Genomic DNA, 72,089 nt, shown 5'->3' on the forward strand with positions numbered 1-72,089 from the left:
ATTATGATTGATATAAAAAAAAAATTACATTGTTTCAATTCAATCACATCATGATTCAAACATGAACTCTATGAACTCTAATAATCAAACATCCATGATTTATTTGTTTAAAACTCAGAGAAAACATGAAGTTTTCAAAACCTTGTGTAAACATAAATTTATGTCCTCTGCTTTAAGGTTCATATCTTACAAGAATACAATGGAGCCATCAATATTTTTTTGGTTTTATTTTTTATCTGCTTTCTTTCACTCTTAAATAGCATGAGGATTCTTTCAATCAAATGAAAATTTTCAATGAAGAGTATTCACCAAAATTTTCAATGAAGCTGTAGCCTATGATCGGTGATAGAGCGTGTAAGGCTCACAAGCAATAGAAAAAAAAGCACAATTAATGTTAGTACAATGATAGGTCAATATTCAATAATACAAGTTCATAATAAGAAAATTCAATAATAGTGGCCAAGACGTCGAATTATGTAATAAATTGGAAGCATCAAAAACTCATTTGTATTATCGTAAGCACGTCCATATATAGACGTTGGTTACAAGAGATGAAAATTACATAAGATAAGAATAACACCTAAGGTATACATTAAATGTTATGATTACATGAAAATTAATTGAGGCTTTTTACAACATTGCCCTCCATTACGTGTGTTAATTTATCCGGAAGCGGTCTTTTGTATTTAGGCGCTTTGATAGCATAATAAATTGCAAGCATCAAAAGCTTATTTGCATTATCATGATCATGTCCATATATAGACATCAGTGACGAAAGATGAGAATTACATGAGATAAGAATGACACATAAGGCATAATATTAAGGGAGTTATTAATCTCATGTTGCTTGAGATAGTTCTCTCATGTGTGAGAGATAAATATGTGGGCTCCACACTTTAAAATAAAGGAAAAAGAAATGGAAAAAGCTGGCACAAAATTCGATGGGTGTATAGCATGAGATAGCTATCTCCAACGAAATGAGAAAAATATTTCCCTAATATTAAATGCTAAAATTACATGAGATAAGAATGACAGCTAGAGTTACATATATACATATAAGAACAAAATTATTCAAATTCAAATCTACTCAAATCTAAACCTATCCTAATATTGTGCATTATAATTTTAAAATGCTAATGTATTCATCTTTGCATAATTTGGATACTTTTGCCCAACTTTGGTACTTAATAAGAATGCTTTTACGGTTATAATATATTCGCAGTTCTCAAAAATAATAGGCAGTGTATTATTTGTAAATTAGTTTATATAAAGATGTGATTTAGATTTGGATAGACGCTGTTACCAGTGGGAGTGGGGGAAGATAAGATCTCTAAACTATGTTTGGATAGAATACTTTGTAACAACCATGTAAACTCTTGTTTACAACAAGCTCTTTCCCAAAATCTATTAAAAAGGAATATTGCGAATTCTTATTTGCCTATCAAATGGCAGTATTATTTGTCGATCACGATGCATTTCAAATACATATGATATTGTTAATTAATTGAATCTTCTTTTGATTTACTTCTTCATCTATTAATGAAAGAGGTCAGAGTTAGCTATAATAATTAAAACTTACCTAAAAAAAATATTATCTATATCTTATACGGTGCATTCTCTAGTCAGGGACGGAGTATATGGGCATATGATTGTTGTGTAGGAGCTTGATGGAGCAACAAATTGGGCTAGTCCATTACTCAAATATATTTTTGTCCGATAAGTTAATTTTCGAATATTACTTATGTTTGCTTCATTTGAAAATAAATTACTTAAGTCTCACTCTTGATATGGCTCACTTCTGCTTATAATATCTTTCATATCTTTGATATTGCTTATGTTTGCATCGTATACACAGCAACACTCCAACATTTGTTTATCTCACTATCTACATAATTCACCTATTGTGCTTGTGAAGCTTCAATATAGGAATTATGCTCTTCACATTCCCCAACGTGAATACATCGAGAAAAATTGAATGAAGTAAATTATTACGCATCCTTGGGAGTTCATGCCTCTTATATTGTCCGCTTTCTAGCAGGAGAGAAAATGGCGGTTGAGTAAGAAAGATACTAAGAAATTCATATTGAACTTGATGCATTATCATGAAGATATCTCCGTGTTTATATAAAAAGGGCTTTGAAATTCTTCTGTCACCGGAGAATTCCGACCATTCCTGCACACACAAGGCCGTAGCTATCAACTCTTTTTTCTTTTTCTTTTTCTAAATTTTCATGGGATCCATGTTTTTTTTGTTAGTGCTGGAATGGGTTAAAACTTTTCTGCAACATATAAGAAAGTTTTAACCCATATAAAAATCAAGGGAATTGGTCATGCAGAAGACCCTCTTTCAAATGAGGTTGATTTATGGTAGCAAACATGGCCTGCAGGAAAAGAACATTGCCTTGAATTATTAATGTTCAAGAACTGGAGCAAGTCCAGTGTGATTTGCTTAATATTGTAAAAGCAAGATAGAGATTTTGCTTTGTGAAGCTGGCTTTTTCTCCTGGTGTCTTTACTCCTTATTAATTTTATGCTACAGCTACATGTCACCGGTTGAACTTACCCATGTATTATAGTGTATGGTACAACAACTTTCCATACTCTAGTATTTGTTGGAGTGGGGTGGCAACTTAACTCTTGGCACGAGGCGACGTGGACTGACGAAATCCTCTTTAAATTAGAAAATTTAAATATATATATTTTTTTGAAATATTTCAATTGGTTTGTCGTTTCAAGACTCGGGCGGAACGACTCAGAATTAAAATCTTAAATCTCTCTCAAAAATGACACTGAGGAGGATTGAATACATGCTCCTAACTCACCTGCTCAACTCTTTAACGCCAACTGAGGTGCTATCATTTAGTTAAAAAATTAAATATGAGATTTTAGATTTAACAAAGAACAAATGATTCAAAAATAAATAAATAAAACAAACTTGTCACTAATATTTTTTTATGGTTTAAATCAGATTAGTCGATTTTTGAAAAAATATTAGAAAAATTTAAAAATAAAAAAGTCATCTATAATTTTTTATTTATAAATTAAAATAAAATAGTGTGATTAAATATTATTCTAATCCAACCAAATGTCCCTGCTCAACCAATCCAAATAATTGTCCGATAGGAGATCAACACCACTTGGCACACTAACAATTGATTACTTAATGTGTGGAATGGAATCAATGGCGGAGCCAGGTTTATTAATCAGGGAGGCAAAAAAAAAAAAAATTGTTACTCATTCAACCATACACTCTCCAATCCATTCTCGCTCTCTTCTTCTAATTCTGTTTTAATTTTTTCACATGAATTTACCACTACATTCTCCCAGAAGGAATTGTGGTTTAATCATTATTTTATAATTTGATTTTAATATTAAAAATATTTATACTATTAATTGTTTATATATTAACAAATCATCCAATCAATTTAGATGTTAAAATTCATTTATTCAGATAATATGAAATTTATCCTACAAAAAGAAAGATAATATGAAATTTTTTGCAATGTATCCAACTTATTATTATTTTTAATTTTCATCAGCATTATCCTAATTTATTATTATCCTTTCATTTCCTTAATTGTTTGTTATGAGGTTAATTAGAGCGATCTCAATTCATCTAGAATCTTCATCAAATATTGGGAGCCCCTCACCGTTGGATCATTTCACAGGGACACGTGCATGACACAGCCCAATACCCACCCAACTTGAATAATGAAATGTAGCCACAAATTCATAAAAGTACAATGTCCCACGTCATCTCTCCACTGTATACATGAACATCACTCTCCTTTTACCTCTCACCACTTTATACAGCCTAAGAATTCTCTCCATTATCCCCTACTTTCTCGTGCTAGTTTAGTTCTCTTCTAGTTTAACTCACAAACATAGCTTCTCTTCAAGTCTAAGAATCCAAACACACTGACATTTTGTAGAGAGAAGTTGAGAATGGAGGGAGGCGATCATGAGTCCTTGCCTACACCCTTGGTCACCTTAAAAGGCCAGCTCACCTTTAACATTCTATTAAATTTTTTTTTTTTTTTTCAAAACTTAGAGGAGGGGCCCGGCTCCGCCTATGTGTGGAATGAAATTAACTTTCATTCATCTTAAGTTTAAGAAGCATCCTTCCTTGTACTTAATGCACTATAAAGAGTATCTAATTTTTTATTTTTATTTTTAAAAAAGTTGAACACAGCTTTAATTGTCTTTATAATATATATTACTCAAATAGATTTAGTGGTTGTTTTTTTAATAATTATAATGCCAAAACAATTTAATTTATCCTTTAACGATAATTCAAATATATATTTATTTTAAAAAAGATACGTCATGATCACCTCAATTTTTGAATATTTTGGTCATTTTTTATTAATGTCGAATTCGTCACTTGCACTTGAGTTTTAAAGTTATTGCCAAAAGCTACAAATAAAGTCAGACAACCTTAGAAAATGGTCGGTGGAGAGGTACATTGGTGTTATGAACCAAGCAATCAACCATGATCGTACCAGTTATAGCCAATGTTCATAATCTTTCTGCATTAACAAGAAACAAATTTTAAACAACGAAAGGAATATAAAGTTACCCACCAGTTTTCGCAAGTATACTTTGTGATCTTCTTACTTGAGAATTAATTTTTGCTGCAAGTTGAATCCAAAAGCTAGAAGCTAGGATTCAAACTTGTAAGAGAGTATGTTTTCAACAAGTTTCTGAAGCTGCCTACACTCTACAAAGGAAACGTCAATGTACTTAAAAAATACACCCAGAATGTAACAGAAGAGATATGAGGAGAAGAAATTGAGAGAGAGAGAGAAGTGTTGGAAATCGATGCACCGAAAACAATAAAAGAGAAAGGGGAGAGAGATTTGACACAATGATTTATTCTGATTCATCCTATATAAGCTATGAATTTTTTTGTATTATATTCACATCTTATCTTATTCGTTACAAGTCACTTAGTTTACAGAAAAATATAATTAGGCTTTAGAAAATCCTAACAGCAACTATTTATGGACCCGAGTCCAAACTAAAAATTATAATAAATAAGAAGTCCACAATAGTACGAGCCTACCAGGTCTCTACAGGCCCCGAAGCCTCTGCACCCATGTCGGAGCAGCTTCCCTAGACCGCTGCCCACTTACCTGGGAGCGAAATCCTAGTTGATTTTTTTACTGACCCTGTTAATAAGGACTCTTATCAATATATGAAGTATAAGTCATACCCAACAAGTAAAATAAAATATGGGAGGAAAATTAGACAAATTTGTTCGATGATTCATTTCATGGCGTTACGGTCTATTTAGTAACAACCAGAAATTAGAGTATTTTACTAAAGAATTCAAAGAGATGCTAAACTACAAAGCATGAATGAAAATAACTTGGGCTCTTCTACAACTAGCCCATTACATAATCATGTAAATAACTGGGTTTCTTTCTTCGTATTGGTCCAGGATCTTGTCCCAAGTGTATTCCCTTGTCATTGAAATAGCAATCCATCCAATTTACTAAAAAAAATAAAAAAAAATAGCAATCCATCTTTTACAAAAGAGCCAATTTTGCCATTTTTCATTATTTGTGTAAATTTGCAATCTTTTTATTTTCCCATGCAACAAAGAAATAAAGAGAAATGCAAACAAGAGGAGGGAAAACTCGTTATTGCATCATATGTTTATCACAAAATCCAGTTGACGCATGGCCGAGCCAACAATTAGCCTGCAAGGCCTTCAACCTCCCTATTAAAAATAGAAGACAAAATGAGTTGAATTTGGCTGGCCAACTCGTCAATATAGGTTGGGTTGTATATTTTAATCCGTTAACCCAACGTAGCTTGCTGCTCTGTTTGTAAGTGGGTTAAGGATAGGACGGATCAACATGTGGGTTATCTTTCTTTCTTTTTTTTGAAATGTAGATATGTCTTGGTTGCTTTGTGTTAATAGCTATTACGTGAGATAAAAAAAAAAATTCTTTTAGGACCATACTATTATTGTTTCATTGCGGAAGTTATTTTTTATTTACTTTTAATCTAGCAGAAAAAGTATTAACAAAAAAAAAAAAATTGACTTTATTTTTGGATTTTAATGTCGTTTACCTGATGTAATGATGTGTTCATTTACATATAATTACATGTTTGATGTAATTCTTTTGTTATATGATAATATATTGAAATTATTAATTATTCATAAATCATGGCTTATGTAGCATATGTTAAATGAAATTATTGACTTAAATTATTTTTTTACAATTGGCTCATTGCTTGATACTTGTTTCAAACTTAGAAATATTTAGATGTTGGAGATAAGAAATAAAATATGAGAAATATTATATTTACAACCTCTTTTCGCTTATAACTTTTTACAACCAAATTTTAACTTTTGATTTCTGTCAATCTGACGGTTATAATTTATTAAAAAATTAATAATTAATTAATAAATATAACCCAAGAAATTATAACAATTATATTGACAAAAATCAATTGTTAAAATTTGGTTGTAAAAGGTTGTAAGCGAAAAGATGGTGTAAATATCACCTTTCTCATAAAGTATTAGCATTTAATATAATTATTTATTTTTCAATATTTAAATTCTCATATTGGGGTGGGTTGGTATTTCCAACCTACTTACTACTAGTGGGTCAACCCCTATCATGTTAAGGGTCAACCCCTATCCTTTTTTGTAGGTTAAAGACGGGATGAGACAGGGCACGTTGACTTAGTTTGCCAAGTCTGTCAGCGTGTGTACTAAATGTTTTTGATTTTTTGAATATATTTCACTTAATAGATGAGACACTAACCTCTTCTTATTAAAAGATGAAGACATCTGAAATCTCAAGATCGAACCTCGCTAACTAAGATCACATGCTTAAAAACAACAAAATTCCTTCCATTGCCAATACAACACTTGTGTTGGAGGTTATGAGTTTGAGAGAGAAGGGTTTGGGGGCAGTGCTGGTGCTTGAAGTATTACACCAAAAGACATCAAGTTTGGAATGTTCAACAGTGTTACCTCTAGTTTAGGAAATCCTAGAGATAATGTAAGCTATTGGGCTCCAGCCCATATAGACCAAAATAATCATATTTTCACCTATTAGACTCATATGTAAACATACTATTAGATTATATAATTAATATATCCAACAAGGGTAGAAATGTTTGGCATAAAGAAATACTTGCCAAAGACAAAATAATAATAATTGATGAGAACAGAACACACAACCTAATACTAACTACTCAAACTTCGACTAGATCAATGCTTTGATATGTCATATATTTATGGGTAATACTTTTCTCATTTTACATGAGATAAAGATTACTTTCTACAAAGAGAATAATTGAGGAGAGAGAAGAAAGAATGAAGTGAGAGAAGAAATTTCCAATGGGATCCACGTCTGAATATGTGTGTAAGAATGTTTTGATCTCTAATGTAAAAGGAGAGACGTTAACCCCTATATTTATATAATATTCTTATCTGTTATATCTCTAATACACTCGCCCCCTCATACGAAGAATCTTATAGGGTTGAAGTAAGACAATATACACAAGTTCATCACATTAAAAATCTTTTTAGAGATTGAAATATGAATAAATCAGACGTCCATCATATCAAGAGTCTTTATAGTATTGAAGTATTGTACTGAAATTCTTATTTAAAAATAAAGAGAATGAAAATCGAACTCATAATTTTTTAATTGCCTGTTTTAATACTGCTTATGTAAAACAATAAATTTAATCCAAAAACCTAAATTATTAAATTAATAATTTTTTATATTATATTTAGGATAATAACTTCTCCTATATTCCTACATACACAATCAACATGGAGAGAGAGAAAAGAAAATTGAAGATGATAGGAAAAAAAAAACAATAAAACTCACTATTGCTTGTTTCTACTGAAAAAGTGTAACTTCTTCCGTTAAACCAATTATAATTTTAACGAGAAACATAGTTGATTCCATCAAACAGAAAAATTGAGCCCATGACCTTTTTGCGCTACTCTTTCAGAAGTTTTAGATCTCTATGGGTATAGCTGAAATTTATATTCGTACTTTGTCCTTTCTCTACTGTTTTGCTGCACCAAAGCCAAGTGGTAAGTCTTGATGTGCTGCTCCATTTGAATCCTAGAAAATACTTGGTCCCTTGTCACCCTGACAATGACCAATACGCTGAGCCCACTCCCCACCCAGTCCAGTTGCAACTTGCAAGTACATTATCACATGATTTTGAAACTACTTGTTAGAGCACACTCCAAAAAAAAATTCTACTTGTGATTCATACATACCTCATCCATGTGAGGAAAATTATTGGAATTATATAAGATTTGAGGATTTTATTTTTCTTATGTTGCATGAGATAAGTTGTCTCATGCAATACACAAAAAGTAGGTGGGGTCCACTTTTTTATTTTCTCTCTCTTCTTTTTTAGTGAGTCTCATTCATTTTTTTTTTGTGTTGCATGAGACAAGTTGTCTCATGCAACCTAAGAAAAATAAAACCCAAGATTAATAAAAAAAAGTGCAAATGTTCCTTTCTTATCTTCTAGTTTCCTCTTTGATGCTGACAACTTGCATATCTTATACAATCTTTTGTTCAAAGATTCTCAAACAAGATCGACATCATCCATATCCAGTCTGAAAAAAAAAAGTGTTATTTGTCGTCTAGTTCAGAGGACTTCTTTAATCAGTTTTCCATATCGTGTTCTTGCCTTTCCAATTTCGTTGATGCACGTACATCACGAGTACTATATCTGGCAGATTTTGTTTTTTATTTAGACTAAATATCATTTTCTCACTTTGCCCACTTTAACCGCTAGCAAATAATAAAAAGGTTGGTGCTTAATAAATTTAAAATAAATTTATTTTAATTCTTTTGAGGAATTAGTATGAGTCTTTTTTGAAATTTTGCTGAAGACCAAAAATATTATTTACTCTTTTATTTATTTATTCATTTTCGAAAGAAAAAAGTTCTGCGACAAGCACGTTTATTATCTGCAAAAAGAAAAGAAGGCATCATCATGGAAAAAAGTTGAAATCAAAACAAAAAGGGAGGCTAATGGCCGGGCATAGCAGAATTATATAAATCTAATATTGTTCATTTTTATATATTCCACTTAAAATGCAACCAAACAGCTTAAAAAACACCACCCACATTGAATCTAGACTGATAACAACTATAAACAATAACAGCAATATCATTTCAAAGGGGAATAAAATCAGAGTAAATATTTAGTTTGAGGATATTTTGAATACAAAGACAAGTGAAATGAAAGAATGAAAAATCAAAAAGGGTTTAGTAGCAAAACCCTTTTGTATTTTAGCCAAACATACTATTGTCAAGACTCAAAAGAGTTCGTAATGTATGATAATTATATAAGTTTTTTTTGAATAAATAACAAGTATCTTTCACGGAAAGTAATTCTATTCGGGACGAATCTAGAATTAAAATTTTAAATACTTCACAAAAATAATATTAGAAAAAATCGAACAGATACTTCCATCCCAACTGCTCAACTCTCATGCAGGTTATATAAGTTTTTAATAGTTCAATTTAGAGGTTTTATAACCAAACTTCATTGAAGGCAAGTGTGGCTCAGCTTATAAGACGGGATTGGCTATAATCTAAAATTTCGCTTATCATTCTAGATGCATCTGGGAAAAAATACGAAATCTTTTAAGGGTTTTGTATTCATCATTTAATATGATATAAAAAAGTTTTCTACACATATAATATTTTGTGAGGTTCATATTTTTTGAAGCAAAAAAAAAAAAAAATTACGGCACACAGAACGAATCTTTGTAACATTAGACAATCACTTTTCTTACCCTATAACACTTATAAAACTTATCTTTTAATACGAGTACATATAATGAATAATGTGCAACAATAAAGGCATGAAGCTGTAGCTTGTGTAGAACGTACATCCATCAATTTCATTTTAAAGGAAGATCTGAAAAGAGTTTAAGAGTGGGACCAATGTTTTGACAAAGAGTAGCATGTCACAATAATTGATGACTTAACATGTAACCAATCACAGTTTGAGCTAGAAAATCGTGGGGATTACGTTAAGACATATTCAATATATCCTCTACAGATATTATTACTGAAAAAAAAAATTAAATCTCAACTTAAATCCCCATTCTGAACTTTTAGGGTGTGTTTGGTACAGGAGAAATTTTTTGGTGACCGAGAATCATGATTAATGGGAATTCAGTAGAAATTGAGTTTACTTGGAATCTTACGAAAGATGTGTTTGGTTCGCCAAAATATTACCGGGAATACTGGGTAAAAATTACTGATTCCATATTTGGTTTAGAACGAAATATGACTTGGAATATGAGGTTATTTTACAAAAATAACCCCAAACTATTTTTACTTTTGTAATTGATAGATTGGGTCTAGATTTTTATGTGTATTGGGGTATTTTTGTCTCAAAATTTATTGTTGTGCTTTCCCTTTACTTGGTATTCTGATTGGTATTCCGAATTACCATATTATTTTTGGTAATCTGAATAGTGACTTTTCTTTATAAATCAAATTACCGGTAATCCTTGGATATCCGGGAATCGTAATTTATTCCTTCTACCAAACGTGGTAATTACATTTACCAAAGAAGGATTACCGGTAATCCTCTCCAAAAACTTGAACCAAACACAAGGGGTCTTCTTTGTGGGAGACTGACTATTTTGTCACGCTTCATCAAATTATTTACCAGACTGTCACGCGAGCAGTAAAAATTTCCGGAATGCCACGCGGCATAATTCGTTACACGGTGCAGCGAATTATGTTTGCAAATAATTCGCTACACAGTGTAGCGAAATATGCAGTGTCAGGCTGCACAGTCAACAAAAATGACACGTGTCAAGCTGACAGTAATTCGCTGGGGTGTGTAGCGAATTATGTCTGTTATGCTGCCAGCTTGACACGTGTCATTTTTACTGACTGTGCAGCCTGACACTGCATATTTTGCTACACTGTATAGCGAATTATTTGCAAACATAATTCGCTGCACAGTGTAACGAATTATGCCGCGTGGCATTTCGGAAATTTTTACTGTTCGCATGACAGTCTAGTAAATAATTTGGTGAAGTGTAGCAAAATGATCACGGTCCCTTTCTTTGTCTGCGCCTTCTTGCTTGGTAAAATCGTCTCTTAGTTTTGCATTTTGAGATGCCATGCCAGCATAAGTTTCTTCCTTCAATAACTAGTAAAGCAGAAATATCCAATATTCTATTCTTTCTTTTAATTCGTATTTAAATATTTTTCAAGAAAGAGAGAGTGTCCATGAACGATGGAAGCCATATTAATAGGCTGTGAGGGAAGGTTTGTATATATACTGAGTAGGGAAATAAGTGACATTACTTCAGCTCCTCTCTCTGGCTAACTAAGGGAGTCATTTAGTGTTTTACAATAGTGATTATTTTTAAAAGCAAGCCCAAGATCAAAACTGGAGCGTTTGAATCAACAAAGGAAACGGATAATGCAGGCCATACCTCAGAGTTCAGAAACACACAGAATGAGAGTGAAAAGGTTATGCTATAGAATAATAGACCAAATAGCCAACTTGCTCACTCCCTATTTAATCAAAGAAAGAGAAATGCATGTGGAGAGAGAAAAAAGAGATAGCTATAAGCTATGACATTTGTTCAGAGTTCTCTCAAAGTCAGAAAACACTAAATAACCCTGAGCCTAGCTGATATCTTTCGGGACCCTAAAGCCAAATTGCCCATAATTCTTTTGTCCACATCCCCCCTTCCCCATTGGCTTCAAAACCAATCTCTCCACACCATTCAAGAACCACATTAAAGAAGTGAAAAACACAAACAACCACAAAGTAACCGAGAAAGATGAAGATCCAGTGTGATGTGTGTGACAAAGTTGAAGCCTCTGTATTCTGTCCTTCAGATGAAGCAGCTCTTTGCCATAGCTGTGATCGTACTATCCATCATGCCAACAAGCTTGCAGGCAAACACGCACGCTTCTCTCTGCACTACCCTTCTTCCAAAGACACTCCTCTCTGCGATATCTGCCAAGTATCTTCCAAAGACACTCCTCTCTGCGATATCTGCCAAGTACTAATTCCTTTTCTTCCATAACCATAATTTAAAAAAGAGGAAGGTTATATTGACAAATTTTTTTCTTAGAAACTACGTTAAATTTGACTAGTCATACACTCTTGATTGAAGTCTAACCGGTCACACTTAGCGTAGTTCGTAAGTTTGTAAGAAAAAAAATTTGTTAATATAACCCCTCCTTTAAAAAATATGGTCTTTCTAATGATTGAAAAATGTTAACCATGATTTTGGTTTTCAGGAGAAGCGTGCTTATATATTTTGCCAAGAAGACAGAGCAATACTTTGCAGAGAATGTGACCTTCCTATCCACAGAGCCAATGAATATACCCAGAAACATAACAGGTTTCTTCTCACGGGTGTGAAGCTCTCGGGGGCTTATTTGGACCCAGTTTCATCATTCACCAATGGAAACGATAGAGTCTCTAGCTCTGAAACAAGAAACTCTCGATCTAAAATAAACAGACCAAGATCAGTTTCGAATGAAAATGTTAGTTCTTCTTGCAAGGTTGATAGTGACACCGGTTCTGTTTCAACAAGCAGCATTTCTGAATACTTGATTGAAACAATACCTGGTTACTGCTTTGAAGACCTTCTTGATGCTTCTTTTGCTCCTAATGGTTTCTGTAAGGTTTGCTATACACCCTCTATATATATATATATATATATCTAAAGAGAATGAGAGCCTGAGACTTCATTATTCTTCTTGGATTAAACAACTTTGAATCGTGTTTGTTGTTGCAGAATTATGATCATCATTCGGAATTTCAGGACCAAGATCTTGAACTTAGCACGTGATTATTTCAGTTGGTTATGTTATGTGGGTACTTCAAACTCCAAGTTCAATTCTTCCCTAGATTGGTTCTGTGGTTGGAGTTAAGGAAATTCCAAAAACAAACACTGCCAATGGGAACTGGAAATGGAGAGATTATGCCTGTACAGTTCTTGAAATTTGTCCTCCATTCATCAAAAAATCTAGACGCTTTCATAATCAACTATTTGTAAAAATCTGTTGGAAAATATCCTCTCTCTCTCTCTCTCTTTCCGCATTTCTTTATAATCCAGAAGTGTTTCTTTTCGGTTCTCAGCATTTCTTTACATTTTCGGCCTCTTATTTTAGTACTTTTATTTTCTTTCTTTATTTTGAATTACACACCTGCTGGAAAGTCAGCTAACACCTTTTAGCAATTTTGTAGCTATCCCTGTATTTTCCATAATATACCTAATAAATTTTCTTTTCAGAATGGATAGTCAATGCCAAAAAACCCCGACAGTTTTGCATAGTTGTAATATGGCATTGATTAATTATTATGGATGGAAGGATTTTTGAAGTTGTTAGTGTTGATTGCCTTGGGATATTGAGAAAAGAAGTGCGAGTTTCAAGCCGAACTAAACACTTAACACGTTCTTTTAATCTTTTCCATCTGGTGTCTGACTTACAAAGTTAAAATTTTAATTGACAGATGACCTGCAAACCCTTTTCAACATCTCTATTTTCAATACCATGTGTTTTTTTTTTTTTTCGGTAGATAATACTATGTTTTTCAACATCACTATTTAGAATGCTGTTTCATACCATCGTGGGTACTTATGTTGAATCTCTATAGTTGATACATCAAACTTCATTTTCACTCATTAGAAAGTAGGCCACCTCCTACTCCTAAAAGTTTTTCTTGGAAGGCCCGTCTAAGTTTGACAACCTGGTGAGAAAGACGCCAGCAACACCAATGCTCTTTTTGCTTCTTTTTTTAAAGAAGACCATAATCATGGCAATATGCTTGCGGTTTCAAATTGATATCCTTTACTTCAACGTAAAGCAAGGTTTAAACGAACATCAGCATTGTTTTTCCTCTCCATATAACGATATGAACATGATGAGCGTAATTTGTATTAGATTTAATCCACAAGCACCGCACTAATTTGTGTTAGATTTAATTTTTCACCAGAACTCTCATGTAGAAGATTGCAGTCATTAAACGTTTTACATAAGAACTAGGATTGAATTTGGATTAATATCAATACCAGCTGAACCCCTGAAGCCATCTTCAATTGTGTCGAAACGGGAACTCAAGAAATGCACCTGCTAAACGGTAGCAAAGCCTTCTTTCTAGATCGTTGGGTATTTTTGGATTAATAAAGCGCATCAGGGGAAGATTATTCTGTTAACGTAAGATGCTCATCAAGTTACTAGCATTAATTAAATTGCTAAACATAATCAAGTAATTAAAATTTAGATTAAATGCTCAAATTGGTCACCGAAATATCAATCTGGACGGCGTAAAATTAGCCATCAGATAACAACCTTTAGTCATTGAATAACTTTTATTCGGTCCCAAATCTGAATAAATTAGTAATTTTCTATCATTTAACGTCAAAACAGACCATTTCATGACTAAGTTAATGTTAAAAAATATAATTATATTTAATTAAATTATACTCATTCCGTTAATGTTTTCTCGTTATATTTAAGACATGATTAAAGTTATAAAAAATTCCATTCTTAATTTTTGTAACAATAGATAAAATTGATATAATTTAAAAAAAAAAAAGAAGCTAATAATTTAACATAAAGATTACCACAATGTAAAAACGGCTATTAAGAATATATATATATATATAAGCTATTTCCCCAAATCATTAATCAAAACCAAACAGAATCTTACTCAGCATATTTTTCAAAGAGGTGATAATATTTAAACAAAATTCTAGAACCCTGTAACCAATCATCAGTAACTTATACACATCAGCATTCACCTTATACAACTGACATTTGTGATAATGAGTGTTAGTACAAGTGATTATAGGCTCAAATTCAAACTTTACCTCCTCACAAAACCCCTGAAGCCACTTAAAAGTCCACTATAGGACAACCCTCTCCAAGGGGATTATCTAACTCCCAGGAGCTAGTTCAATAGTCATTGGGAGAAAAACGAAACTGCAACTATACTAAGGTCATCGAAAGTGGGCCTCTACCTACCCTTCAAGATCCCATACTTGTCTGTGGCATCTTGCCCAACAGTCGTAAGAGTACTCCTGTTGCTACTTTTTTCACACCAAAACAATATATAACTGACGTTTGTAAAAAAAACTAAGATAACTTTCGTGCAAGGTGTTCATGAAATTTTCGATAAAACACTAATTGGCCCTGCCGTCCTGTTAGATTAGACAAAAAGAAAGAAGATATATTTTGCATATGTACTTCAGCAGAGCTGTTTACACCATTTCCCTTTTTACATTCTTTCTCCGGACCCCATTGTCTCCTCTATTATACAGTTCACCAGGGGTAGTATAAAAGAAAGAAGATATTGATATACCTTTTAGACGGTTTTACATACAGCCAAACTAATAAAAGAATTGCACCCTAATTGCATGGAACATATTAATTGGATAAAGCCCTGCAAAAATTAGAAGAGCCAAAAATGAAAACACGTTAATATTTGTATAGCATTTGAGTAGAGTTTATAATGATATTGCAAGGTAATTAATTGCAAGACCTCTCTTAAAAGGGTCAAGATGTATAAGCAAAAAGCCTGTCTGTAATATTTGTGCGGCAAATTGGACACTCAGAACAGGCAAGTGAACAGGATTTACACACTGCAAGATCAAACAAGAGGCCGTAAGTATTCAGGTAAAAAAATTGCAAATTCAAAGTATAACCACCAAGAATTTTTTAGAGAAAGAGATTCAAACAAATTTGGGAAGTACTTACAACAAAAATGTCGGCATGGAAGAAGAATTGCTGCGGTTGGTGATTCAAAGCATACTTTACAAACATGGGAATTGGCATCACCATTCCCAAGGTAATTAAGTTCTTTTTCCTTCATCTCTTGCATGCGTGCCTGAAATCACAAACTACAGCTCAATAAAGGGTATCTCTGAAGACCGTTCAGCGCAAGTTAGCAAATTTTGTAGTAAATTTCAAAGAAAATTATTTCCTTTGTCAGAGCTGATCATCCGAGTCCAACAAATTCGAAAATTATAATGGAAATTGAAAGTGGCATTATGTTATACTAAGAGGACCTAACTGTTTAAGTTTGAGAAAACATCTCACCATATATTTATTGTATTTTAAAATATCTTAGATGATGTTATCAAAAAAATTATATATATATATATATATGTATATATCTTAGATGATTACCTAAGAGTGGTTTTCATATTTCATTTTATTATATTTCTTAATTCATTTCCTTATTTGACTAGGGTTACTAGTAGTTGAAATACTCAATATTGTTTCTCGATTATTCATGTACAGGGGGTTGCAAACCTACAATACACAAAGGGTTAAGTGGATGTCCTTTAAAAGGACACAAGTTGTGTCTTTTTAGTGACTTACACAAAGTCTGACCAGTCAGACTTTGTATAAATCTGAAAAATTGATTTTTTTTACTATACACGTCAGTGATGTGACTGGGGAAAGAGAAAAAAAAAAAGAAAATTTTCAGATTTACATAAAGTCTGACGGGTCAGACTTTGTGTAAATCACCTAAAAAGACACAAGTTTGTGTCCTTTTAAAGGATACTTCTTTTTCCCATAAATCTAATAATTACATAATTATTCCTTATATATTTATAGGAAAAAGTGTGTATCATTTTAAAGAATGTAAAGTTGTGTTATTTTAAGTGAGAGAAAGAGATAGATCATGGAGGAGAGTGAACAAAAAAAAAATAAAGGTGTAGGTCTCACTTCTTTGTGAGAGTGAAATGACAAGAGTTGAGTCATTTAAAAGAACAAACATTTTCCCCATATTTATAACACTAGTCTTATGTACTAGAGTGCTTGAACTTGTATTAGTAATATTACACTAGTACTAGACCTCATTATTAAATAGGACCACTGGTTAGTATTTTCACTATTTTGTATCACATTATATTCAATATCCTATAATTCAAAGTATTGATTCTCTTGTTTTTTTTACTAAAGCATATTAGTTCAAAATTTTCCAGGACAAAGAAATATACAAATAACTGATTGGTGTTACCTTAAGGCGAACAACCAAGGTTTCTTCCTTGGGAGTTTCATCATCTTGTTTTGATACATCCAAAAGCTGCTCCTTAGGGGCAATATTAGTTTCAATGTCATCAACTTTTGGATCATTCATGTGTTCAGCCCCATCAATTTTTTTATCAGTGATTGATACTGGGACAGTACCCCCTTCTCTTTTTAACTTAGCAACAAGGACCCACATATTTGCTAAATCGTTCTCCAAGGCTTCTTCTCTTTTCTTGGCCTCTTCAGCCTTTTTCCTGTACTCCTCTTCAACAAATTCCTTCTCAGCTAATGCAGCCTCAAGAGCTGCCTCTCGTTGTTTCCTAGCCTGCAGTTCCATCTTCAAATCATCAGCATCAAGACTCCATGACTCAAAGTTACCAAGACCAGCTCCAGAAATTTCATTAGCACGACTAGAAATCCTCCCCTTCCTCCCAAATCTTGCATCATTGTACTTGCGGTTGACACCATTAACCGTTTGCATGACAGCACTACGAGAATTGGCCAGGTCTCTCGCAGCCATCAATTCTTTTTCCAACTTTGCATTCTGCAATGATAGTTTTGTCACTTCCCCAGCCAAATTCTTCAGTTCCACAGCAGCAGCCGAGGCCAGTTCTTTGGCATAAGAAGCTTCTTCAGAGAGTTTCAGATTCTGCACTCGCAACCCACTATTCTCTTCCGACAAATGAACTTGCTCTAGCTTCAGGTTTTCATTTTCAATTTCCTAAAAACAGTGAATGAGACAAATGTAAGTTTACTGCAATCAATCAAATGTAAGACTGTAACTTCATACAGAAGCCATAAAAAAATATTTTAGATAATAATCCTAACAAGTGATTTCATCAATAATAATCCATCGAGTAAGGGCAGGGGAAGTATTTTGACAAGCAAGGAATTCATAGTAACGAAGAAAAGAGAAACCAACAAAAACCAAGTGAATGATATCAAGAAGCGCATAATCCCTTGAATACTTCAGAAGCAATAAGTTCTGAGTTACCTGAGATTGTACTTTCTTTTTCAACTCATCAATGTATTCTCCAGATCCACATTGTTCTGAAGACACGATCGATGTACCATTAGCAACAGCTGCCAGTTGCTGCTCTAGAAACTTCACCTTTTCTTGAAACTCTCTGTTTTCAGAACACTGTTAACAAAAGAGGGAGGCTGTCAACATAGAAAATTTTATAATTATATGAGGTTTGCATCATCTTCAACTTCAAGGAGGGAAAACAAAAAAGAAAAGGAAGACATAAGCTCCAAGTAAACTTGCTTAGCTTAAAAGAGAAAAGGAAAGGAGATAAAGGGCAAGGGAGGAGCAAATAGCAGAAAAGAAAAGAACATACCTTATCCTTTAGCTGTTCCTGAAGGACACGGTTGTCTGCAGATTTTATCTACAGATATTTTAAAAAGACATATTAGTTATTATAAAAGAATTATCAATGTTGACCCCAGAGTGGGCTTTATATGTATAATGCAATGACTAAATACTAAGGGGTAACCAAAATCTGGATTTTGGATACATTGATTACTCAAGTAACACTAAGCTAAAATACTACTTACCTCCAACTCAAAGGCCTTTTCATTACACTGAGTCATTAATCTTGTGACTGTCTGTCAAAACAAACCCACAAAGAAAAGTAAAAGCATAAATCAGCTTTATCAAAGCATTTACATAAATATGCATTCTTCAAATCTATAACTTCAATACCAACATCACTACCTGCTGCATTTCAACTAGTGATGAATTAGCCATCGAAGATTCACCAGTCTCAATTATTCTTTGTTCTAATGCCCTCATTTGCTTCCTTTTTTCTTGAATCTCACGTTCCAAGTTCTCAATCTGTAATTAAGAAAGCAACTTCTAAGAAGAATAGAAATCAACAATACGTACACTTCAATCAGAATTGAAGACCTCATTTTTTGTTACAAGTTTATCCACTTAAAAATTGCACTCTAACGATATAGGGCAAAAATTGAAAGCAATCACGTAAAGGACTTTTGGTTCCAGGCTAACATGGTGCATCCATGCCCCATAAACATTTGTAAACAATGTTTGGAATCAGCAAACACAACAAACAAACTTGATTGACGCTGAAGGAACGTAAATTTGTAGACATCAGAGTTGAGTCAGTTGACATATATAAAAAAATAAGAGAGAAAGTTACTGACAGATAATTTCTTGTTGCTTATATGGCAACAAATTTCAGTGCTACATTGTTTGGAAACAAGGCAGAATACCTGAATTTTGGAGCCTTCAGGATCATTTACAGACTGCTCTGTCAAGCGCTTCAGAGTGCTGGTACTGAAAGCAATATCCCCAGCTAGCATCTTGACTTGCTCAACAAGAAGATCCATCTGATCGGACATTGTCATCCCACCCTACAATTCAATGAGCAGTTCAAATAACAATTTTTATGTGTGCACTGACCAACCACTTAAAGAAAGAAACAATAATGAAATACAATTGCTCCTAGATAGAATCTAAGAACACCCTGTATTTAAAACATCAGAGCAACTTCAGTGCAATGGAACTGCAATTCTCAAATGAAGGCGATTAAAACCAAAGGTTCATTAATGAAAGATATAAGCTAAAAGCAAAATGACATGACATCAGGCATAAGGGATTCCATGATTAGCATTAAAATTAATTTTGCAACACTCTGAAGTTTTCAAAAACTGTCATACATTCCCATCTAATGGTGTGATTCCCGTCTAATTATTTTGGATCCACCATCAGTCCATCACCTCCACTCCACTCATGTCATTCTTTTACATGCTTAAACCATCTTAGGTAAAACTACTAATTGAAGCATTTTCCACCAAGGTTTTGCTCAGTTGTATTAAATATTTGACGTCAATCATACTTAGATAAATGCCCCAGGATGCTCTAATTTGAAAACCACATGCTCTACAGTCCAACTCCATCACTCAGGGCATTGACATCAGTAAAAGTAAAAGACCAACTTGACCCTCAATAAAATCTTTTAAGTTACTTAAGGGGAAAACTAATTTGTATAGAATTAATCATATTGAGCTATAGCATCATTAACCGAAAATGCAAAACCAGACTCTGGACCAACTGATCCGAATACAGGTGCAGTGGTCCACTGACCACATCAACTCTGAGAATTTCATCCGCCACTTTCCATTATATCCAACCTAGCCAGAGTAGGGTTAAGGGTAATCCTTATACACAACCTTATATTCACATATTTACAAAGAGGTTGTTTCCCAAATTTGTACTCATGACCTTTCATTATTTCATTTAAAAAATTGAAACAAATGATATGAAAATATTATAAATAACTTATTTTGTTAGGGTGGGGGATGAATTTACCGCTGCCAATTTTGTTCTGCAGATCAGTTCACCAGCTTGTGTTGATTCAGTAACAGCACTGCTAGTTGGGGAGAACTCTTCATTCCATCTACTTGATGATCTTTTATGCCTAACATCATGAAACAGATCTGACGACACAGCAGAAGCATCTTTTTGACTCTCATTTTCAATCAAGATACCATCATGCATGGCATCAAGTTTCTGAAAAAGTAAAAAAGAATACACACTGTTTAACACTTTCCAGAAAAAAGTTACACAATGAAAGGCTCATTTGGATGAAATATATCTCCCTTATAAATGATAATACATATAAACACAGATAGTTAATCAGTCATAAACCAGCTCAACCTAAAAGTTTAAACTATTAAAGGGACACCCTAGAATGGTTCACATGAACCATTTCCTCCCAGGACCGGTTTATATCTCTAACATAAGATACAAAAATTCACAGGTTTAAGTACTAAACCAGTGACGGAAGAAACAAAATCAATACCTAGCAGTAAACAGCATAAAATTTGTCACCTATGGAAATTCAGAATATGAAGAGAAACCTAATCTGCTAAAATAATTTTTACTGCAAATCATGATAACAAAGTACTAGCACTTTCAGAATGAAAATTGAAAAAGAAAGTAGTAGCAAACAATCTACACTAATTAAATGAAGCAGCAGCTCACATCATCCTCGCCAACAGAGTGACTTCGCTGATGGCTTGGAACATCAGTTAGATATCCAGGAGTTGCATTCTTTGAGGAAACCAGAATGAGTTTGGTTAGCCTCTGGATCCTACTCAAAAGAGCAGCCTTGGCATCCTCCTCTTCTTCCAGTCTTGATTGCATTTTCACTTGACCTTCTTCCAACTACTCATATAACAGTAAGATAGAGAAGCAAATATGGTTACACAAAGACAGAAAGCCTGTGTAACAATCACAAAATGAGATGAATATCAGAGGAAGCTAAATACCTTTTGCTTTAAGGTCATAATCTCCTCATGATTTACACCAACTAACATCCCCCTCTTTAGTTGATCAAGTTCTAGTTTGAGGACTGAAATTTCTCTCTGGTATTTCTTAATTAGAGATTTTTCATCAATAATCTGTGAACAAATAATTGTATAATGAATCAGGAACCCCAGGTACATGATTATAAGCATGCAATTCTATAGCTAATTCACAGTTTCCGCCAACCTTATTACGTGACGCATATATTTCTACTCGTTTTGCCCTGCTGGCAAACTTCAAGGTGTTATGAGTTTCTTCCATATTACTGGATGCTGGAGTTACTGTGCATATAAGCTGATATTTTCATGTTAAAAGAACTGTTAATATGGTACTCAAGTACAGACCGTCTAACACATTCTATTCCAATATGCTATGCATAGGGAAAAGGTGAAATAATAGAAACTAGAATAGGCTTACTTATGTATCACATTCAAATAGAATAACAACTCAGCAACTGTACAGAATAAAAGGGACGGCAAAGTACAGTTAAAGCAGCTAATCATTGAAAATGATGTAGAAATAGAAACTCACTGAAACATGGCCATGCCCGCTAAGAGAAGATTGGAGGAGGCGGGTTAGCTTTGAATCTCGATATGGAACATGAGATGCCTTCCCTTCGCTCAATTTTCCTATAACCTTCGCATTGAAATAACAAGATCAAGACATCAACTCATGTATCCCCCTCACAAAATAAATAAATAAATAAAACAAAAAAAAGGGTATGCATTCTGCATTTTCACCCATTCCTATCAAAAAGAAAAAAGGGAAGACTTTGCACTGCTACGCAGGATTGTTCTTTAACAGTTAGTCCAGGGTGACAGAAATTTGTTTTATCAACATATAGGAGAAATTAGCTCCGTATATACAATTATTTATGGTTGCTTGCTTAACCAAATAAAAAAGTTGCAAAATGCATTTGGCAATTACAAAACTATCTTATACAAAGATATGGGAGAATAGCTTCTCCTGTTGTAGGAGAAGTCTATTCTCCTGTTACACACATCGATTTTCGCACCAGCTTTTCTTTTTTAACTTTACAGTGGGGCCCATCTAAATTATGTCTCTGCAGGGAAATTCTCCTTCTCCTGTTGAATGAGAAACTCAAAGCCTCAAAGATATTGCATATTATACAAGTAATGATCTTTAGACGAAATGTCTTAACAAAAATTCTCCCTAGCCAAAAATATAGAAATTATAAAATAGTGATCTCAGGTGCAAACAGAATTAAATAACAAATCTTCTTCATAGCCCAATATATAGAAATTATATGACACCTACAGTTCCAAGTGTCAGAAGACTTTTGTTGATGTAAGATCCTTCTTTTCTTCTTAATCCAGTTGTTTCAGTTTTTGAGCTCTCAGAACCAGCCAAATCAATCAAGTTCTGAAAGAAAAAATAAATAAATAAAATTGAAAATAGTTGCCAAATATGTATAAACATCAAAATTTCTATAAATTGAAAAAAAAAAAAAAATCACATACAAGCTGCGAGAAGATAACTCCATCATAATCATCACCATGGGCACTGCTTTCTATCATCTGCGAATGTATTAGATAAAAATAGAGCTTACAATTAAAAAAACTTGTAATAATAATTGGCCCAATGTGGTCCATGACAGAAAGCCAAAATACATTAACTGAGCAATCATTAAACATTTTGGTCATGATCATGACTAAGCTTCCAACAAGCATGCAGAAAAGGCAAGTAAGCAATCCGCACAAGCACATACAAGTGTGCAAGTCACAACTTAGGCATTTAAAAACTTAAAACCTTGGGCTGTGATTTAGATATAATTTCTTTATACAACGGAAGCATTATAGCTCACAGAATAGTTGGTTAGAATAGTTACTGAAGTGAAGTGAAGTGATTGGGCGGTGAAAGTAGTTAGCATAGGGAATATCTTAAATAGTAGGAGAGGCAGAAAAGACGTAATGAGAGTTGTTAGTACTGAAACAGAGCAGTGGCACAGTTGAAAAAGGGAAAACCCTTGGAGGGAGAATTCCCTCCTGTGTTCCTTGTGATTTGGTAAATCAATACATAAATGTTCTTTCCCTTTCACTCTCCTTCTCAGGTCCTTCTCTCTGAAAATCAGAATCTGTTTTGAGGTTCCTACAAAATCAAGTGTACAGAGGAGTTGTTTGATAACAATTTTAACACTTATCAAGCCCACTTACCAGAGTAAATATCGTGTGACTTCGGCTGCTAAAGAGATTAAAATTGTTTGATCCAACATGACGATGCTCTGCCAAAAAAAAAAAACCAGCAGCTTATGAAGAATGTTTCTCAACCAACCACTGGTCATGAATAATATATTATTAAAAAAACATATGTGACTATTAGAGTCAACATAAGTACCTTCTCCAGCAGCAATAAAAGAAAGCGCATGTCCAGGAGATAAGACAACTTCTTCCTTTATACCCTCCACATAAGTTCCCTGAAATACAAGCCAGCATAAATAATCAATTATTTCCCCAATTAGACTTAAGATAACAAGATATTGTCTCACGTTCAAAATTGATAGTTTCCAAGATTTTCTTCAAATCAAAATACTATAATTTACCTTTCTTTAAGGGAAATTCTTAACATAGAAGTGAATATATGTACATACAAACACAAGAGGAGTGTAAAATATAAAAACTTAAAATCCTCTAACAACAAAAACCACCACAATTACACTACTATATTGTAAGGGTAAAAAGAGGAGGGTGAAAAAATAATGAAAATTAAACATAAGAATTAACCGGGGACCAATTTATCATCAGTAGTCACACCAAAGCAGTTTAAGATCATACATAATGCATACACTCCACATTCCAAGATGACTAGAAATACAGTGTTTAGGTATTGAAAGACAAATGAAAACAATGTAAGAGAATCATCACTTAGAGATAGAATAGAAAAAGATGAACTAAGAACTATAAATAAGATTTTAATTAAAATAAGAATATAGTAAGAAACCTGCGCATCTTCTCTAACTCGCAAGTTTTGGCCAGTTGGGTCAAGCAAATCATTTATCACCTGAACCAAACAAAAACAGCCAAAATATCTATATTAAAACCATTATTATTAAAAAAAACATGCGCGCACACACACAAACAGAGACATTATTGTAGAATCAAGATGATGTGGATGCTACGCACTCAAACTTGATATATTTGATAATGTCATGTCAACATAGTTTTGATGATAACAAACAAGCTTGAAAACAAAGATTCAAGAGCTATAAAGAAGCAACATACAAAAAGAATCCAAGTCTATGTGAAAGCAATGCAAAGGCAAGCGGTCAAGTGGCAAATCAAGGATCAAGCCTCAAAGCGTAAAGCTAAGTTCCAGATCACATTAGAGTATATATTTAGGACTTAGAACAAATATGTAAAGGTGTATAGCAGATAGCATTGCACGAGCTCAAGGCATTCATATCATTACATAATCAAGAATGCATAAAAACCTTGGTTCAATAAGTCAAAATTAATCAAAAGGTCCTTAACGTGATTTGAGCACACAAACACATCTACATAGTTCATGTATATATGCTCACACTATAGGAATCATCTTTGAATTAAAGGAAATGGAATTTTGACATTACATAGAAAAAGAAAGCACGTTCTCATGGTTTGATTCTTCAAAATTGGATAGAGAACTGCTTTCCTGAGTCCAATTACATGGGTCCAATATGATAAAGTTGGTTTGGAATTGAAAGGAAGTGAATTACACGTTTTTATGTCATTTGTGCTGGTTTACTTAGGTAAAACAGGGATTTCCTCGGTAAACCCTGATGAACCATTTGCTCAGGTAAGCTTCGAAATTTACTATCTAGAAAGTCTTCAACGACTATAAACGGCTAGCTTTTGTTTGAGGGGTATATAAATACATCTATAATTGTTGTAATGAGGGTTGAACGAAATTATATCATTGGTTGATCCTATATTACTCCTTCTAACTCATTCTTGCTCATTAATTACACACTTTGATCATCATCATATACTTGAGCTCATCTTCCATTTAAGCTATACACCTAGTAGTGCTTCAATTTGTACTATCCGTACTTTGAGAGTACATATACATTCTTAAACACACTTCCTATTTGAGAGATTGTTGAAAGGGTAGTGAAACCCACTGTAAAAGAAAGGTCACCAAATACCTACGTAAATTTGGAGTGAAAAGAAAGATCACCAAATACCTAAGTAAATTTGAAGTGATATTCTAAGGCATCCAAGAGCCCGACATCTTGGAAAATTGTAGTGGTTAGTCAAGCACCCATAAAGCTTGATAGATAGTAAAAAGTTGAACGAACGGTTTTAGTCTGGACTTAGGTCACAAGTGGTAGTGACCGAACCAGGATATATCAAGTTTGCAATTTCTCCAGCTCTCAACTCTTTATTATTATCTTTAAATTGCATTATTTGATTGCACTAGTTTGCTTCATAGCTTATATATTGATTACACACTAGCATCTTCACTTAGAATTACCTGTGTTATATCAATTGATTGAAGAAATATTCCTCAAAATATCAAAGGAGGCATTTTGCGAAAAGATTTTATAAAACTCAATTCATCCCCTCTTGAGTATTGAAGTCATTTGCCTAACAATTATAACAAGCAATAATGTGACAATCTATGTCTCAGTGGAATAGGCTGGACGAATAATCATGGCAAGACAAAAAGAACTGCTGTAAAAGGATGAATTAAAGTACTGGGCAATGTTCAGCACAAAGATGATGGAACAGAGAATGTTCTGTTATTTACCTCATTGTATATTTCTAGATATGACACTCGCAGTAAGAATTCTCGTCCTGGAGTCTGCAGCAAAAACACAATCAGACATTCCAAGCAAGTTGAAGCAATATAAATTTAAGATGGGATACTTCGATAATAATGCCAGGTTGAAGCAGCAACTACTAATTATAATTACCAATCAGAACACAGAGCTCAATTATCCTTATAAATAACTAAAAGGAACATAAAGATGGCCATGGGTACTGGAGAAAGCAAAAGAGGGTAACACACATAAACACAGAGCAACAATCAACAAAAGGTACAGAGACATTGCATATACTTCAAAGCATGATATTATAATGAACAACAATAGCGTAATGCCACATATGTAATTTAAATAATCAACAAATAATAAGTTTGCAAGAAAGCTTACATCTTGGATCATGCTAAAGACATCCTTTATAGCCAGTGGTATGACACCAGGAGAATTTTGGTCTCCCTGTACATACAAACAAAATTAAAAACGCCACTGAAGAGATCAAGTCCAGATAGAAAGTATACCAATTAGATATTGCAGTTCGTAGGCAGAAAGAATTTTGAAACAGAAGCAAGAAATATTAAAGAGCGAAAAGTGATAAGAAGAAGTACAAGTTAACCAAGCATTTGCATGCCAAAGCATCCTACTACAGCACCAAATTTAAAACACTTATAGCTGTCCTATGCATAGGATCATTATACAAAAGGCTGCAACCTATAATAAGTGAGAATAACCATATCAACATTCTTAACAAGCCTTGTATAAATCTCATACATACAAAGAGCAGTACCAGTCACCCAAAAAGATTTTTTATCATCATTAATTTTTCAAATGGAAACTTTGGAGCATGGTAACATACTTTCTTAATGAGTAAATTAGCTTTTAACATCAAACTCTGTATAATTCAACAAGTGGGAGTGAAATTTAGTACTACTGAGGAAAGGTTATTTCAAATGGGTAGCATGAATAAGTTATCAAAACTATGTGTACTGGGAGGAAATAGGATGTTTCAACCACTGCCTTTAAAATACATCTACTGGAAAGTGTGCATACTTACAAGTCAAAGTAAAAATTCGTTACTAGATTGATGTTTCAACTAAGGCTCTAATCTCAAATCAAATGTTCAGTTCAAGTATGTGGAATTTTTCATAGCTAATTGGCATTGAAAAACAAAACTACCCTTCTTTCTTGTATTGTATTCTTCTTCAATATTTAAAAAAGAAAAAAAAATATTTTAATGCTGGATTCCGAATTAAAATCCCAAGGATTAAGGTATTGGATTATTCCTGACATCATGGGATTATTAGCTGACATTTATTCCCTTTTCTATTTTTGGTATTCTGTCTATAGGGTAAAGTTTAGGTGTAGTTATCCTTTTTAATTCCCTTTTTCTCTCATGACAGTTCGCTATTCTAGTGCATATGTTCCTTTTACTCTGAACCAAAAATAACAGTAATTTTCAGTACCTCTATATTCATGGACATGGTATTCAAGCTTCGTTAATCCCTATAACTGTGAGTCAAAGCCAGAATTCCCCAATGGCCAAAACTGACACGTCTCTTCCTATCTTCCCATTTCATTTCTAAATGAGCACACCATTCAACACCCTAAATCTATACTTTTTACAACTCAAGGAGAAGAACCTGTGAAACAGTTTTACCCTAGAAGACCACAAGTTCTTCTACAAAACCAACCACCAAAACCAGTGCCAAATCATGAGGGAGACACACACGATGAAAGTAATTTCACAGTTAACAATATCGATGCTACAAATGATGATCTTGATATTCATATTACTATTAGAAAGGGAGTTAGATCATCTACTCAACAGCCCGTATCGAGTTATTTGACAAACAAACCAACACTACATTAAAAAGATGTGGAATCTAAATGACAAACTTTAAAGTTGCAATATGATGATTGATGAAAGGTAATACAGGACACTTTGGCTTTCAGCACAAAACATCAAACGAACACAAAAAGAAAAGCAGTTAATTAAAGAATGGCACTTACATGCATAGTATGTGTCTTACCACTACTTGTCACACCGTAGGCAAACACAGTTCCTGCAATGTTTAGAAAAAAGTTATTTTCCATCCACCAAAAATTTTATTTAAGAAGATATACATCTTCTCCAAATTTGAACCACTCAGTCTCCGTTAGCCACTCTAACACTAAGTGACTAAGCTAGAATATAACTAACCAGTTCGACATTGTTATCAAGTAGAGACATCAGATGAAATGAAACTAAAATAGCTTTTATGAATCCATTAACATGACTATGTTGCACCAAATTAGACTCTGTTCGCAGATTACATTGCCATTTAGTCTTGAATCCAGATATTAACATTTCATACCATTGACGCCCTCCATGGCAGCTTTCACCACAGGTTTGGCTGCTACTTCATACACCTCTTCGGAATTGGTATGTGGTCCAAAAACTCTATCTGCCACAAATTAAATCAGAATTCTAAAATTAACATCCATAATTTCTACACTAAAAGCAAAAGCATAGTAAATTTCCCAGGAGAAGCCTAATTACTGACCAGAAATTTAGTTCCAAAAAAATCAACCAAAACGAAAAAAAACATAACGTAAGATGAGAACAATACACTACCAAATGCATAAGCAGTAGCTGGATTGCATTCATTTCTAACAATCTTGTCACCATCCGCATACCACGCGATCTCGTCCCCTCTCTGATACTCCCTTTCACTGCAACCGAACTATTCAGTGACATTTAATCTCAGATAACACAAATGCCAAAATTGAACGATTCAATTCCACCGTGAATGGATCTGAAAGCATGACCTCAGATCTAAGCATTACCTCAATGGTCTAAACCGAATCGTGACCGAAATGCTATCCGCAGTCCTCGATGTATCCAGAGGATCCGCAATCAGCTCCTCCGCCCCAAACGCCACCGGAGAACGACCACCGTAACCGTGCGGACCGTGATAAGTTGACTCGTTACGACCGCGACTCGGAGTCGTGGATCGGCCAACGGAGTTGAAAATCGACGACGTAGAGGAAGAGCAAGAGCGAGGCATTAACCTTCCGTTCATGAAAGAAGATGAGGAAGAAGTGGATGAGTAAGGAGTCGAGGGTTTCCGGTGAGAAAACGGTGAGCTACTCCTTGCTCGCGAGGAAGATGCCATTGAGTTCACTCGCCGAGTTGGTGACTCAGTAGAAACCAACAAATAGCGAACTAGTTAGCGAGGGAGGGGAATAGAATGTGTCAGAATTCTCACATGGTTATACAAACAAAAGAGAGCAAGTTTTGGTTCTCTTCGCTTTTTTATTTTTCTTAGCTGTTTCCTTTGACGCTTTAAGATATTATTCTCTCAGACAAATAGAGGAAAACACGCACGCACACACGCACAGAGAGAGAGAGAGAGAGAGAGAGAGATATTGTTTTGTCTTCTTTTAAGACAGACGAACTTGCAGTCAGTAGAGGATAGAGGGGGGAAGGGGGCGAGAGAACGGAGAAGAAGGTCTGAGTTTAAATTTAATTCATTTTAAAAAAAAAATCAGTTTTTTAAATAATTATGAAGAAGTTTTATTTACTAGATTTAATTTTGCGGAGTGAAAACGTGGCAGATGAGAAGGTGTGTTTATAAATTAAACTTTTGTAAGCACCCGCGCAATAATAAAATCGAGTAGCGACGAAAAAGGCTTTCGAAAATAAAATGTGAAAATGAGCGGGAATAACTGCGGCCGCCTCTTAAGAATAAATTCAATTCATTCAAATAATAATAAGACAAAATTAAAGTTTGAAAATAATCAGAAATTGGTTTACAAAAAAAAAATAATCAGAAATTTAATATTCATTTGAGATAGTTGATAATAATTTTTTTCAAATCGATTTTCTAATAATGTGATGTGTTAATATAAATCCTTAACTAAAAATTTTGAATTTTAGCTTACCAAAAAAAAAATTTGAATTTTCGTTTTCTATTCGTTTGGGCATTATGGTAATTTTACGCATTATTTGAAATGAATTGACGGTGGAAGTGCAAAAAGATGTCATTGGCTTTTTAAATATTTTTTGGTTACTAAATACTGATGTTACGTTTGTTAGCAAAATGGCAAAATGTTCAAACCCGAGTGAATGAGAGAGCGTTCCAACCACATTGTGGAAAAAAAAGAAAGGACTAACAAATTTGTATAAAGGTGACAGTGACGATGGAGAACGACAAAAGGAACCTCATTAAAAAAAAGTTCCGTTGTCCATGAATTCGGGGGGTTTTTTATTTTAGTAAATTATATTCGGGTTTTAGTAGGTAGAGAATAAAAACGAAAAAAAATATTATTTTATCATTAAATAAAATAAAATATAGTTTTGAAATGATCGTTCATTTTTTCTTTGCATTTTATAAATAAACAAAGGGTTTGTTTTTTTACAGTTACTGCAGCTCAATACGACATCGTTTTGGGACGGAGATCATGGTGTCTTTGTAATTTTAATTTATTTTAGAGTTATAATAGTCTTTATATTTATAATTTTATAAGATTTCAATACCAAAACGATGTCGTTTTGAGAATAAATGCAGATAACTTATCTGAAGTAACTGCAGAAATATTTTTCTCATAAACAAAATAAAGATAAAAATCTTTCCTAGTATTCATCTTCAACAACACCATTTTTTTGGGGGGGGGGGGGGGGTACAAGTTCAACAACACCATTTACTTGTAATCTTTGGTTATAATACAAGTAATGATTACTGATCAGCAGCTTATTTGTTTCATTTTTATTTTTTTTGGTAGACAGCTTATTTGTTTTATGGGAAAACTTCAAAAATTTCCTTATAAGTTTCTTCATGATTATTTACTTCTTCTCCAAAAAAATTAATCATTTACATTCTTACTTAAAACTTTTTTATCACTTACCCCCTAACTTGATTTTTCATCCAAATTAAAGCTAACGGTGTTAATTTTTCTAAAAAAATACCAAAATTATCATTAAAAAAAAAAAGAAAAAAGAAATTAAACTTGACACCTTATTACTAGCAAGATATAACATACTACATATAGACTTTGCTTTTTTCACCATCATCGGCGGAGGTACTACCATTCAAGTATCATTGATTTTTATGTTATCTTGTAATTTTTTTTTTCAGCCCCACTATACGTTTCACCTTTCGTTTGTCAAAATGAATCAATTTTCAATGCTTCCATACATTAATTAAAGAACCAAAGGGGTAAATATTTTGAACAAGTAAGATGGAAAAGACCATTAAATAATTTAATAGTGAAGTTTCCAAATAATTCAACATTACGCTATTTCATCAATTATAAGGTAACAAAAAAAAAAAAATACTTGAATGGTAGTACCTCCGCCAACTATAGTGAAGAAAGCAAAGTCCATATGCAGTGTGTTATCTCTTACTAGCAATAAGATGTCGAGTTTAATTCCTTTTTTTGTTTTAAGGATAGTTTTGGTCTTTTTTTAAAAAAAATTAGCATCGTTAACTTTAATTTAGATGGAAAATCAAGTTAGAGGGTAAGTGATAAAAAAAATTTAAGTAAAGGTGTAAACGATTAAAATTTTTGGAGAAAGGAGTAAGTGATTCTGAAGAAACTTATAAGAAATTTTTGAAGTTTTTTCTTATTTCATTTATCGGTGCGCTACTGCACACTTATCCACAAACAATAAATTTTTTTTTAATGATTGATGAAGTTAGAATTATAAAATAAATATATATATATATATATATATATATATATATATATATATATATATATAGAGGCAGGATCCTTTGACACCGGTGTCAAATTTGAAGTTTGACACCTCAGCTGAGAGTCGTTAGATCAAAAAAGATCAATGGTGTCACATACTTGCAAATCAGAGTCGTTGATCTTTTTTTATCTAACGGCTCTCAGATGAGGTGTCAAACTTTAAATTTGACACCGGTGTCAAAGGATCCTGCCTCATATATATATATATATATATATATATATATATATATATATATATATAGGGTCAGGATCATTTTACACCAGTGTATGTTACACTCTCAATCTTGTCCACTGATCCCACTTATATCTAAGGGTTCAAATTTTTTAGTAACGTGAGTCATTGGATACAAATGGATCAATAGTCACGATTGAGTGTAAGACTTCTAACTCTTACACCGATGTAAGAATATCCTGCCCCATATATATATATATATATATATATATATATATATATATATATATATATAGCGCATCTGGTCCAACATTCCATCATCATGGTTCTTGTGCAGGGGCACAAAATTTAAACTTTTTTACTTAAAAATAAAATTACTTACACAAAAATATAATTTTATTGAGGGATTATCTTTTCTTGTGCCTCATGGTGCAAAATTCTTCTTCCACATAAACAGCAACGGTTCTCATTGATTTTTTTTTTATTACAAATGAATTTCACATTAAAAATTATATATATAGCAGAAGAAGCTTGTCTTATGTCACATAAGAAAAATAAATCATTTTATTGAACACCCAATTTAATAAGATAAATTAATAGCGCTCATAATTGTATATTTACTTCCTAAAAATAATATAACTCAAAAATATAAAATAAATTCACATGGAATAAAATTTTGTACACGTGAGCACTATTCCAATATGCTATGATTTATTTTTTTAATATTTATTTGACACTAATATTAAAATGAAATAAATCCCTTCTTTTTCATAATTGTTACTGTTATAGAGTAATATAAACTATTAAAGAAACTCTCACTCAATAGTTTTAATTTTCGGGTCGAATTGGTTATTTAATAATATAAGTTCTATCCTCATTATCTACCATTTTATAGTATAATTAAGTCAGTACAAGATAAAATCAAAAATTGGAATATCAACATGTTTCAATTTCAAATAACTCTTTCACAAGAGGATATGTTAGAGAATAATATAAATCATTAAAAAAGAACTTATCCAACAACTTAAATTTTTTGGTAGGATTGATTATTTACAATTACATACGTTCAACCCAAATTACACCCCTGTTATCGTAATATTGCCGTAACATTAGAATTATTTGGTCATACTTTTCAACTTCCAAATACGTGCAGAGGATTGAAAAAACAAAATAAAATGATGCCTTGTCGTTGTAAACATATACGTGAAAGCATAAATTGTATATAAGGTACATGTCCATGGCAAAGTTTGTTGTAGTTGAAAAAATAAAAGTCAATGCTGGTGTTTAAACATCCTTTTTGTTTTAAACAAATGCGTGTGAGAATGTTGTGACTCGTGAGTTGTGATGTGAGGTTGCAAAAGAGAACGAGCACGCAGAGAAATACATAAGTAGAAATTGTAGTAATGACAGGATACCAAAAAAAAATTAATGAAAAATTAATAAATTGGAGTAATGACATTTACATGTTAAAATTTTAGCATCACTTTTTATTTAAAAATATTAAAAAAATCCTATTTAGGTCTTTTTATTATGAAAAAAAATAAAATGTAAAAATAATAAAAGATTTTCGATCAGTCAAAGAATATCTATAGATTCTCTCTCTCTCTCTCTCTCTCTCTCTCTCTATATATATATATATATATATATATATATATATATATATATATATTATAAATGTGTATCAACCGCAATATATATACCAAACATGATGTTTACATTTGGCAATCACATAGTTTAATCGCTGCTTCGTAAAAAATTGTGCAAAATTGTGAATTTTGCACAAACTTCTTTTAATGGGCAAAATTGTGCCGTAAAAAAATTAGACGCTTTATACCTTTTTCACAATTTTTCTGATAGTAGAAGTTTTTATTAAAAATATAAATGTGTTATGTTATAAAAAACATGAACATAACAACACTTTATTCTGGAAATTATTTATGAGCAAGTTTAAATTCAAGTTGATGATATAAAAATTATTGTTTATTTACTTTTTGAACTTACGTAATTAGTGCATTATAAACACGACCGATAAAATACTTTTAAAGTGTGTAATTATATTTTATTCAACTTTTTTTATATATCGATTCTAATTATATTTTTTAGTTGAAACAACTCGATATTCTTATAAATTTTAACTCTTTGAGATAATTATGAGACTAATTTCAAGTCAAAATTTAGTCACAATTAAAATTTATCACTCCTTCCAAAATACGTATTTGATGATAATCGAATCGATGTACACAATTACCTCTTCAAATCAACTTGAACATCAATTATGCTAATTTTTTTCCTTTACTTAATACATGATCCTTTAAAAAAAATTGAAATATGAATGTGTCCTTAAAAATTAGAAACATCAAATTAGTCTTTAAATAATAATTTTTTGCCATCTCATAACATTTGATTTGGTTATGGTAAATAGTAACTTTTTTACTATTTTGTTATAAAAAATTGATATTGAAAAAATATTTTAATCATCAAATAACAATATACTATTTAAAAAAGTAATTTCAAATGTTTAGACTTTAATGATTAAAACAGTGCCCCACCTTCTGCCAAAAAAACAAAAAAAAAAAAGTGCCCCACCTTAATTAATTAATAGGCCAATATTTTAGTTAGATGGCGAATAATACCTAAAGCCGTCTTTGTTTGGATGAATTCTCTCCGTGTCAACGTTAAGAAACATACATGTAAGTTATCCAAAAAAAAAAAAAAACATATATGTAAAAGTGGGGTATTCACATGCGGTGGCTTTATTGGTAACCAAATCTAAAAGTCTGTCAAAAAACATTTTTATAAAAATTGACCCAAATATTTAAGCAACACTCTGCATAGGACCGTAGGGGGAAAAAATGACCCTAAATAAAGATTAGTCCCTCACTAATGGTATTAAAATAAAATAAAATAAAATATTCGTGAGATTAGAAATAAAATAAAAAGATGAAGGGGACGGAGCGGCATCAATTAGGACCATGTTCCCGAGCAAGTCCCTACCCGTATTTCATGTTTGATATGCGGCATCACTCTCTCGCGGTTGCATACACAAGTGTGCACTGAATCATTGTGGTTGAACGCTTTTGGAGACAAGCAACTAAAAGCAGAGAACACGTCGTAATTGATAGAGATAGATGGATCAAGTTACACTACCATGGCCACTCGCTAGTTGATAAAAACTTGCCCACCATGTGATCTGATAAGGTAGCAGACCTTTTTCTATACGAACTCAGATGTGGCATTGGATGGCTCAAGTATCAATTGTGGATCTTTATTTATCCCTCTTTCCTCTTGTCATTATTTTCATTGCAACAACTTTTCATTTATTCTTGTAGAAAAGTTTACCACCTCCGTTCGTAATGTATGATCTCCCAATTTATAAATTTCAACTTTTGAAGTTATATAAGATTTCTTTTACAAGATTTCTTTTACGGGAAAGTTATATTTACAACCTATTTTCGTTTATAACTTTTTATAATTATATCTTAATCGTTGATTTCTGTCAATCAACGGTTAAGATTTTTACAAATCAAATTTATTAATTAATTATTAATTCATAATAAATAACAACCGTTGATTGGCGAAAATCAACAGTTAAAATATGTTTGTAAGAGTTTGTAAACTATTTGGGTTGTAAATATAACTTCTCCCTTCTTTTATACCATCACAGTGTTATCTTGACAACTTATTTAATTATTTTAACTATATTAAGAAATAAAATAGGTATCAATTTTTTTTAAAGATGTAATAATATATTATTAAATATTATTACAAAACTTTTTTTTACTAAAAAGTGTATCAAAACTCATTTTCATTCACTGTTGCTTATAAATATCATAATGAAAGCTATAACTGTTGAAACCGAGTTTGATTCCTCGGGAAAAAAAAGAGGAAAAAATTGCCCAAGGTCAAGTATTGTGTGAGATATTGTGGCGTTACATCAAGCGTTTATTCTGATATATCAAAAGATATAAATAATAAAAGCGAAAATCACTTCTCCTGTCACAAAGGAAGAAGTGATTTCTTGGGTTGCTGACTTACTAAAAAAATGTGCCATGTTTTTTATTTTACAAAATAAAATAAAATAATGGATCTCACATTTATTTTTCTCTCTGCAAAAAATTTAAAAAGATTCTGTGAAAGGAGAAACTGAAAAACCATAATATAAAGTTCATATATGAGATGGATTCTCTGCTGTCAAAATTTGACTTGAGAGGTTTATTTAAAAATTTTGTATCTCTTTCTCTTTAATAATTAATACATTGTAATTGAACTCTGTTTATTTAATATATGTGAAAAAAATAGATAAACATAAGAAATTCATATAACTTTATTCACATTATAAGGTCATCTAAATTTTCAACATGGCAGGACATGCTATCTTGGGAAAAGATTTTAATATTACGAGAGTATCGAACTCAATACTTCCTTTTACTAAATAATGAAAATTTATTTTTATTTTGACTAATGTTTTCCTTTATAATTCCTTTAAGAGATGAGTTATTATATTTACATCTTTTTTTAGTCTATTTTTGCCTATCACTCTCCAACATTATTAAATCAGAATCTCGTCTATCTTTATCATTTCTCTCTTCCTGTCTTTGGAGATTATTTTGAATTTCCATTTCTTCCATCTGTCGTAAACTTGCGTCGAGGGCAGTCTGTGCAAGACAGGTATCTACATCTGCAGCTGGAGGCAGGTGAAGTGCTAGCTGACCCAAGGGTTGGGTGCTAGAGCCGGGGTGGAAGTTGTATCTGAGACATCATCACTGATGTGTACCGCATCATGGTCTGACGCAACATCATGATCAGGAGGTTGATCCACCTCCATCAAAACTGGATTCGTTGGCGACTGCAAAGGCGGCGGCAAATGGCTACCACTTCTAGTTTTCACCATATCTTTTCGTGGGAATAAGAATTTACCAAATTTTCCATAGACGACGCCAATGTTCTGTCCTTGAGACAGATATATCTAGTGAAAATACTAGTATTTTGATCTTGGATCTAGGGGGCCATTTGGTTGAGGAGAAATTTTATGAATGATAGGGAAATGTTATAGATAGGAAAATGGTTGGAAAGTGAGATAGGTAGGAAAATGTAAAAAAAGTTGTTTGGTTGGAAAAAAAATTATTGAAAAAATTAGGTAACTTTTATGAAATCTATGTTTGGTTGTAGAGAAAATATAGATGGGAAAATAAGTTGGTTTTACGAAAATAACCCTGTATTTAATTTTTTTTTTTAAAGTTGTGTCAAGGTTAAGAATTGACAGGTTGAAAATCATTTTGATGGCTTCAAAAATATTTTGAACTTTGAAAGCCTATCAGCTCATTCGCTTGAACTCTCACCCTTTCACAAACAGTGAAAAAGCTGTGGTTTTACAAAAAACCACATACGAGATAGCTTTTCTAACAGTACCGAAAGATAGCTTTTTCCTATCCAATTGAAAAAGCTGTGTATTTTGGAACGCTGGTTTTTTGTCTGAATCTATTCCACCAAACACTGCCTTTCTGGAATCCTTGTGTCACTTGCGTAGGAAAATTTTGTAAAGAGGCCCACCAAACACCACCTAGGTGTTTTTTTAGATATCTATGGATTAGATATACTTGAGTTTAGGATATCAATGTGCGCTGAAAATAACAACATTTGTCAAGAGGGTGGTGTGTGTGCACAGTGACAACATAACAGTAAAGAAGGAATAAGTGTTCATACATGTAGACTTTACCTATTATTTATAAAATTTATCTTTGGGTAATAGAATTGTGGACCTCTGGTGCCTCCTTAATAAGCCCGTGTCTAAGTTCATTCATGTCATATTAGGATTAGTGTCTTAGATTGATATTTTCCTTTAGTCATATTAATTTACTATTTCTATTGCTCATTATTGGGCTTCTTATATCATGGGCCTCTTATGTGGGTCCATAACAAGTGTAAAATTAATTGTTGAAATTCTGCATTCGTTTTTCCTCTCTCCCTTCACCAAGTACGATAAATATTTTATCGTCAAAATGAGTTATTGGAAATATTGCGTATCGCTAATAAAATTTAAGGTACAAATTGGGTGGAAAGAAAGAAAATGAAAGAGAATGAAAATGAGTATGAGTTATTCATGTGTTTATTTAAACTCTAGAAAGGTCAATTTTGAAAAATTAATTTGAAGTGCAAACATCATATATACTTTATAGAAAAATGTTATATTTTCAAATTTTTTATTTACAAATTATATTATTATTCTCTGGAATAGACTTAGCTAGGAATGTATTTTCAGAAATATATAGTATAATTTATAAATAAATAATTTGTAAATATAACATACTCCTACTTTATATGTTAACACTTTTTTTTTTTTTTTTTTTTGTAAATGTTAACACTTTTTTTTTGTTGATTACACACACGATATAAGGACACTATATTTAACAAAGGACAACACTTTAGTTTTGAGAGGGTAATCATTCCTTTCAATCTCAATGTAATTCTGCCCGGTTATCATTTCATTTTCAAATGGATAGCATTTTAATAAGCGGCGAGTAAATGCCTTTATTTAGAGGAGTGACTAATTAATTTAAGAAAAGACGTAGGGTAGTTAAAATTCTGATTTAAATTTATATTTTTACGATTTTTTTTAATCAAAATGATTTCATCAAAATTTCAAATGTTTTTATATTTTTATGATTTTTTTATATTAGAATTTTACATTTTACGACTTTTTATCTTCCTTTCGATTTTAGATAAAATCATAATTTTAACTACATGATCTCCAGATTATTATTTAATTTTAGCAAAATAATAATAAAAATATTATATCGAAATATCCATGCATCTAAATATATCCTAAGGATATATATCAGGCATTTACTCAGTCATTCATTTTCGAACAGTAGTAATCTTAAATAATTTGAAAGATGAAGAGATGGAGTGAGAAAAAAAGAGAGAGGGAAGATGTCGTTTGCAAATACTGAACAGTTACTAATTTTTGCTCCCAATTTTAAAAGACTATCAATCATAATCCAAATCCATCATTTTCATCCACTAGTCCGACCAGTGCGCTGATTCGTAAACTTAAGAATGAGGGAATAAGCGTAAGATCAGATTAGGGGGAGTGGGGTCGTCTCAAAGCTAAACAAGCCTATAATACGATGGGTTTGTTTCAACTAACCAACAACTATACGAATTAGTAACCAAAAAAATTATGGCGCAGTTTGGTATAAGGTATTTTTTAGAATTTTCAAAAAATTGAAAGTGATAATCATATTTATTCATGTTTGGTACAAGATTTAAAAAAAAAAATTCGAGAATATGATTTTTCGGGAATTTTATTTTGTGTGTATTTTTTTTTTTGAAATACCATCTAGAAATACTATACAGAGGGTGGTGTTCTAGGATTTCTACGACAAGGAAAAATTTAATAAAACTAAATATAGAATTAAGAAAATTAACTCAGTATTCCTGAAAATATTGTAGTCTACCAAACAATTTTTTATTAATATTCTCAGAAAACTCATATTCCTATCATATTCTTGAAAATCGTGATTTCCGAATAAAAGAAAATTCCTCCACCAAACACCTCATGATAAAAGGAAAACAAAAGACCCCAAATTGAAGCATTTGGATTTTTATTTTATTTTTTTTGCCAATTTCGTGTTGGATGATTCTCTCTCTTATCCTTTCTACGAAGGAGTGCAAGTAAAGAATACACAGCAAAATAATTAACTGATTTTCACTTTGACTCCGTCTTGTGGGGATACTAGCTTAACGGCACATGCACGAGACAACCTTTTATTTTTGTTCTAATGGTCCTTTTTTATGGTGATGGTTGTGACATTGTCGAGAAGCTAGCTACTAGCTGTCACCTCCACTTTGAACCATAACTAGAGGCTCACGTGCTACTGGGGACATATTCTTAAGAGCTCGGGCAGTTATGTGGGTTCCAAATTCCAATCCTAAGTTTCACTTTCCATCTTTGCATTCGAGGCCAATGGTTCGCCATATTACAGAATACAGAGGCCATAGTTCCGGCATATTTTTTTTTTCCTTCTTTCTCTTCACTAGTTATCTTTGCTGGCACGAGGCATAGCTATCGAGGGCCTAACTTATAGCTTCCTGTTGGTTGGTTCATTTATTTATTTCCAATAAGAAATATACTATTTCATTTGAAAAAATCATCTTAAGCCCAAATCTACATGCTTGTTTTATTGGATTAGAGTCGTAATCAATGAACCAATGAATAATATTAAAAAAAGTTATTAATAACTCTCTAGATTTAAACTTAAATTATGCATAAAAAAGTTATTAATAAATCTCTAGATTTAAACTTAAATAAATTATGCATAAAAAAGTTAACTAAGTCAGCTAACCCCTTGTCATTTATGTAGTTCTTCTAATCATCTCATTTTTGTCATAATTATTCTGTTTCTAAAAAAAAAGGGAAAATTTCAAAAACCTTCGTATGGATTTTCTTAATTATCACTTACCCCCTCATAAAATTTTTGAATCACTTACACCCCTATTTAGATTTTTTTTTATCATTTACTTTTTGACTTAAATTTTCTTTACCAGTTATCCCCTTCACTTAGGGGAGTAAATGATAAAAAAACTTTAAGTCAGGAAGATAAATGATTCAAAATTTTATTAGGGATAAGTGATCACGAGGAAAGTAACATGGTGATTTTTGAAGTTTTACAAAAAAAAAAAAACACATTATAACTTGGTGCCATAAATATAAAAAAGGTCCATTGGGCTTGGTCTTTCATCATCCCACTTTAGGGCATTATCACACAATGCTCTTCTTTGATCCGAAGTGAACAACAATTCTTTTTCTAAATATTCACTTATCCTACCAACTAGAGAAAGAAAAATGAGCGCCTCTTTTGCCAAGCGTGTCGCGGTCCCTCATCTGTGGGAAGTGAAGTGGGCAGAAAAAGTTAAGATATCTGAAGCAATATGGTGTCATGGTAGGCACTATCTCAATTTTCAGTAGCCTACCTACCAAACGCCGTCTTAACTCTTCACCTTTCAGAATGGGCGACTGATCCTTGTTTTCTAGCACTAACGTGTACCTTTCTCAAGCATGATGATTCTTTGGATCTATTCTTTTTAAACAAGTTATGTAATACTGTCAACAAACCAAGGACACTATCAGGGTGTGTTTGTTACAGGAGAAATTTTTTGGTAACCGGAGATCACGATTAATGGAAATTCAGTAGAAATTGAGTTTACTTGGAATCTTACGAAAGATGTGTTTGGTTCGCCAAAATATTACCGGGAATATTGGGTAAAAATTACTGATTCCATATTTGGTTTAGAACGAAATATGACTTGGAATATGAGGTTATTATACAAAAATAACCCCAAACTATTTTTACTTTTGTAATTGATAGATTGGGTCTAGATTTTTATGTGTATTGGGGTATTTTTGTCTCAAAATTTATTGTTGTGCTTTCCCTTTACTTGGTATTCTGATTGGTATTCCGAATTACCATATTATTTTTGGTAATCTGAATAGTGACTTTTCTTTATAAATCAAATTACCGGTAATCTTTGGATATCCGGGAATCGTAATTTATTCCTTCTACCAAACGTGGTAATTACATTTACCAAAGAAGGATTACCTGTAATCCTCTCCAAAAACTTGAACCAAACACCCCCTCAATGTCTCTCGGAATCATGTGACATTTCATTCACATATTGATCAGTTCAAGAAAATTTGGGCCGGATCACACGTGCAGTTGAATATGATCCAATAGCAATTTAAGTGGAAAATGATCCAATAGCAATTTAAGTGGATTTTATTATGGTATGGATTTCGTCGTGGGATACAGTTGCGGGATAATTGAACTTGGAGGCTCAAATTAAGTCGTGTTTGGTGTGATGTATAAGGTTTAACAGTATAATATCATATTACACGTTATGATATTTTTAGTTGTTTGGTATAACCATTGTATAGTATAAGTTTATACAGCAGAATATCTTAATACGTCAAAATGATGTATAATTTAATAAGACCTAACGGGGTGGGATTAAGCCTGATAAGAGGTTGATGTATTAATATTGCTTACAAGTACAATTCTCAGGAACTAATATATCATTTCAATATTAATATATTAAAATAATTTTTTTAATATATTAATTTTTAAAATATTTGAGGATATTATCTTATACAATATCATACCAAACACTGGATAATTATGATGCACGGACACGAACACGGGACACGACACGACACGCCGACACGTTAATTCTAAAAAATGTCATATTTGGACACGTTGGAACACGTTTTGATATTAAATAAAATTTTTAATATATATAATATGATTTATATTTAATACATATAAAAATCCATAATAAGTTATATAACCAATCAAATATTTAAATTTCATAACATAAATATAAATATAAATAATTTTTCGTACTTTGTTAATTTTTCAAGTCAAATTTCATAACAGAAAAAAATCAATTTATAAATTATTTCTTTTATATTTAGTTAACAAAATAAAATTAAGATTTTTTTTTTTAAAAAAAAAAATGTGTCCGAGCGTGTCCTAGCGTTGACTACATGTCGAAAAAACGTGTCGGAGAGTTGACTACGTGTTCTCAAATGTTGACCACGTGTCAGACGCATGTCCGAGCGTGTCGGAACGTGTCCGTGTTGGACACGTGTCTGACACGCAAATTTTCAAAAAAAAGTTTGTGTCCGTGCTATAAGCTGGATAGTAAAATTTAATCAGGTCTTATACTATAATGCTTTATCCAATACTATACACCAAACATGCCGATAGATAAAATGATTCAAGCCTCCATTATATATTGAGTTGACTTTAGCAGTCTATCTCGTATGTGGGATGTTTATTTGTGGGTTATGCCTTTTACGCATAATGAAAATTAGGTATCTGTCCCTTAGCTAAAGAGACTGATAATTTTTGAGTTGCTGTTATCAAAGTTGTATATCTACGGATGATATATATATGCATGATGAACGCATTTCCTTACTCTTTAACTCTTGAATATTGAATTTCTTAGACCAAACATAAATTGGGCCCACTATTGGATATGTAATAGGTCGAGATATAATAATAATAATAATAATAATAATAAGAAGAAGAAGAAGAAGAAGAAAAAAAAATGTTAATTATTATTATTATTTTTGGTTATATGATTTTGACATACTTTGTCCTGTAAAAATAATTTTTGCTGAACATTGTCACGATTTTATTGTAATGAGGATTCAGATTCGCTACATTGGCAGTTACATAACAAAGGAACAAAGATAGTGGGAGGATGAGATACCTCAAATGAATAGAAGCGGATAGCCCTAGCTACATGATGTACAAGAATAGATGATCCCTTCCTTTGAACTGCTTAGCTTAGCTCACTTCCCACTCTCCCAATCCGTCTTTTACGTCCCCATATATTCATCGGACAACTCTTTATCATGTCCTCATCCCAGTTCCACTCATCGACTCCTTGCCCCTCAGTCCTAGGTCCTAAAATCTACGTCTTCCCCTCATAAAGTTTACGTAAATGGTGTTGCCTTGTGTTAAGAGCACAGCTCTACAAGAAAGAAGAAAACAGAGAAAAAGAAACTGATTTCCCTATTCACATTGCAATCTGATCGTTCACAAGGGTTATATACACTTCCAGATATACAACTAAAGATACTAAGCCTATCAACAAAGCTCATATTTATAACTACAATATTACACATTACTATATTTAAAATAACAGCCCGATAGAACTAACTGATAACTATTATATTACACATTACTGTATTTTACAATAACAGCCCGGTAACTACTAACCCCTTTTAAATCATTCCCTTCCACACTAAAAGGACCTTGTCTTCAAGGTCCAAGTGAGGAGAAATCTTGAAATCAACCATACTTATAAGGTGGAGGCAATTTAGTCGGTGAAAAAAAGAACATATAGTGCTGAAAACAAGGGACGCAAACCTGTTGGATCAACTTGTCGAACGACCTGCAATTTTAATTGGTGAGAAAACAAGGGACGCAAACCTATTGTATCAATTTGCTCATGGACACGAATTGATGAAACTAGTTCTTGAGCGGACAGACACAGACTCTTGTTCATTCATGATGAAAAATGATGTTCTAAAATGAAAGCACCAACGTTAGATCACAGCTCTACAAGAAAGAAGAAAACAGAGAGAAAAAGAAATTGATTTCACTATTCACATTGCAATTTGATCGTTCACAAGGGTTATATATGCTTCCAGATATACAACTAAAGATACTAAGAGAACTCCTATTTCTGCGCCCGGTAACTACTAACTGCTTTTGTATTACGGTGGTAGCTGATGGGTAATGGATGGCAGACACCAACTACCAAAAAAAAGAAGAAGGCAGACACTGCAATGATGCTTGAGACCAAACTAGAATATTTTACTATGCAAAATATCCAACACGTCTTCCATTTTTTAGCCACCGTCCGCTGTTAATTGCTGAATTGTGATGGCCTTCCACTGCGAATCGATACTAGACGTTAGCCAGCAACGACTTTACACTGCTAATTAATAGTAATCATAGAAAATTCCCAAACCTCTTCAGATTACGCAGTAGCTACTATCTGTTTTGGCAAGCGAACTTCCAAGAAATCAAATAACTTACCAAGACTCAACTTCTCTAAATGCATGAAATGTTCTCCCTCCCAAATTCAGGACCACTAACAGCAATTTCCCCATTTCTTGGAGATAGTCGCCTTGTCATTAGTACGAGGGAGATTTGCTTTTGATGAATTTCTATAAGACTTGACAGTAAATATATTTCAGAATCTATGGTTTGCAAGGCTTTCATGATACTTCTATTTGGAAAAGCTTCAGAATGCATATCGAAACATGGTTGAACTTTATCTTTAAACAAAGAATATCCTTCGTTATATATCTTATTCATGTTCCATTACGTGATAAATTGACGAGGATACAAATAATAATACATATGGTATAATGTGCTCGAACCCTTGCAAATTGTTAAAAGAATAACAAACAGAGAAAAAAACAGCGCTGCCTAGGTAAACTTTGTATATTAGGAATTGCTCGGATACCCTGGATGTTGCCTTGGGTACCGTTATCGTGATTAGTTGTCAATCATTTTATTAGTTGCTGGTTTTAACAATAAATGTTTGAAGTCCACAAAATACAATCAACAACCAACGGAATTTTGACAACTAACAAGGCTACAGGTTACTGCAAGAAAAAAACTTGGGTAGAGGAGTAATTCCCTGTTAGGTTTCCATCATCATCAGCTCCTTAGTAGTTTCCTCGCGCAACTTGTGGACAAACCTGAACCTAAGCAGCTTTCAACTTTTCCATTTTAAACTGACCTTCCTCTGAGTAAAGCGTGCCATTAGGAGAGAGAAGACGCCGGAGAGCAAGGAAGAATCGAGCCTGAAAAATGCCTACGTATTTAGATAGGGCCAAAAGTAAAAGTAATAAATAGGTTGAATTTGATTATGTCATCTTTACCCATTGAAATCCTACTAGAACACACCAGCAACCTGGCAAGCCATAACCTCTCCTACTCACAAGCTGACACAAGGAAAGAAGCATAAGTTCAAGCAACATGAAAATTAACTTTAGGACAAATGTCTATCACTAGATATATACCAATAATAAAAGGGCTCCGACAGAGAAGCATCCACTCATGGATAAGCTAATAAATTTAAGGTCCCTGCTGGCCTGCAAAAGGAAAAGGAAACATAATCACTAGAACAAATAACTTTGTGCATGTTCATAAGTACCTTAATGCTATTACATAACTATACTGAGAACTAGTAGGGAAAACAAGCAGTAAAAAGGGAGGATATCAGTAATGAAATAGTGATGTACTTATTTTGGAAACAAGGTGGTAAACTCAAAAGTTTATTATGTTTTAAAGTGCTAAAATCACTCTTAAATCTAGTCTAAAGAATGAGAACTTAGTTAAACCACCAAACAACTCCCCGTTAAACCCGACTAGCGAGTGTGGGGTGGAGGTAATCCTTGTAAGCATGAGAACTTAGTTATTTGGCTAAAAAGCAGTAACTTTGTTCCTCTGATATATGTGATTAATCTTTGCTAATTTTGTAGGACAATAAAGTTGAATTGGAGCAAGGTTAAGTTAGAAGGGCTTGAAGCAATAATTGAGGGGCAAAAATTTAGAGAAAATCTCCCTGAAGCTTTCTTCCGGCCAATTTTTCATATCAAATTAGATGGATTTGAATCTTTTGTTCTTCATAGAAGTTGTAGATCTTTCTTTTATCTTTCTAACGAAACTAAGATCACATCAATCGGACGAGTGTAGCTCAAGTTATGCCCAAAATACAAAACATTGTGCTTGCTGCCATAGAGTGCTGCAGCGCACTCCAATTTGTAAAATGACTACAGCGCCCAATTATGGCCCGTGGTTTTCACCCAAAACAAGGATTTCTCCGTCTATATAAGCCATTCTTAAGAGTATTTTCATATATCTTGACAGCGGGAGGCATCTTTGACATTGGGAAAGCGCGTTTGCTTGGATTTTCATGTTTTTGAGGACCGAGGACGTGTTCAAGGCAAGATCAAGCTGAGATTCATAGAGATTCACCACATCTTCATTGCCAGAGTTTGGGGAAGCTTCTATGATTTCTTTTGTCTTTGTTTTTTCCATGAGTAGCTAGTTAATTTCCTTTGTAGTTAAGGTTAGACAGAATCCAATTGAATCTTTATGTTTATGAATTAATCTTTAATACAATTTTCCTTTTTATATTGAATGAATGTGTCTGTTCTTCATACTTCTATGAGTTAATCCTCTTGTAAAATGAATTAGGATTCATGTATGACAATATGAATGTTGGTATATGAATTTGGGTTGCCTCATTCATCATTAATTTGTATGAATTTAGGGATAGACATACGAATTGTGCAATTTTTATGATTCTTGATTTTAATGCTTAAATCTTTTTGAGAAACACCAAGTAATTAAGATTCTATTAAGGGAGTAAAGGGTTAAAATACCAAGGGATTGGATTTTAGCTAAATTAGATGAATTGATTGGCAATAAAAAGGAGGATTAACTAAGGTTCTTAATTCAGAATACAAAGGGGAGATTGGGGGAAATCGAGTCCATAACTGCACTTTTCTTTATTGTTTAAACCTTGTTCTTGTGTTCTTGATGCTCTTTTCTATTTTAATTATTAATTAATTTTTATTCAACTCTCTTGATTGAATTGTCCAACTTAAACAGAATAGCGAATTAGTGTTTGAACTTTAATCCTCATGGGAACAATACTTTTACTCATTACTTCATTACTTGTGTGATCGATATACTTGCCAAAATAGCAACACAGGACAAAAACAGAAGATATAATATTTAAGGATTTAAAGATGGAGTAAATGCGATTATCAAAAAAAAAAAAAAAAAAAAAGATGGAGTAAATGTAATAAAGATGGATCCAAAATAGCAATATAGTGCCAATGATAGGATCTAACACGCATAAACTTCCATTCAGCTTTATTGGATATTTATGTGAACAATGAACACAAATAAGATGGAGCCGATCCGGAAAAAAAATTCCTTAAAATTCCTACTTAGAAAGTTAAAAAGGAAGGAAAGCCACGCTAGACTAATCCAAATGAATTAGGATTATTTTAATTTTAAAAATCATTCTCAGGATAAGATCACATCATTAATATTGGACATTTGAAACTATTAAAAATGTCAGAAAGATCTAACGTACCAATAATGTACCCTCGAGGCTGTGAGTACAGGGTGCCACAGATAATGCAATAAAGAACAGACTCAACACATTGTGCATCTGCATTAAAACAAAATTGAAGTTAAGCATCGATTAAAATTAAAAAGGCACTGATTCTTTAAACTAATGTAAAAGCTTAAACTCGCATCAAAGGTTTCAATCTATTGACTTTTTTAAATGAAAATCTTCATCAACAATGAAGTACAAATCATTCACAAGATAAAAAACCCTCCTTTAAACATTTCTAGAATTCATTTGTCAGTCACTTCTTGGAAGTGAAAAAACCAAAATTAACTTAATCCAGTGATTGCAACACTAATCAAGTACTCAAGTAGCGTAAGTTTGTTGAAAATAAAGCGAATCGATTAGGGATGGTAAAAGAGTGAGAATAAAGACTCAATAATCTAAGGTTATGATGTTGATATAAGGTACAAATAGCGGTGTAAATGTGCTAGGCCGGCCTACAAGGGTCTACGACCTAGCTTATATTAAGCCAGACTTGACCTATTACAAATAGTAAAATAGAATAGGCATAGACTATTAAAAAATCTATTTACAAAACAGGCCATAGGTTTTTTGTATATATCGGGCCGGCCTATAAGCTTACAGGCCGGCCTATATCATATTATTTATTTTAAATAAAATAAATAAAATTATTATTTTAATAATTTTGAATAATAAACTAATATTATTTTAGTTATTCTTTTAATTATTGAATGTTTAATAGTCTTAAACACGTAATAGGCCTAGGTCAAGGCTTTTGTTTTTTAAATATAGCTCAGGTCAGATTTATAATTTGGGGCCTACACAGGCTAACAAGCCAGACCAGATCCAATGTTTTGTAAATAGGTCTGGCCTATTTAAGTCAAAGTCTAGCCTAACCTAACCTATTTACACCCCTAGGTACAAACATTATTCCTCGTTTATATTATTATTAAACTCTAAATCTTAAATAAAGAAATAAGAATTTTTTTCTAATAAATCTAAAATTATTAATTTAATGTGTTACAAAATGTGATACAAACAACAAAGCATAAATCCTTATTTACACTAATATTAAACTCTAAATCTTAATCAATTAAGAAATATAAAAAATAAAGAAAATATTCCCAAAAGATCATCTAAATTATTTTAAACTATTTTAAGATACATTGTAGATATTAGGAGATATTTTTCATATATTCTAATAAATTCACGTAGCAGCAACAACTTAGCTATCGCAAAAACAAAGTTAATTCATAACCAAAAAACACTAGTCATTTATCCAGCTAAAGTTACAGCATGCCGCAAAAACTGGGAGACCAAATAGCCAGAAGGAGTAAAGCAAATAGAGTAACTTCTTTAAGTTTCGAATAACAAACCTCTTTTATGACCTTAGGATCAGGAGTAAAGATGTTTGCCAACAGCCAAGGAACGGACATTCCGACAACCCCAATTACTAGTCCTAGTAATGCTCCAATAATCACCAGCGACTTCAGCAGAGTTCGTGCCTGTTTGACATTCCTTAACCTTTAGTGGACAAAGAGAAACGATGCCCCATTTAAAAGACAGATGAGACGACTCAAGGTCTCTTTTTTTAGGTGCAAAAACTCGAGGTCCTTTCATTCCATATAATTAGCTCAAGATATTCGTTGTCAGTGAGTAGTGATACACGTGAGCGCAAACACACAAAAATTTAAGTCATGGAATAACACAACATTTTGGGCATTAGATATGTAATAGTGAGAAGTAATATTCACCAAGACATGCTGTATGACCTTATACGGCAACTGAACTTTACTAACCTTCTCCAAACTTCGGTTGAACCCGTATAATAACTCGGGCATAAATGATTGTGCAGTTAAAGAAAGAGGTTCCCCCCATACTACACACATGCTGTACATCTGAATCATAACCTAGTAAATGGTGACTTGATCATTAATATATGAAAAACAGATCCCCATACATAGAAAGGATATAGCAATGAAAATGCAATTGTAAGTAAAGCCAACCTGATGAGCTGCAACTGTATGAGTGCTGATAGCTGTGGCAAAATATGTAATAAGAGAGTAGAAAGCCACCTAAAAACACAAAAAGAATCTCAGATGCATATATATACAAGCAAGCCAATTCAGGTACAATCCAAGAAAAACCTAATCAACCTTTGAGAACATCATCACAAACACAGGTGCTGCAATCCCGAATATTTTCAGAAAGTCAGAGAATGATGGCACTGAGATGACAAAAGCATTATATCCTTTCTTGTTCAGTGCTTCAATCATCATAAAAGCTGCTACAATCTGTACAGAAATTAGACAGGTGGGGTATTGGAATTTGGAAGAATGAGTCAGCAAAAAAAAAGAAAGAAGATAAAATAAAAATCGACCCAAATCTTGTGACAAATGCTTCTTTAACATACTTGGGATGCCATTGTCGCCCATGCTGCACCCTCTATACCATACTGCAGAAAACTGCATAGGATTACATGACCAATTCCATTCACAGCACTGGCAATGACCAAAGCCTTCATAGGTCCCCATGAATCTTTCATGCCAAGACTAAATCAAGATCAAAACATTATCAGAATGCAATATGACAATATAAGTACTGATTTATTTATCATCAGCGTGGGTACTAAGTAGACTCGACGTAAGAATTCAAACTTATAGCAAAAAATGTAGTGAAATGCATTCTAGAGCAGGAAGTCCATGCTACTTGCAGATCAGGATACCTATTTTCACCGTTACTTTACATTCCATCCAAAATATGGGCCTAGTGATGATTAAAAAAAGAACAATCTTCAAGCCAAATTATGCTGAACAGTGTCTTAATGAAAAATTTCAATCACAGTTTCCAGGTGGCAAACATGCAACTAGAAGTCTCGACTTTAGATTAACAAAAACATGAAAATAGTTTTACCCCAGAGAATTTAAGTATTATGTTTATGAAATTGCTGTTTGAGAAGGAATTCCATATGAATGCACAGAATTCTCCAAGTCTTGCCAGGTTCAAAACATGAAGTGACAAACTAATGGAAAAGCTATGCAAAAGCATATAATTCACCGTATGAAGATAAAAACAGAGAAAGTTACTTCATGTAAAGATTGTATATTGTGTATCCTGTATGGTCATTGCTTACACTACTGGACCGATATAAAACCTCACAACATGATGAGCGAATGTAAAATTCATAACCATCAGAAAATAACAACCCTCACATGCTTTCAGACTCAGAGTTGCAGGTGAATAATAGATGACGCATGGGTAGAGGCACACCTTGCACTTTGAGCAACCAGTCCGTAAAGAACCGCAGGCCATGCCAAGCCACGAATCTATCAAGACAATATCTCTTTTTAAGTCAAAGGTCTAAGAATCAATCTGAGAATTAGGTGCAAAACTATTAAGTCAAGGCACTTGTTGAAAAACATGATTAAGAAGTATATGTTAATATGTTATGGCTACAACTTTTTTTTGAGAATATTGGATGATCAAGTGATCAAATTAAAGACAGGTTTGGGTTTTAATAGAAAGAAAATGAACCTTGTAACCAAATAAAAAATAAAAAATAAAAATAAAAAATAGAGAGAAAGAAAATGAACCTGAACATATTTGCTTGCTGCAGGTACAATATGCACATTCTTTGGCCCAGTAAAAGCTGTAAATGAAAAATAAACAGCCTATTGTTAATATATTTCCATTGCCCTATTGGAGGTTCGTCTTCGGTATATTGCAATTGCATTGTTCATTTCTTGCCGTTGCCTTATAAAATGACTAACTGCCGAAAGCAAGTAAAATGTGCACTATACGTGTATTTTGTAACGTTCAGATAAACAAAATATTTATGCGGATTACTTACCGGTTAATGCCCATGGACCAAGATATTGTGTAAACAAAAGCATCAGTGCCCCACATATAAAGCCAACAAAAAGCAAAATAGATATTTGATGCTGCGTCTCATTTTTGTCCTGCACCGTTTATTGCAGCAATCTATAGTCAAAAGTACAGTACAGGAATTAACTGTCAACATTTAAGAAATATTGCCTCCACTCCAACTCTAGAAACAGTAAAACAAAAATACCCATATGTACTAAATTTGACATCCTTGAAGATAAGGCACAAGGAACATGTGAATCGCAGGTCCTCTAATGGTGTTTCTCTCAAACACTTAAAACACACAAGGAGTTCTCTGAATATACCTCTTTGTATATCATTAACATTCAAGCCTTACATTCAAATGATTTACATGGTACTATTTAAAAGCAATAGCAAATAACTAGAAATACTAATGACTAACTTAGGAAATCTAAACACATTAATGACTACTTCTTAGAAACTTTAAACTCATTAATGTCCACTAACAAATTCCTAAGAGACACACCTCTTCACCAAAAAAACCTTTCATTTTCTATTTTCTTTTATTCAAATAAAGTTTAAAAACCCAACAAAACTCCTCCTTAAACTTTAATATCTCTACCATCCTTCATTCCCATCTTCTTCTTGCAATTTTCAAACAACAACGTCAGCAGGGGCTTTGTAAAAATATCTCCAACTTGATCTCGACTTGCAACATGAGTGAGCTCCACTTTTCCTTCTTTGACTTGATCTCGGATGAAATGAAACCTGACATCAATATGCTTACTCCTCTCATGATTTACCGTGTTCCTTGCTAACTCGATCGCAGACTTGTTGTCAACTCGGATTTCGGTTGCGCCGACTTGCCCTTGCTCCAGCTTGCTTAGTAAATTCCTTAGCCATATTGCATGGCAAACACACCAATATGCCGCAACATACTCGGCTTCACATGTAGACAGGGTCACAATGGGTTCCTTTTTTGATACCCACGTGAAAGCCGTGTTTTCCATGAAAAACACATAGTCAGCCGTGCTCTTTCTATCATCAACATCTCCGCACCAATCACTGTCTGAATAACCCGTCAACTTGTATTTGTCCGACTTCGAGTAATGAAGTCCTTGCGAGATTGTTCCCTTCACATATCTCAGAATTCTCTTAGCCGCCTTCCAGTGAGTGTACCCCGGGTCTTCCATAAATCGACTTATGATCCCAACACTCAGACACAGATCCGGCCTCGTACACGTCAAGTATCTCAGACTTCCAACTAGACTTCGGTAGTAACTCGGATCAACTCTCTCTCCTCCATCATACTTTGAAAGTTTCAACCTGGGTTCCATTGGCGTTGAAACCGGGTTGCAGTCTGTCATTTTAAACTTCTCTAAAATTCCTTTTGCATAGGCTTCCTGAGAGACGAAGATCCCGGATTTGTCTTGTCTGACCTCCAGACCAAGAAAATACCTCATCAGACCGAGATTCGTCATCTCGAATTCTTCCGTCATTTTCTTCTTGAAGTCTTTTATCATTCTTTCATCATTTCCCAGAAAAATTAAGTCATCAACATATAAGGCAACAAGTAAAATTTTACCTTCCTTCTTCTTTACATAGAGAGCATGTTCATATGGACACTGCTCAAATCCATCCTTTTTGAAGTAATTGTCAATTCTTGTGTTCCAGGCTCTTGGGGCCTGCTTCAACCCATACAAGGCTTTCTTCAGTCTCAACACTTTTCTTTCTTGTCCGGCTTTCATGAATCCCGGAGGTTGTTCCAGATATACCTCCTCTTCGAGTACTCCATTTAAGAATGCCGACTTCACATCCATCTGATAGATCGGCCATCCGAATTGGGCTGCTTGAGAGATCAACAGCCTGATTGTCTCCATTCTTGCTACGGGTGCGAACACCTCGTCATAATCAATGCCGGCCTTCTGCCTATACCCTTTCGCCACTAGCCGGGCTTTGTATCTTTCGATCTCCCCCTTAGCGTTCATTTTCTTCTTGTAGACCCATTTCACACCAATGGGCCGACTTCCTCTGGGCAGCTCGGCTAACTCCCACGTCTTGTTCTTTTCTATCGCCTTTATTTCCTCCTCCATGGCTGATTGCCATTTCTCATCTCGGATTGCTTCTTCAAAGCTTACTTCTTCAGAATCTGCCAACAGACATACCAAGTGTGCTTCACTGGTGGAATCATACAAATCTTGTAGACTCCTCAATCTCGGTTGTCTCATCTCTTCATCACTATCTGAGTCATTCGGGTTCTCGACCTCAATTGATTTGAAGGTTGTCCGACCTCAATTGATTTTAGTCCGGGTTCCACATTGACCCCAGATGGACTACTCCAGTCCCATCCATCTTCCTCATTCACTTTTACATCTCGGCTCACCAACACCTTTTTATTGACGGGGTCCAGCAACTTGTACCCCTTCGTCTTCTCATCATAGCCAATAAACACATACTTCTTACTTTTATCTTCTAGCTTTGTCCTCAATTGATACGGTATGTGTGCATACGCAACACTACCAAAAATCTTGAAATGAGCCACTGATGGCTTTAGACCACTCCATGCTTCTTGTGGAGTTTTATCATTCACACTTGAGTGCGGACATCGGTTTTGCACGTACACGGCACATTGCACGGCTTCTCCCCAGAACTCCTTTGGCATGTTCTTCGTTTTTAGCATAGATCGGACCATATCCAGGATAGTCCGGTTCTTTCTCTCAGCTACTCCATTCTGCTGGGGCGAGTACGGAGCGGTCAGGAACCGCCTTATCCCATGTTCTTCACAATACTTCTTGAAAGCTGTTGACACGTACTCCCCACCTCGGTCTGAGCGGACCGACTTGATGTATCTTCCAGTACCATTCTCTATCATTGTTTTAAAACTCCTGAATGCCTCTAGCACCTCGGATTTTTCCAAAAAATACACCCAAGTCTTTCGACTGAAATCATCAATAAAGGTTACAAAATACTTCTTACCACTGAAAGACCCCGGAGTAATGGGTCCACACAGGTCGGTATGTATCAACTCCAGAGGCTGCCTAGCTCGGTATCTTGCCATCCTTTGGAACGGGCTTCTCGCATGTTTTCCCAATACGCAGTCCTCGCAAAATCTTCCTTCAGAATTAATCTTCGGTAGTCCCACTACCATGTCCTTCTTCATCGTCTCGGTCAGACCACCATAATGAAGGTGTCCAAACCGTCTATGCCATAAGTCCATCTTATCTTCTACCCCGGCTTGAAGACAGCCGACCTCCATGCTCCTTAGACTCAGCTTGTACATTCTGTTCTTTTCCATCTGAACTCGGGCTATCAGACGCCCTTGTTTGTCTTTCAACAGTAGAACTCGGTCTGTCATTAGAACCGAGTAACCCTTCTCCATCAGCTGTCCAATGCTTAATATGTTACTTTTGAGCTCGGGCACGTAATACACGTCCCGGATTGTACCAACTCGTCCATCCTTTTGCAAGAAACAGATCGTACCTCGACCCTTTACTTCAATTTTGGACGCGTCTCCAAAAGAGACATGTCCGGCTTCCACCGTCTTCAACTCCTTAAACAAGTGTTTGTAACCACACATGTGGTTACTGGCACCGGTATCCAAATACCACTCCGTCTCATTCTTTGAACTGGTTTCACCATGGGCTAGCATAAGAACTCCTCCATCTCCTTCTACAGCGAGGTTTGAAGCCTCGTCAACTTTTCTTTCATCTCGGCAATCCTTAGCGAAATGCCCAACTCGGCCACAGTTGTAACACTTGTCCGAGTTGCAATCTCTCGAGTAATGGCCATACTTGCCACACTTGTAACATTCCACATTTGTTTGATTTGACCACCGGCCTCTTCCACCTCGGCCACGTCCTCTTCCTCTCTGACTCGACTCAGCTCTTTCTTCATTTCTCACCTCATGACCTCGGCCACGACCACCTCGGCCATTTCCACGTCCAGCTCGTCCACGACCTCTACCTCGGACATTTTGAGAATAGAGCGCCTTCTCATCTTTAATGTTTGCTTTTGTCTGGAGTGCTTGCTCCAGCGACTCCTCCTTTTTCTTCTTCTTGCGCTGCTCATGCGCCTCAAGGGAACCTGCTAGCTCTTCAACAGAAAGCGTAGCCAAGTCCTTCGACTCCTCAATTGCACATACCACATTTTCGAAGTCGTCGGTCAGCGACCTCAGAATCTTCTCAACAACTCTAGTATCAGATATCTGCTCACCATTCTGCTTTAACTGATTCACCACGGCTTGAACTCGGGTGATGAACTCGGATACACCCTCTGAATCTTTCATCTTCATGCCTTCCAACTCGCCACGTAGAGTTTGAAGTCGGACCTGCTTTACTCGGTCAGCACCTTTATAGACATTTTCCAAGATGTCCCATGCTTCCTTAGACGTCGTTGCTCCTGCTATCTTCTCAAATCCGGACTCGTCTATAGCTCGGAAAAGCGTGTATAAGGCTGACTTGTCCTTCGCACGCGTCTCTTTCAACGCCTTGGTTTGAGCTGCTGTAAATCCTGCAGTGGTTGCAGGTTCAGCAAAACCGTCATGAATAACATCCCAAGCATCCTGGGATCCGAGCAACGCCTTCATCTGGATACTCCAATTCACGTAATTCGCCTTTGTCAGGCGGGGCAACGACATACTGGAAGTGCTCACACTCTCCATAACTCAAGCTTTGATGCCAATTTGTGAATCGCAGGTCCTCTAATGGTGTTTCTCTCAAACACTTAAAACACACAAGGAGTTCTCTGAATATACCTCTTTGTATATCATTAACATTCAAGCCTTACATTCAAATGATTTACATGGTACTATTTAAAAGCAATAGCAAATAACTAGAAATACTAATGACTAACTTAGGAAATCTAAACACATTAATGACTACTTCTTAGAAACTTTAAACTCATTAATGTCCACTAACAAATTCCTAAGAGACACACCTCTTCACCAAAAAAACCTTTCATTTTCTATTTTCTTTTATTCAAATAAAGTTTAAAAACCCAACAGAACAGGGAGAAAAAAATAATAATTATCATAGCTTCTGGTGGTAGATTTATGGCATGATGGTTCAGAAACATAACAAATGAACCATTAAGAATGAGTTTCTGATATTCAGTGACAATGGTTCGACATAATTGCACCGATTGTAGCATGACATATATAGAATACACATGAAAAGCCAAAAAACTAACCCCTTTTGCAAGTGAAGTAGCAACCATATTGGAAGTTGCTATCGAGAGGAACATGAACAAGAGGTTCATGTTATCACAAAAAACCGTTCCAGGTCCTGGCCACACGAAACAACATGTTTTTTTTTAATATAATTAACTTGCTAAAATCGAAAACAAAGGGATAATCAAAGAAAATGGCATGATTTGAATTTAATTTGGAAGATTAATTACCTAAAGCAGCAAGCTCAGTAGAGCTTCGTCGACCAACGACGGCCGTTGAGATGAGACTCATCAACGGCGCACAGATCCAGAGCCCAATGGCAGGTCCACAAAACATCATAATCTCCTTCGTTTGTTCCCATATGCTGTGTCTATTAGAATTGGAACTGGAACCAGTTTGTTCTTCAACATTGAACTCTGAGACTGGCTCCGAATCGCAAGTGAGACTGTGTGTATTAGAATTAGAACCTGCTTCCTCTTCCTCTTCCTCTTCATCACTGAACAGAGAAACTCGCTCGGAATTGATCTTATTCTCGCTTCGAATTTCAAGATGATTGACGTTGCTGGCGCAGGCTGTTATTAATAACTTGAAGGAACGGTTCTCAGGTGAAAGAGTTTGAGAAGAGAGAGTTGGACGAGAAAAGTGAAGAGAAGGGCGAGATAATCTTTGGAAATGAAGGTTGTTGGGAAAGGGAGGTAGTCGTAGGGTTAATAATAGGGTATTGAGCTGCATTATTTCTCTTTTTGCAGAGGAACTGATGAAGGAGGAAGAGAAATTAGGTGTGAAACAGAGAATGAAGTGAAGAGAAGAGATCAAGAGAGGAAAAGGTTTTGAAAGATACGGCTTCGCGCGATTTGGGTTTTTGTTTTTGCTTTCTCACTTTGCCTCATGCTCATGCCCGTTACGTTGTTGTGTCCATCTTCCAAACCAACTACTTTCTTTTTTTCTCGCACGACATTTTATGTTTTCGGCAAGATCGCGTGCGGGGGATCCCGTGTGCACGTGACCAACTGATGTTCTTATTGTTAAATCAGTTACTAGAAAAAAATTATTCAAAATAATCATCGATTAGTTAAATTTCTCTAATTTAGGAAAAAGAAGACGTCTATCGTATTTAGGGGGATAAAGGATGGGTACACGAAAATTTTTCTCTGAAATATATTTATCGCTAGAGTAGGTAAGTCAAATCATATTCACCCTTAAATTTTAGTTCGCTAGAATTATAATGTATTTTAAATTAATTTAATGATAAATATGAGATAGATTATTTTATTTATCTTTTTTTTTTGTCTATATTTGTCTACCACTCCTTAATATTATTATATCAGAATTTCAACTACTTTTATCATTTTTGTATTCCGATATAATAATATTAGAGAGTGATAGAAAAAAATAAACAAAAAAAATATAAATAGAATAACTTATATGGATAAATATATCCTTATTCATTTACTTTATAGACAATCTTATTTTAATGGAGTTAGTTATGTTTAAATAGAATAGCATTGAACTTCTGAAAGTGTAGATTAGCATTAATAAGAATTTAGTCAATAAGAATTGACAATAAAATTGAATTTATATCGACATTTATTAATATTTGAGTATGTTATTATTGATCGGCCTTTGTATTAATTTTTGAGAAAATGAAGTAATAATTGATAATAATATGTCATAATATCAGTAGATATTAGTATGAAACTCTTAATTATATGCTAACAGAAACCTTATAAAATATATTAAAAAAATGTCAAACAAATTTAGTAATGGTATATATTTTGCAATTAATACTCTATTAAGTGAAAATTAATTAATAGTTTATATCTTGGAGGGACAGCAGTAGCTGCATCCGTCAATTTTTGTTCCATTAGAAGTAATTCATTTGCGTACTTCTTTATGATCGGATTGGATCCTTTTAAAAAAGGGACAAATCGACAATTGCATATTAGCTTGTGAGATTTAGTTTCTCTGTAAATGACGGTTCATTTTAGAAATCAAAGTGCGGTCATTGTTACTGTTTATACTGTTTAAGAAATTAAGAAGGTATATTTTAGTATGTTTGTATTTATTATATATATATATATATATCGTTATATTATTAACAAACAATCATAATTTCATATCTTCCCTTCTTTAAAAATAATAAAAAATCACTTGCGTTTAAAGTGGACAGGTACCATTACGGCACTCTCAACGGAACGGAAGTAGGGAACTTCTCTTTGAGAAGACATTTGATAGAGGAGAAATTTTTTTTGTCCGGGAATCACGATTTTTAAAAATATAATTTTTACATTTAATTTATAATAATATTCAAAAATTTAAAATTTAAAAAATTTAGTTTTCCCAAAATCTTGAAGAACATCTCGTTCCAAACAACCTCTAATAGCCACCTTACCTACCATGACAAGCAATAAATAGACATGTTATTTTGTTGTTTATTATATGTATACTGTTTTTTTTTTTTATATATCCACATATAATAACACATATTGTTTAGGTGATACATATAATAATATTTAATGTTATTTTTGTTATTACATTCACTTAAACTTTTCAATCATCCAAATTTTCAATTTGAAGGATATTTTAATCATCTTTTGTTTCATTTTTAAGTAATATTATTTATTGGAATGATTAGTTTAGTGTTTATCCTTTTAAAAGATATTTAATTACAACAAAAAGACATATAATTAAGCTATTTTAATCAAAACTATTATGTTTTATAGTAAGAGAAACAAAAATTATTATGGAAGAAAGTGAGAGATTTTTTTAATTTAAATATGAAATAAAAAATAATAGTTTTAACTAAAATAACTATCCTTTAAAAGAATAAATATTTTTTTCTATTAATAATTATCATAACAAAAATTATTATGATTCATATTTTCAAAGTTTTATAAAAAATATGAAAACAATATTACTTTTTGCGTATAAACAATGCATCCTTAGTCCTTACGTAATAAAATAAAGTCCTTATTATTGAATGTTATTGTATTATTATTTTTCTTTGAAATACATAACATTTTGAATATTATTCAACATTTTTAATTTTTTTAATTAAGTAATTAATAATTTTCACATTTTACTTTTTATATTTTGATGAGATACAATATACAAATAGATATAATAATGCATTGTTATAACTAATGTAATTGATTTATAACTGATTTAGTTATTAAACTCAGTTTAATAACTAATCTTGATCAGCTTATGTAAAGGCTATAGCTCTCTTGTAAACTCAATAATTCATTGAATAATATTCAGAGGTATATTCAGATGTTGACTTCTTCATCTTCTTGTTTCTTCATCATCCAATCTTGATATCTTTCATGGAGGCAACACGCGTGCAAAACTCAATCAAAACTTCCTCTAATCCAGTTTCAACAAGCACCATACCTAGAAAAAGACTTAGTCACCACAAGCACCACAAATCAAGAAACTCAAAGATTGTTAGATATTCAACAAGACCAATTATTGTTGTCATGGTTGCTTTCCTCCATGACAGAAACACTATACCCGAGTATGGTTGGTTTCCAGAATTCCTTCCAAGTTTGGAAGAAGTTAGAAAAATCCTTTGCCCCAAAAACAAGAGCCAAAGTCAAACAACTGAAAATTCAGTTGAGAAACACCCGAAAAGAATGGGAGGTTTCGAAATACCTGCTCCAAATCAAGAAGATTGTTGACTCCTTGGCTGCAACAAGATGTCTAGTGGATGCAGAAGACCACATCGATGCGATCTTGGATGGTCTCAATGAAGACTATAATTCTTTTGTTACCTTTGTCACCTCAAGAATTGATCCATACACTGTAGGTGAAATATAAGCTCTCCTCATAGCCTAAGAACAAAGAATAGCAAGGCACAAAACACGGGAAGTTGCTACATTGCAAGCCAACATGGCTCAATTTCAATCTCGCAGGCAAAACAATTCCTCAGGCTCCAACAAATGAGGGTTCAATCTGAATAAAGAAGGCAGAAATAACAGAGGAAGGTTTCCTAGATGGGGAGGTCGTGGCAATGGCAACCCGACCCAGTATCAAGTTTGTGGCAAGTATGGACACACAGGTTAGGAATGTCATCATCGGTTTAACCACAATTTCCCAAGTACATTCAATCAAATTAGTATTAGCAACTCTGCCCCTCAATCTTCATACCTGTATATGTTGATGACATCCTTGTTACTGGCTCTTCAACCTCTGCAATCAAGTCTCTTATTTCCTCTCTAAATGGTGTTTTTGCTCTCAAAGATCTTGGCCAACTCCACTATTTTCTAAGAATCGAAGCGCACAAAACTAAATATAGAGGATATTATCTAAATCAGTCCAAGTATGAATCTGACCTTCTACAGAAAGCCAATATGACCAATTGCAAACCCATGCCAACACCAATGGTGTCCAGCTTGAAGCTTTCCTTTCATGATGGCTCTCCTTGTATCGTTCTATTATTGGAGCTCTTCAGCATGCCTCCATAACCAGGCCTGATATTGCATTTTGTGTGAATAAAGTTTTTCAGTATATGCATAATCCCCTTGACACTCACTGGAAAGTAGTAAAATGAATCTTTCGTTACTTTTACGCGACATTGTCAATCATGGATCATGGTCTAGTCGTTAAATCGTCGAAACACTTCAACCTTGTTGCTTATTATTACTCAGAATGGGGTTCTGACCTTGATGATCGAAGATCCACCGACGACTTTTGCATCTTTTTTGGTGATAATCTTATTACCTGGTCCTCGAAGAAGCAACAAGTTGTCAGTCGTTCCAGTACTGAGGCTGAGTATCAGTGCCTTGCTGCAATAGTGGCTAAGCTTACTCGGATGAAGTCCTTTCTATCTGAACTGCGGATTAGAGTTCCTCATCCTCCATCCACTACTGTGACAAACTTTCGATTTTGCTTCTCTCTGCTAAACCTATTTTTAACTAAAGAACTAAGCACTTTTAATTGGATCTACATTTTGTTAGAGAGAATGTCGGGAGAGTGACCATTTTGCCACGTTTGGACAAAAAAATTATCAGACTGCCACGCCAACAGTAAATTTTGCCAAAATGCCACGCGGCATAATTCGCTACACAGTGTAGCGAATTATGTATGCAAGTATTTCGCTACACAGTGTAGCGAAATATGCCACGTCAGAACAAAAAATGCCACGTGTCAAATTTTGCAAAATTCGCTACCCTATGTAGTGAATTTTGCAAAATTTGACAAGTGGAATTTTTGGTTCTGTGCGTTCTGACGTGGCATATTTCGCTACACTGTGTAGCGAATTACTTGCATACATAATTCGCTACACTGTGTAGCGAATTATGCCGCGTGGCATTTTGGCAAAATTTACTGTTGGTGTGGCAGTCTGGTAATTTTTTTATCCAAACGTGGCACTTTGGTCACTGTTCCGAGAATGTCGCTGCCAACCACATTTTGGTCCATCACATTCCTGTGTTGGATCATGTTGTTAATGGCCTCACAAAGCCCATTGCTTCCACAAAATTTTTGGACTTTCGAACTAAGGGATGATAAGATACAATATACAAATAGATATAATAATGCAGTACTATAACTAATGTAACTGATTTTGTTATTAAACTCAATTTAATAACTAATATTGATCAGCCTATATAAAGGCTATATCTCTCTTGTAAACTCAATAATTCATTCAATAATATTCAGATATTGATTTCTTGATTTTCTCATTTGTTCATCATCCCAATGTCGATATCTTTCATATTTTATAAAAAAAATTCTGAAACAAATGGAAAATTGTTATGATGTTAGCCAAAGTAGTAGGTGGTCAAAAAAGAACAAAAAACCCAACCCAAATGGATTTATGATTTTTTGGTATAAGCATTAGCTGTGAGCTACGAGTGGGGAAGTTAGTATGACCATTAGTATGTTAGGAAATTGTTGTGGGTAGTAGATTCTGTTATTGCTTTTGGTTACTGATACTTGCTTGTATTCATTTCGTCTTTCCGTTATTTTTCTCCTTTCTTCTGTGACTGATAGCTTGGCGGGTGTATAAAATGTTGGTTCTACTGATAATCAATACAGAAGAAATATTTCAACCTTGATTTGGTTTAGGAGATACTCTCCCTCGAAGAGAGATCTTTTCTTGTTTTTGCTTCGGTTCATTTTTCTTTCTTAACAAAAATGACTAATGTCTTTTTATGTGGGCTTGCAAAATATGTGCACTACCTATTACTGGAATGGACTTGAATACAGCTGTGGTGTAACCCTTCAAATTATAGATGGGCATCAAAGTTGATTTTAGCATGGGTCGATGTAAACAGGCTAGGGTTTGTCATAGGGAGTTGAGGTTATGTCCTGCGATGCACGGACACGTGATTTGTGTTCAAAAATGCGTGTTGTACACCGACACATTCGAACACGCGGTCATTGTTTCGACACGTTTCGACACGCAATCAACTTTTTCCGACACGCGGTCAACGCTCCGACACGCATCTGACACATTTTTTTTAGAACTAAATTTTATTTTATTAATTAAACATAAAAAAATAATTTATAAATCAATTTTTTTCTGTTATAAAATCTGACATGAAAAATTAACAAGGTACGCAAAATTATTTTTGTTTATATTTATATTATAAAATTTGAATATTTAATTAGTTATATAACTTATTATGGGCTGCTATATGTATTAAATATAAATTATATTATATATATTAAAAATATTATTTAATATCAAAACGTGTCCCAACGTGTCAGAATATGACATTTTTTAGAATTAACGTGTCATGTCGTGTCGTATCTCGTGTCAGTATCGGTGCAACATAGATTATGTCTCGGTTGACCGTGCACAGAGGCAGAACTAGAGGGGGGCTAGGGTGGGCCCCCGTCCCCCTAAAATTTGATGCGAACAAATTATATATATAAATGGTATTTTAATAAAATTACAAAATGTGTGTGAGTGGGTAAATTACTAACATGCGTGAGCGTGAAGAGGAAGCACAAAATCTTAACGACTCAAATCAAACTTCTGAAAATTGTTCAGCCTGCAATTGCAAGAGAAGACAACTGAAGAGAAAGCACAAACATTTTTATTGAAGGGGGGTGTGGGACTCAATCTTGAAACACTCTTCAAGTACCTCTTCACTCTTCAGTTTTCAGTGATAGTTAATAACCCGCCTCGGCCTCTCTTACCTTCTTTTGGGGTAAAATTTAAGAAAATGATTCAACTTTGGCATTTTCATTTTTCATTCAACTTCTCCTAATTGTACTAGTTTGAAAAGTCAAGGATGATTTTGGTTTTGAAGAAGTCAAATATTTCTAGGATTAAAATATTAAAAAGTGGGGGGCTTGATTCGGTAGTTCATTTGCCAATATATAGGTTATGTGTTTCAAAAAAGAAAAAATAAGAGTGTGCAAGAAGAAAACAAAAAATAGTGAAAACGGAGAAAGATAGTGTCGTAGCACTTAAGGAGGCGTTTGGTAGAGTAGAACAAATTTTTTACCGTGAATTTTTGTTTTCGAGAATATGATGGGAATTTTTTTTTTAGGGTAAGTTACTAAAAGATGTTTGGTATGCCAAAATTTTTCCGAAAATGTTGAGTTAATTTTAATGATGTTGTTTGTTAATTTCCAATCACAAGAGAAAAAACAATTTCACCCCTTCAATAGTAATCTTTCCTAACTAATTTACAAAGAAAAGCAAATTATGGGGAAAAAAAATTCCCAGCCATATTTTTTTTTTTTGGTAATTCCCAATCATATTTTTACTTCATCTCCTACCAAACATAGGCAAATAATTTTCCAACCTCATTTTTCTAGGAAATTTTTTTTTTCAACTCCTACCAAACACGTGATTGTGAGATTAAAAAATTGTAGTATGTTCTTCTAAATTATTCTTAATCTCTTTAAATTTCCAACAATTTTAGCTATAAAAAGAATGAAAGGACATATATAACGTTGTGGGTATCTAATTTATTGATAATGGATAACATGATTTATTTATGGGTTCACTTCTTCTGCAGCAATAACATATGGAATTTTTTGTAGCAAACATATTTACACTTGTGGATTCTGACATTTAAAAAGAAAGAAAAAAGTCAAGATCCGCATGCGTAAAATAAAATCAAGGACAAGCTTCGAAATAAAATAGAAGACCAATTTCTTGATGATTCTTTGATTACATATATTAAAAAAGAAATTATTTTGATTTTTAACACGGATTCAATTATATATGAGTTTAACAATAAAAAAATACATAAAATAAGAGTCAAATGAAGTGATCTTAATCTTTGTAATAGATTTCTTTTAATTTTTTTTATATTAAGTCTGTATTATATAATATAATATTTTTTATTTTCGCCTCCATCCTTAAAATTTCTGCGTCTGCCACTCACCGGGCATGATGAAACCGTGAGTCATGACAAGATGAAATCCATTGAATATTGAAAATCCTCCCGGCCGAAAAATGTAGTCCTTAACTTCGTTGGGCCTCACATTTTTGTAACTCAAGGTCTCAAGATTTTTGTAAGGTGGTGGGGGCTTTATTTTATTAATTAATATCAACAAATGAAATGAGGTAATAATAATAAGGGGATCAATTTCCTTTTTTTTTCTCATGCTACACACACAATATATGAGTGAAATCAGTAAAAAATTGAGAAAACAAAAAAATTAAGATGTGACCTACTTATATATTGTGTGCAGCATGAAAAACTTTTATTATGTAAAATGAGAAAATTATTTTCATAATAATAATAATAGAAATGGCAGCTTCCCGGAAAATCATAGCGTCCACTCCGCTAACAATAAGCTGTTCAGATCCATAGGAAATGTTTTCCTGATCTTAAAACATCATCATTTATTCCTCTTGAGCACCAAGCTTCGCTACAAATTTGCGCACCTATGAGCTTCTCTGAATATACGAACAATAATACTCCAACACCTATCCAGCATAGCTTCGATGTTACATGTTAGCCACAATAATTCCAAATTTGTGATATAGTTGCCAACTCAAAATAAGGTTGACAGCATCCCAAGGCTTTCTGTAAGTTTTGAAGTTATAAGTTCACTATAAACACTTGAGCCATTTTTAATACTCGAGTGAGGACTCGTTGCATTCAAAACGTGTCAGGTGTTGAGATATATAGTCCCACATTGGTTGTATGTGCAACTAATGTAGAGTTTATAAGGTCTTGGTCACTCCCACCCTTTGAGCTAGCTTTTGAGGTTGTGTATCTCAAGGTTCTTTTACATGGTATCAGAGCCTCGCCGTCCTCCACTTTCTTATGTGGCGTTTCTTAGCACAGGTAGGCTGGGCCTGTTGCATTGTCCACTCTTCAAGCCCAATGGGCTCTCGTGTGAGGGGGCATGTTGAGATATATAGTCCCACATTGGTTGTATGTGCAACTAATGTAGAGTTTATAAGGTCTTGGTCACTCCCACCCTTTGAGCTAGCTTTTGGAGTGGTGTATCCCAAGGTTCTTTACATAATGGGACATGGGAGACGATTTATGAGATACACAGATGTACGAATGCAATCAGACCAATAAATCAAAGGTATATTAGACTAAAAAAGTAAAGACCGAGCAACATTTAAAATGTGCTGGTGTTTTCGCTCAACAACAAAGTTTTGTTGTGGGCGATCAACACAAGAATGAAAAGAAATGATGCCATTGGTGCAAAAAATTGAGTCAAAATTAAACTCAGGAGCATTATCAGAGCGCACAGATTTTATTTTCTTGTTAAATTGTGTGAGAACAAGAGAGTAAAATTCAGGAAATATATTGAAAACATCAGACTTTGAACGCAGAAAATAGACCCATGTGTATCGACTACAATCATCAACAATCGCTAAAAAATAACGAAAACCTTCAATGGACAAATGCGAAAAAGGACCCCAGACGTCCAGATGTATTAAATCAAAAGTAGATTCTGACAAATTGTTATGAGAAGGGAAAGATAAACGCCTCTGTTTAGAAAGAGGACAAACAGTACAAGATGAATTACAATGAGTGGAAACTACTGGCAAATTTAAAAAAGACTTCAAAAGGGATAGACGGTTGGAAGAAGGATGACCGAGGCGGGTATGCCAAAGGGAAGAGGTAGCTTCAACAGCACATACAGAAGCAAAGACGCGAGGAGACTCACGAAGAACATAGAGATTCCCAATACGATCAGCAGTCCCAATTGTGTAGGAGTTCGAAGGATCCTGCAAAACACACGATGAGGCAGAAAAAGTGATAGATACACCAAGAGCAGCAGACATAGCACTAACAGACAAGAGATTATAGTGAAATTTGGGAACAAACAAAACTGGAAAAAGGGTAAAACCTTGAAAAGAAACACAACCTACACGAGGTACAGTAATGGTGGTACCATCAGGAAGGGAAACGAAAAAATTAGAAATTAATTTTGTGGAAGTAAAAAAATCAAGATTACAGCATACATGATGGGTAGCCCCGGTGTCCAAAATCCAAGAGGAACGAGAAAGAGTAGAAGAAATACTAGTAATATTGGCAACAAATGGAGATGAAAAATCATGGTCAGAGGATGCAGATGGGGATGTCGTTGTCGGTGAGATGTGGGTGGAAATCAGGGAACATATTTGGGAAAGCTGATCAGGAGTGAGAGTGAGGGGATTAGATGGATTGGGCTGTGGTGTAAAAGGCCCATTATGGGGGAAAGTGGCAGCAGACAAATGGGCTTGATTCGGATGGGTTTGATTGTCCATAGGCTTGGTGCGAGCTCTGTACCCAGGCGGAAAACCGTGCAGCTTGAAGCACTTCTCGATGGTGTGGCCTTGCTAGGAACAATGGGTGCAAAAAGGACGATCACGGCGAGGTCTGGACGGTCCGGTGGTGGCATTCACAGCAGGAAGGAGCTGAAGATCAGAAACAGGGAATGATGCCGGCATGATGGAACATTGGCGTTCTTCCTGGACAACTAATGAGAAAACCCGGCTGAGGGAAGGAAACGGTTCCATGAGAAGAATTTGAGCCCTGGTTGCAGCATAAGATTCGTTCAGTCCCATGAGGGAGATTCTTTGGGGTCCTTTAGAAACTACATGTACAAATTTTGTCACATTAAAGAATTTTAATATGAAAAATTGTAAAAGTAATTTTTTTTCTTATAAGGGAGATTGTTTTTGCAAATTATTTCATTGAAGGGAGGTTATTTTCTTCCATTGTTTGTAATTTTTTATTAATATAATAAAATATATGTTTTGACACTTGATACTTGTTTTAAATATTGAATTTAATTTCGATATAGATATAATTGAGTCATTAAACATGAATATGTACTAACATGCATGCTAATCGAATATATTTTTCATTTGAAAAATGGGAATACTTATTCTATTAACTATGCTTATTACTTTTAGAATAAAATTTACATTATGAGAATTTCCAAACATCTAAATCAAAATTTTATATTATATACTATTTTAAATAATAATGGATCAGAAGTATTGACTGATAATTGTCAACCCTGTGAGAGGATTGGATATTGTTCTCTGGCCGACTTAGATTGCTTCCATAAGATGATTAGTTTTGAGTGAGATTGTTTACAAGTTAGTTTTAAGAGGAAAAGAATTTCAAGAAGAAAGAGAAAGATATATATTATTTAAGGGTTTCATGTTTATCATTTTAAATGACATAAGTAATGTCATATTAAGAGAGAAATAAATATAGAAAAATAGAAATTATGGAAGAGAGAGAGTGAGTAATTTTTTTTAATTTAAAATTTAAATTTCCTGTATTTGTATCTCTCTTAGAATGATATAATTTTATGTCATTTTAAATGTGAAACACTTTTCTATTATTTGAACATATTAAATTTAAAAAGTTAAGCATGGGAAGGGGGAAGGGGGAACCACCGGTATTTATTTACTAAATATTGAATGCAAGCGCTCATTTTCGGCATGGCCCTCGCGTCTCACGATGAGTGCGTAATTTATAAAGAAATCGACCCCAAAGAAAAATGCTTAGAAAAGCCAAAAAGAATGACAAATTTAGAACGATAGATATTATGAAGTCAAATCGCGGAGTATTACATTTACATCCACCAAATAATAATAAATGCGCATTGGTCTAATTCAGATACACAAATATAGGCACACTCGCTCACGAGTTCTTCCTCAACGAGTTTGCGTTCAAATCCATTCAATTGTAAAAGATCAGCAGCATCCTTTCTTCTCGATTCTGAGATATCGATTTTGCATTTTTGTGTTGAGAAAATGACTAGTTTGAGAGCGATTCTGAAGCACCCTGATGACTTTTACCCGCTTCTCAAACTGAAAATGGCATCGAGGCAAGCCGAGAAGCAGATCCCTCCGGAGCCACACTGGGCTTTCTGTTACACCATGCTCCACAAAGTTTCTCGTAGTTTCGCTCTCGTTATTCAACAACTTGACACCAACCTTCGCAACGCTGTGAGTTCCATTTCGCTTTTCATCTACTAATTAATCTACTTTTGCTTCTTCTTCTTTTTTAAAAAAAAATATATATATATAACAAAATAAAACTTCGATTCCTATGGTTTTGCAGGTTTGCATATTTTATTTGGTTCTTCGAGCTCTAGATACTGTTGGTTAGTTTTCATACTTTTCCTTGTTCTGCAGTTAAAACTTTGAGTCTCATTGAATGAACTTGTCTTATTGGTAGCAAGGGTTTAATCTGTGAATTATATGTCTAATCTGCTTGCTACTGCACGCCTTTAACTATCTGTGAATTATATATATATTTGAACCTCAAATTTTTCTATTCTGCTTCTCTTGGCAAGAGTGAAAAAAAGGTCTCATGGACGAAAAAAGAAAAGATCAAGGAAATAAATGATATGATGTTAAGCTTACAATTTGGTGCCAGATCTACTTAACATGAACAAATTTAAAACTGAAAATGTTACTAAGATTCTTGTTTCTATTCCCATTTCTCCTTTTTAAATCTTAATTTTCAATCTCTCAGTAATCGAGATTGTTTCTAAAGTCTAGACTATCTATATTGTGGTAAAAAAGATTTTCCCCTTTTTCTCAGAGGATGATACTAGCATAGCGACTGATGTTAAGGTGCCAATACTAATAGCTTTTCATCGTCACATATATGATCGTGATTGGCACTTTTCCTGTAAGTGTATCTTCTCTCTCTCTCTCTCTCTGTTTCCCTTTTGCTAAGTAAGATATGATTCAACATAATTTTATCAATCCCTTATCCTATGGGCGTTTTCCTCTCTTTCAAGTTAGCCATATCTAACTTGTTCCGTCAGTAATTTAATTGAGAATTTTTAACTACATATTTCATGACTTTCCATAACCACTGCTATTAGTGATATTTAAGGCAATCTTCATCAATCATAAAATCTTTAATAAAAAGGAAAAAAAAAAACGGTGTTATTCAACATATGCCTCAAATTTTGTTGATGATAATATGCGTGCTGATTCTAATTATTTTTATCTAACAAGGTGGCACAAAGGAATACAAAGTCCTCATGGACCAGTTTCACCATGTTTCAACTGCTTTTTTGGAACTTGGAAAGAAGTCAGTTCTTGTTCTTGCACTTTTCCCTATATAATGAATTTTAATCTTCTGTGTTATATGTGGTGTTATGCGTCTTTTAGAATAACCACTTATTAAATTGACTATTGACTAGACAATGAATGGATAATCCTGATGCTTTGTTAATGATTAATAAGAACTGTAATTTTTCCCTTGTTATATTATGTGTATTTTTTGCATTGGTATTTTTCCCTTAAGATTTTCTACTGTCTCCAGGGAGCCCACTCTCTGTAGTGACTTTTGGTACTGGTCCATTACAAGTAATACACCACTTGGTATTTGGTAGGACTTTAGATATTTTTAAGGTTTAAAGAGGGTCTCTTTCCCCCAATATGGGTCTGACTGTGCTTGAACCAAATTAAACCGGCTTGAATTCCAAAAAAAGAAATATCATTTAAATTAAAGTGTTTCTTAACTGAGCTCGGTCTGAGGTGTGCTCTATGGGCTTCTCATAGCTTATGTGTACGTGTGATTAGATTTATTATTGTGCATTCTTTTGCTGAACAATTAAAGAGTGGCCAATTACTTCTGCAGTTATCAGGAAGCAATTGAGGATATTACCAAAAGGATGGGTGCAGGAATGGCTAAGTTTATTTGCAAGGAGGTTTGTTGTTTGCGTCATGCTATATTCTTGACATCGTCATAACTGTACTATCTTGATTACCGCTAATATGGTTAATCTCTGTGACTGACGGGACATTATATCATGTTTGTTATTCCTCTGAACCTGGCTTGAAGACAAAATATTAAATCAATGTTAAAAATCTTATGTATTGTATCCAATTATGACTTTGTTCCACTTTGATGTTATTTTTTCTTTAACACTTGTATCCTATTGTTGTCAACAAAGATGTGGCTATCTGGTAGTTTCTGGTCTTTCAATGCTGATTTTAAATGATAATGAAGATTGAAAACCATATAGTAAAGTTCTGAAAAATGTACAGTCAAGTAAAACTTACTTTGTCGTAACATTTTCATGATAATTTGATGCTATTCTTTTATCAGTGCGTCTATCATGAATTCTTACTCACAAAGCGCTACGCTGCTCTGGGATATCTGCTATGTTCTCAACATAGAACAGAAAGATTGTCTTGGTTTACTCTTTACACCAAAAGATTTTTCTCCAATTTGCAGGTAGAAACGGTTGATGACTACGATGAATATTGTCATTATGTGGCAGGACTTGTTGGGCTAGGTTTATCTAAGCTTTTCCACGCCTCTGGTTCAGAAGATTTGGCTCCAGATGAACTTTCCAATTCAATGGGTCTGTTTCTTCAGGTAGCATGGTACTAATAGGCAGACAAGCAGCATGTTCAGAATTATTTGAACTTTTCAGTTGAAAATATTTTTATATTGTAGAAAACAAACATTATTCGAGATTACCTCGAAGATATCAACGAGATCCCCAAGTCACGCATGTTTTGGCCTCGGCAGATTTGGAGTAAATATGTTAACAAACTTGAGGTTTGGCTCTATAAGAATTCACATTTATTTAAGTAATTTTTTCACTGCTTTTTTTCCCTTTTTCATGATTCTCAGATGAACATTTAATCGCTGGATGGTATGATGACAAAAACAGTTTGCCTGTCATACTATTATGTCATGCACACATCATGAATACCTTTCCTCTGAGTTCTGATTTTCTACGAGTATGATTTTTCGCTTTGTTACTTCAATTTAAAATTTATGATTCAGGATTTGAAATATGAGGAGAACTCCGTCAAAGCAGTGCAATGCCTAAATGACATGGTCACTAATGCTTTGTTCCATGCTGAAGATTGCTTAAAATATATGTCTGCTTTACGAGATCCGGCTATATTTCGATTT

The 72,089-nt window shown here is 33.7% G+C and overlaps 3 protein-coding genes and 1 pseudogene across 6 annotated transcripts in view; 2 read left to right on the forward strand and 2 right to left on the reverse strand.

Annotated features, from left to right (window-relative positions):
• Positions 1-11,827: 11,827 nt before the first annotated feature.
• Positions 11,828-13,303, forward strand: LOC133311370 (B-box zinc finger protein 20-like; annotated as a pseudogene).
• A 1,963-nt stretch (positions 13,304-15,266) lies between these two features.
• Positions 15,267-29,442, reverse strand: LOC133311386 (kinesin-like protein KIN-7D, mitochondrial). Of its 2 annotated transcripts, XM_061512429.1 has the most exons (25): positions 28,961-29,442; positions 28,749-28,846; positions 28,489-28,578; positions 28,145-28,197; positions 26,528-26,593; positions 26,125-26,178; positions 24,337-24,396; positions 23,734-23,812; positions 23,553-23,620; positions 22,860-22,916; positions 22,657-22,761; positions 21,910-22,014; positions 21,565-21,672; positions 21,342-21,473; positions 21,055-21,237; positions 20,380-20,580; positions 19,281-19,421; positions 18,763-18,882; positions 18,603-18,653; positions 18,386-18,433; positions 18,040-18,186; positions 17,035-17,766; positions 15,762-15,891; positions 15,547-15,646; positions 15,267-15,447 (listed from the first exon to the last, which is right to left on the reverse strand). In XM_061512429.1, exons 1-24 carry the CDS (start codon positions 29,287-29,289, stop codon positions 15,561-15,563), a joined length of 3,243 nt encoding a protein of 1,080 aa, XP_061368413.1. In that variant the 5' UTR covers positions 29,290-29,442; the 3' UTR covers positions 15,267-15,447; positions 15,547-15,560. The 2 variants fall into 2 exon arrangements, with proteins under 2 accessions (XP_061368413.1, XP_061368414.1); XM_061512430.1 differs by lacking the exons at positions 28,489-28,578; positions 28,749-28,846; positions 28,961-29,442 and having other exon boundaries at positions 28,165-28,194.
• A 15,707-nt stretch (positions 29,443-45,149) lies between these two features.
• Positions 45,150-57,114, reverse strand: LOC133311376 (protein DETOXIFICATION 46, chloroplastic-like). Its single transcript, XM_061512416.1, has 14 exons — positions 56,985-57,114; positions 56,775-56,869; positions 51,592-51,700; positions 51,335-51,390; positions 51,012-51,067; positions 50,155-50,293; positions 49,898-50,035; positions 49,748-49,816; positions 49,541-49,651; positions 49,118-49,246; positions 47,739-47,816; positions 45,649-45,720; positions 45,508-45,570; positions 45,150-45,429 (listed from the first exon to the last, which is right to left on the reverse strand). Exons 1-14 carry the CDS (start codon positions 57,091-57,093, stop codon positions 45,331-45,333), a joined length of 1,323 nt encoding a protein of 440 aa, XP_061368400.1. The 5' UTR covers positions 57,094-57,114; the 3' UTR covers positions 45,150-45,330.
• An 11,728-nt stretch (positions 57,115-68,842) lies between these two features.
• The window catches only part of LOC133311360 (squalene synthase 1), a 5,828-nt gene continuing 2,581 nt past the window's right edge, over positions 68,843-72,089 (forward strand). For all 3 annotated transcript variants that reach the window (XM_061512396.1, XM_061512395.1, XM_061512397.1), the window contains exons 1-8: positions 68,843-69,142; positions 69,258-69,300; positions 69,744-69,833; positions 70,169-70,244; positions 70,797-70,866; positions 71,397-71,540; positions 71,622-71,726; positions 71,958-72,089. The exon at positions 71,958-72,089 is cut by the window's right edge and continues 15 nt beyond it. In XM_061512396.1, coding sequence (XP_061368380.1) covers positions 68,948-69,142; positions 69,258-69,300; positions 69,744-69,833; positions 70,169-70,244; positions 70,797-70,866; positions 71,397-71,540; positions 71,622-71,726; positions 71,958-72,089 — 855 coding nt within the window. In that variant the 5' untranslated portion in view covers positions 68,843-68,947. The remainder of the gene's footprint in view (positions 69,143-69,257; positions 69,301-69,743; positions 69,834-70,168; positions 70,245-70,796; positions 70,867-71,396; positions 71,541-71,621; positions 71,727-71,957) is intronic.

Source organism: Gastrolobium bilobum, unplaced genomic scaffold (assembly GCF_033153095.1).
Source record: "Gastrolobium bilobum isolate Gb01-03AN ecotype WA unplaced genomic scaffold, APGP_CSIRO_Gbil_v1 utg15966, whole genome shotgun sequence".
Classification (NCBI taxonomy): Eukaryota; Viridiplantae; Streptophyta; class Magnoliopsida; order Fabales; family Fabaceae; genus Gastrolobium; species Gastrolobium bilobum.

Excerpts from the sequence above, each read along its gene's own strand:
- LOC133311386 (XM_061512429.1), bottom strand. The coding sequence starts at position 29,289 with ATGGCATCTTCCTCGCGAGCAAGGAGTAGCTCACCGTTTTCTCACCGG. Across the intron at positions 20,581-21,054 it reads ACTCTGTTGGCGAGGATGAT|AAACTTGATGCCATGCATGA; the intron begins GTGAGCTGCTGC and ends TTACTTTTTCAG. Across the intron at positions 15,892-17,034 it reads CCTTGGTTGTTCGCCTTAAG|GCACGCATGCAAGAGATGAA; the intron begins GTAACACCAATC and ends TTGTGATTTCAG.
- LOC133311376 (XM_061512416.1), bottom strand. The coding sequence starts at position 57,093 with ATGATGTTTTGTGGACCTGCCATTGGGCTCTGGATCTGTGCGCCGTTG. Across the intron at positions 49,652-49,747 it reads ATACAGTTGCAGCTCATCAG|GTTATGATTCAGATGTACAG; the intron begins GTTGGCTTTACT and ends ACCATTTACTAG. Across the intron at positions 45,430-45,507 it reads TTCTAGTAGGATTTCAATGG|GCTCGATTCTTCCTTGCTCT; the intron begins GTAAAGATGACA and ends GGCATTTTTCAG.